General features: G+C 39.8%; 1 protein-coding gene, 2 long non-coding RNA genes and 1 pseudogene across 5 annotated transcripts; all 4 read right to left on the minus strand.

Annotated features, from left to right (window-relative positions):
• Window positions 1–31,615: 31,615 nt before the first annotated feature.
• On the minus strand, window positions 31,616–32,156 carry LOC122054186. The gene is made up of 3 exons (XR_006132601.1): window positions 32,132–32,156; window positions 31,892–32,001; window positions 31,616–31,798 (listed from the first exon to the last, which is right to left on the minus strand). It is a non-coding gene; the product is annotated as an uncharacterized LOC122054186 (long non-coding RNA).
• A 980-nt stretch (window positions 32,157–33,136) lies between these two features.
• On the minus strand, window positions 33,137–60,641 carry LOC122054187 (annotated as a pseudogene).
• On the minus strand, window positions 37,421–39,715 carry LOC122054188. Its single transcript, XR_006132602.1, has 4 exons — window positions 39,656–39,715; window positions 39,474–39,581; window positions 39,291–39,377; window positions 37,421–37,584 (listed from the first exon to the last, which is right to left on the minus strand). It is a non-coding gene; the product is annotated as an uncharacterized LOC122054188 (long non-coding RNA).
• A 2,740-nt stretch (window positions 60,642–63,381) lies between the features above and the next one.
• Window positions 63,382–67,461, minus strand: LOC122053003 (pentatricopeptide repeat-containing protein At2g13600-like). Of its 3 annotated transcripts, none has more exons than XR_006132139.1 (2): window positions 65,359–67,461; window positions 63,382–65,032 (listed from the first exon to the last, which is right to left on the minus strand). XR_006132139.1 is itself a non-coding variant. In XM_042614806.1 (1 exon), exon 1 carries the CDS (start codon window positions 67,276–67,278, stop codon window positions 65,602–65,604), a length of 1,677 nt encoding a protein of 558 aa, XP_042470740.1. In that variant the 5' UTR covers window positions 67,279–67,461; the 3' UTR covers window positions 65,163–65,601. The 3 variants fall into 3 exon arrangements, 1 of the variants encoding a protein (XP_042470740.1); XR_006132138.1 differs by having other exon boundaries at window positions 65,269–67,461; XM_042614806.1 differs by lacking the exon at window positions 63,382–65,032 and having other exon boundaries at window positions 65,163–67,461.
• Window positions 67,462–70,081: the final 2,620 nt, after the last annotated feature.

Consider the following 70,081-nt stretch of genomic DNA (forward strand, 5'->3'; position numbering starts at 1 on the left):
CACTGGAGGGTCCAGTCTTTAGATAGTATCAGAAAAATTGTCCGAGACAAATTATGCATCTTGGGCAGTTGCTATTGAACTTTATGTCGAAGGCCATGATAAACTTGATATTCTTCATGGCTCTAAAGTGAAACCAGATGAAAAGGATCCTAGCTTTCGCACTTGGCGGCGTGACAATATTCAATTAATGACTTGGATAGTTAACTCTATTAGTTCTGGCATCAAACAAGTTATTCTTCATAACAAAACAACGTATGACATGTGGAAGACACTGGAGCAGATGTATGGACGTCGCCATGATATGCTGTGTACTTATCAACTCAACAGTCAAATTTTCAAACTTGAACAAGGTTCTATGTCAGTCACCAATTATTTTGCTACTCTGAAGGGACTGTGGGATGAGTTTGACTACTACCGGATGGAAAATTGGAGTTCCACTGATGATCATCAGAGATATTTAAAGCTTCTAGAAAAAGACAGAATTATTAAATTTTTAGATGGACTTAATGCAGAGTTTGAAAATTTAAAAGGGAAAATCCTTGGTCTTGATCCTACTCCCTCTCTAGAACAAGTTTACTACAAAATTCTAAGTGAAGAAGGTAGAAGAAGGACCATGAACAACAAGGGGATTTCCACTGTAAGCCCTCCGATTGGGGAGACCTCTGTCTTTATTGGTTCTGCAAACAAGTTCCGACCTGGGGGAACTAAAGGACGAGGGGGGAGATTTTGTCAGCACTGCAAGAGGACTAATCATGATTCAGATTTCTGTTGGGAAAAATATCCAGAAAAGAAACCTAAAAAATTTAAACACAATGCTAAGAAGGCTCCTAATAGTGGTAATATTGCTGTCCAAAAGTTAGAAAATGAAGAGACTATTGGTTCCTCTGTGCCTTCTACCACTGGATTGTCTTCTATTGATATTGTTAACCTCCAGCATCTTGTCTCTCGGCTTCAGGCTTCATCTTCTGTCTCTACTCCAGTTCAAGCGCACACAGGTATTCATGGCTTGGGATTAAGTGTTACTGGTCCCAGCTTTTATAGCCCCTGGGTCATTGATTCAGGAGCTACGGATCACATGACAAATGCTGCTAACTCCTTTATTTCTTACTCTTTATCCTCTGGGCAGGAGAAAGTGATCATTGTAGATGGAACCAAAGCCATTGTTGTTGGCAAAGGTTCCATAAAACTTACAGATCATTTTTTCCTATCCTCTGCACTTCACGTTCCTTCCGTTTCTATTAACTTACTTTCTGTTAGTAGCATTACTAAATAACTACACTGCTCCGTAACCTTTTTTCCTAATCATTGTGTCTTCCAGGATCTCGAGACCAAGCAGACGATTGGGACTGGCCGTGAAGTAGGGGGTCTTTATTATTATCAGCTTGAAACAACATCTGCTCTGAAATCTGCAGCCAAGTGTTTGGAAAATAAGCATCAAGAAATTCTTTTATGGCATTCTCGGTTGAGACATTTGTCTTTTCAGTCTTTGAAAATTTTATTTCCTAGTCTTTTCTTTTCTGTTTCTCTTCAGTCATTTCAATGTGAAATCTGTCAGTTATCCAAACATTGTAGAACACATTTTTCTGAGTCTATAAAGAAGAGTTTGTCTCCATTTGATCTTGTTCATTCGGATGTGTGGGGGCCCTCTCCTGTGACTTCTTTGGATGGCTATCGATATTTTCTCTCTTTTATTGATGACTACACCCACTGTACATGGATTTATTTGATGAAAACCAGGGAAGAAGTTCCTCGTCTCATTCAAAATTTTTGTAGAATGGTTGAAACCCAATTTAACTCAAAGGTGAAGATTCTTCGTTCTGACAATGCCCGTGAGTACTTTGCACAGTCTCTAAATACTTTTCTTGAGGATTCAGGAATTCTTCATGAGTCATCCTGTCCCTACACACCACAACAAAATGGAGTGGCCGAGAGGAAGAATCGTCATATTCTTGAAACAGCCCGTGCCCTATTATTTCAACGTCACTTACCCAAATATTTCTGGGCTGATGCTGTCGTGCAGCTGCTTATTTCATCAATCGATTGCCATCTAAAGGTCTCGGGAACCGGTGTCCTCTCACTATTCTTCATCCTGGCGTAGAGTTGTTCTCCCTTACATCTTGGATTTTTGGTTCTCTTTGTTTTATTCATGTTCTTGGTCCCAAGTCCTCTAAACTTGATCCTCGTTCTATACGAGGAGTTTTATAGGGTATTCCACTTGCCAGAAAGGCTACAAGTGCTTTGATCCTATTACTACGACGAGATATATCTTGAAGGATGTTACCTTTTTTGAGTCTGAGTCCTATTATTTTCCTCAATCTCATCCTCAGGGGGAGAATATTACCTCTTCCTTTGTACCTCAAGTGGTTCCTCATGTGGTTCCTGTTAGAACCTTCGGATAGCGGCTAGAGAGGGGGGGTGTGAATAGCCGACCCCAAATTATCGTTTCTTCCTACAATTTAGGTTAGCGCAGCGGAAATACAATGTAGAAACGAAAGTGGAGAAGATCAAACCTCAAACACGATGATGTAACGAGGTTCGGAGATGATACTCCTACTCCTCGGCGTGCCCGTAAGGTGGACGAAGCCTATCAATCCGTCGGTGGATGAGACCCCGGATAACCGGCTAATATGAACTCCTTCTAGGTGGAGAAACCTCGCCACAATCTCTCTTGCAACAGCAAGAATGGAGTACAACCAATAGAGAAAGAAAACAAGAACAATATAAATGTAAAAACACTTTGCTTGCCTTCTCGTCGACTGGAGTTCGATGAAGCAGCAACTTCACGATGTCAACAGCAGCTGATCACCCAGTCGAGGGAAGCTCACACGAAGCTTCAGGAATAGGGAGCTCATCAAAGCTCAGATCGCAAGAGTGAGGAAGAAGAAGAACTGTTACTGTAGAGGCCCTCGACCTTGTTATATATCCTGCACCTGCGAAGAAGACAAAGAAGAATCCAGAAATCTAGCCGTTGAGTCACAACGGCTAAGCCTGGACCGATCAGGCTCCATCCTGATCGGTCCAGGAGGTTCTGGATCGGTCAACAGATCGATCCACAGCTTGTTGGACCGATCAGGCTATGGCCTGATCGGTCTGTGGACCGATCAGGCTATAGGTGGATCGGTCCACAGACCGATCCCCCTACCTTTTTCTGCCTCCTGATCGTTTCCTGATCGATCTGGTGACCGATCAGATACCTTACAGTGAGCCACTGTTTGATTACTGATCGGTCACCAGACCGATCATATAACCCATAGTATCACTGGATCGGTCTGCAAATCGATCCAATTTCCTAGCCTTAAACCTAAAGCCTTCCCGGTCTAGAGAACAAGCTACCGAGCCCTCTCTGATCTAGTCCGGAGAATGAGCTACCGAGCCCTCTCCGACTTCCTCATCCGGTCCAGAGAACGAGCTACCGAGCCCTCTCTGACCTAGTCCGGAGAACGAGCTATCGAGCCCTCTCCAACTCTGTCTGGTCCAGAGAACAAGCTCCCGAGCCCTCTCTGACCTAGTCCGGAGAACGAGCTACCGAGCCCTCTCCGACTTCCACGTCCGGTCCAGAGAACGAGCTCCCGAGCCCTCTCTGACCTAGTCCGGAGAACGAGCTACCGAGCCCTCTCCGACTTCGTCCAGTCCAGAGAACGAGCTCCCGAGCCCTCTCTGACCTAGTCCGGAGAACGAGCTACCGAGCCCTCTCCGACTCCATCCAGTTCAGAGAACGAGCTACCGAGGCCTCTCTGAGTTCCCATGCCAAGCTTCCATACTTGGACTTTTCCCCGTGCCAAGCTCCCTGCTTGGTCTTTTCCCGTGCCAAGCTCCCTGCTTGGACTTTTCCGTGCCAAGTCTCCATACTTGGGCTTTTCCGTGCCAAGTCTCCATACTTGGGCTTTTCCCGTGCCAAGCTCCCTGCTTGGACTTTTCCCTGCCAAGTCTCCATACTTGGACTTTTCCGTGCCAAGTCTCCATACTTGGACTTTTCCCGAATCAGGTCAACTCAAGTCGGGTCAACCAGGTCAACCTTGACCAAAGGTTGCACCCACACTCCCAAGTTCCTATTCTTGTCAAACATCAAAATACAACTTCTCTATTCTTGTCAAACATCAAAATATACCTCGAGTCAGGTCAACTCGAGTCGGGTCAACCAGGTCAACCTTGACCTAAGGTTGCACCAACAATCTCCCCCTTTTTGATGTTTGACAAAAACCATAATCAAGTTAGGTTAACCCGATAACCTAACTTAGGTTTTCCAATAGTTCTCCAATCAATGTTCTTCCTTGAACATTCTCCCCAAACTCCAATGTTCTTCCTTGAACATTCTCTAGACATTCTCCCCCTTTTTGACACACATCAAAAAGAGTGAATCAAGGTCAAGAGTTTCTTCCTAATGAAAGTCCCATACCTTTCATTGAAACCCTTAATTTCCCCCTTGATACTAAATACAACAATCAACATAGTGACCATCCCATATCACTCATCTTGACGAGTAAAAACTCCCCCTAAAAGTCAACTCCTGCTTGACCAATAGGTAAAACTCCCCCTAAAGGTCAACTCCCCCTTGACCATTGCACCAACAATGTCTTGGAGAGTTTCAATCCTTTAGAAATCTAAAATACCAACTTCCAGCTGAAATTTCAGACAATCAGTCGAAAATCAGCATTTTGGCACGCTCAGCCCTTTACTGGATCGGTCACCAGACCGATCCACACTTCCCTGGATCGGTCCAGTGACCGATCCAGACCTCCCTGGACCGATCAGCATCCCCTCTGATCGGTCCACAAAGCTCTGATAGGAATTTCTGATTTTTCTCCCGAAATTCAGAAACCCCTAAAAATTCACAGAAAATTCCAAAAATTGTAAAATTTTGAGGATACATTCCTCATAACATATATTATCATGGAAAAATAGTTTTCTATGAAAATAACTTCCATTTTTAAATCTTGATACAAAGTTTGAAAAACTTTGAAATAGCTCAAGGTTAATCCATCTTTGTATCAACTTGCTCAATGATGAATGCTATCACTAGAAAAGCTTCATCAAGGTTTTTCAAATCAATTTTGAAATGATTTTAAACCATTCAATTTAGGACCACAATCTTAGGGCTAAATGTACATGACTTGTACACAAGCTTTCCCTATGATCCTCAATTTAGAATTAGGCTCATCTAGGTACAAGAGCTATGCACCTTGATCCTAACTCATAATCCTAATATCTCACACACATCTAAGGTGTATCAAACACATCCAAGTCAATTTTGATGTGATATATGGATTTAGGTCATCTTAAGCTAAGTTCTCATGCATTTTCTAGACAACAATTTGATTTCCATATCAAATTGAGTTTTTATCCTTAAATCAATTTAATTGATCATAAATGCAAGAGATGACGACATGGCATAAAATAATATCATAAGTGAAAACATGTGCCAATGTCATGATGTCATGTCATAAAGTATGAAACTTAAATAAGGCATGACATATAACTAACCTAAGCATTATCATGACATTTCAAATGACAATAAACTAAATATGATGTCATGACATGGCATATGGCAAACAATATATGACAAATAACATATAAATGTATAGAAAATACCTAATTCTAGCCTTATTTGTCATTTTTGATAGTCTTGATCATTTTACCATAAATTCTATATTCTTAAGTGTAATAGACCTAAAATCATATACTAAAGACTTTTAGATCACTATGTGCCAATTAGATTGATCTTAGAAAACTCCTCAAATGTGGTTGGCACATCCTAATCACCTTAGGAATAGTTCTTAATTTCATTTTTAAGGCTTGATTACACCTTGAATATTCCTAAAATGCCACCTTTTGCCATGAGTAGGTTAACTACCTATCCAATTAAGGTTGGCACACCCTAAACCATCTAGCGTGAAGGAATCACGCTCCTAGGAACCCAATACCTATTTGAGCTCATTGGGTTCACTAAATATTCACTAGGGATGACTTCCCTAGCAACCCTCCTAATGACCCTCCTAGGCTTTAAAGCCTTGGTCATTTGGGACTCATCAAGATCAACTCTAGGGGTGACTCCCCTTGTGACCTTGGTGATGGTCTTCCTAGCCCTAGATCTTGTTCCATAATCGAATGGAACATTATGATAAGTGGGCTTGACCACTTGAGACTTAGGTTTGTAACCCAAACCTCTCATGTGTTAGGTCCGAAAAGTAGCTAGAGGGGGGGTGAATAGCTCTTCGCGTGCTCGTTGCTCGGCGTTGCTTGTTTCTTCAAGGATGCGCAGCGGAAATACAAAGAAACAAATACAAACACGCTAACACTTGGATTTTACTTGGTATTCACCTCCAAGGGAGGTGACTAATCCAAGGATCCACACAACGCACGCACCCTCCACTAATGAAACTCTCCTTTATGGTAACTACCAAGGGAGGAGAAGCCCTACAAGACTCAATACAAGAAGAAGAAAGGGTAGTAAAGAAATACAAGCTTACAATGAGTGCACAAACCCTAACCCTAGTTTCTTCTTCTTGCTTTGATCCGCCTCTTGACTTGGAAGAGCCTCCAAGAACCTTCAAGAACTGGCGATCTCGAGCTTGAGAAGAGCTGTGGAGGAGCTGGTAAAGATCTGAAATGAATTGGTGAAGAGATGCCGAAGGAATCGTGCGCCTGCGGTCTTTATCGATGCCAACGGTCGGATCCCGATCGATTCAATTATTCCCAATCGATCGGGGAGGCTTTGGATTGATCCACGGATCGATCCAGAGCGCCTCTGTGCTCTGGAAAAATGCCTGGATCGATCCATGGATCGATCCAGCGCTTATCGCGCGAAGCAGCAGCGTCTCAATCGATCCACTAATCGATTGGGACCTCTGGATTGATCCACTGATCGATCCAGAGGCTCTCTGTTCGCTGGGAAAGGCCTGGATCGATCCACTGATCGATCCAGTTCTTGGTTTTTTCCCAAAACCAAGTCTCAAACCTCTCAAACCAACATCCGGTCAACCTTGACCTGTTGGTACATCATGCCTAGCATCTGGTCACTCCCTTGACCTGCTAGGACTCCCCACCAAGTGTCTGGTCAATCCCTTTGACCCACTTGGACTTTTATCTTCGTGCCAAGTATCCAGTCAATCCTTTGACCTACTTGGACTTCCCAACACCAGATGTCCGATCATCCTTGATCCATCTGGATTTTCCCTTGCTTGGCTTCACTCACCAGGACTTTCACCTAGCTTCACTCACTAGGGTTTTCCATCTGCCTAGCTTCACTCACTAGGACTTTCCTTCTGCCTGGTTTCACTCACCAGGACTTTCACCTAGCTTCACTCACTAGGATTTTCACCTGGCTTCACTCACCAGGGTTTTCCTTCTGCCTGGCTTCACTCACCAGGACTTTCACCTAGCTTCACTCACTAGGATTTTCCTTCTGCCTGGCTTCACTCGCCAGGACTTTCATTCTGCCTAACATCCCAGTTAGGACTTCCCAGTCAAGTATCCGGTCAACCTTGACCTACTTGACTCTTCTTCAATCAATATCTTATTGTCAAACATCTAAACCCAAACCAAGACTCAGCTTGGTTAACCAGGTCAACCTTGACCTGAGGGATGTTGCACCAACATCATGTCCTTGGGCTTTGATTTTTGACCCTTAGACCCTAGAGTTGGCTTTTCCAAATTCTTAAGAGCCTTTTCTAAGGTGTCAAGTCTTGACCTCAAGACTTGATTTTCCTTCTCTAATACCTCAAGTTTTAATTTGTCATTTTTCTTTGAGGTATTCCTAGGCATATGTCTAGTTATTTTGGGATTCCTATCTAGGTTTTCCTTAACCTTAGATGAGTTAATTCTAGGGTTGGCATTTCTAGTATCATCCTTACCTAGACTAACATGTTTGGCACCTAAGCTCATGTATCGGTTTCTATGGTTATCATGCTTATCATCATTGGCAATTGCAATAAAGCTACTAGCATGTTTCTTATTAGAATTGCAATAATGTGCCTTAAAAGATACCTTAGGGTTTGCCTTAGCTCCCCCCATAGATGTGCTTGGTCTCTTGTCCTTGTGAGGTTGCCTCCCCCTCGGACATTGGCTCCTATAATGTCCCCTTTGCTTGCATTGGAAGCACACCACATGCTCCTTGCCCTTGCGTATCGGGACTTCGGCTTCCTTGACTTTTGGTGCCGGTGGAGTCTTCCTAATCCTCTTTGGACATTTACTCTTGTAATGTCCATATTCCCTACACTCAAAGCACATTATATGTAATTTACTTGAGATTAAGTTGCTTGAGTTACCTAGGGTTGAGGATGAACATAAACTCTCTTCTTCATCCCTTCCGGAGGTAGAGGCTTCTTCTTGCACCAATCTTGATGAAGAACTCTCCTCCTCTTCTTCCTTAGATGTTGAGTAGCCCTCAACTTCTAATTCCACACCTCCATGATGTGAGCTACTTGGCTCACTTGACTCCTCTTCATGACTTGAATTGGAGCTCTCCTCATGGAACTTAGCCAAGTTGTTCCACAACTCCTTGGCATCGTTGTATCCACCTATCTTATGCAAGACATCATTAGGTAATGAAAATTCAAAGATTTTCGTTACCTCGTCGTTGATCATGGATCGGTGGATTTGTTCCTTCGTCCACTTCTTCTTCTCAAGAGGTTCTCCTTCTTTATCCACCGGAGGAATAAAACCTACTTGTACACAATTCCAATTTGCTAGGTTAGTCATAAGAAAATACTTCATTCTTACCTTCCAATACGCGAAGTCGTCGCGATCGTAGAAGGGTGGAATCGTGATGTCTTCTCCAAGTGATCCATTCTCTAGCTCGTGCTCCCCCGGGTGTTAATCCGACGAAGAGCGACCTCGCTCTGATACCACTTGTTAGAACCTTCGGATGGCGGCTAGAGAGGGGGGGTGTGAATAGCCGACCCCAAATTATCGTTTCTTCCTACAATTTAGGTTAGCACAGCGGAAATACAATGTAGAAACGAAAGTGGAGAAGATCAAACCTCAAACACGATGATGAAACTAGGTTCGGAGATGATACTCCTACTCCTCGGCGTGTCCGTAAGGTGGACGAAGCCTATCAATCCGTCGATGGATGAGACCCCGGATAACCGGCTAATATGAACTCCTTCTGGGTGGAGAAACCTCGCCACAATCTCTCTTGCAACAGCAAGAATGGAGTACAACCAATAGAGAAAGAAAACAAGAACAATATAAATGTAAAAACACTTTGCTTGCCTTCTCGTCGACTGGAGTTCGATGAAGCAGCAACTTCACGATATCAACATCAGCTGATCACCCAGTCGAGGGAAGCTCACACGAAGCTTCAGGAATAGGGAGCTCAGCAAAGCTCAGATCGCAAGAGTGAGGAAGAAGAAGAACTGTTACTGTAGAGGCCCTCGACCTTGTTATATATCCTGCACCTGCGAAGAAGACAAAGAAGAATCCAGAAATCTAGCCGTTGAGTCACAACGGCTAAGCCTGGACCGATCAGGCTCCATCCTGATCGGTCCAGGAGGTCCCTGATCGGTCTGTGGACCGATCAGGCCCTAGGCTGATCGGTCCCCAGACCGATCAACCAACTCTCTGTGAGATTGGTTGAAGCCTGATCGGTCTGTGGACCGATCAAGCTATAGGTGGATCGGTCCACAGACCGATCCCCCTACCTTCTTCTGCCTCCTGATCGTTTCCTGATCGGTCTGGTGACCGATCAGATACCTTACAGTGAGCCACTGTTTGGTTACTGATCGGTCACCAGACCGATCAGATAACCCATAGTATCACTGGATCGGTCTGTAGACCGATCCAATTTCCCAGCCTTAAACCTAAAGCCTTCCCGGTCTAGAGAACGAGCTACCGAGCCCTCTCTGATCTAGTCCGGAGAATGAGCTACCGAGCCCTCTCCGACTTCCTCATCCGGTCCAGAGAACGAGCTACCGAGCCCTCTCTGACCTAGTCCGGAGAACGAGCTATCGAGCCCTCTCCAACTCTGTCTGGTCCAGAGAACAAGCTCCCGAGCCCTCTCTGACCTAGTCCGGAGAACGAGCTACCGAGCCCTCTCCGACTTCGTCCGGTCCAGAGAACGAGCTCCCGAGCCCTCTCTAACCTACTCCGGAGAACGAGCTACCGAGCCCTCTCCGACTTCCACATCTGGTCCAGAGAACGAGCTCCCGAGCCCTCTCAGACCTAGTCCGGAGAACGAGCTACCGAGCCCTCTCCGACTTCGTCCGGTCCAGAGAACGAGCTCCCGAGCCCTCTCTGACCTAGTCCGGAGAACGAGCTACCGAGCCCTCTCCGACTCCATCCAGTTCAGAGAACGAGCTACCGAGCCCTCTCTAACTTCCCATGCCAAGCTTCCATACTTGGACTTTTCCCCGTGCCAAGCTCCCTGCTTGGTCTTTTCCCGTGCCAAGCTCCCTGCTTGGACTTTTCCGTGCCAAGTCTCCATACTTGGACTTTTCCGTGCCAAGTCTCCATACTTGGGCTTTTCCCACGCCAAGCTCCCTGCTTGGACTTTTCCGTGCCAAGTCTCCATACTTGGACTTTTCTGTGCCAAGTCTCCATACTTGGATTTTTCCCGAATCAGGTCAACTCAAGTCGGGTCAACTAGGTCAACCTTGACCAAATGTTGCACCCACACTCCCAAGTTCCTATTCTTGTCAAACATCAAAATACAACTTCTCTATTCTTGTCAAACATCAAAATATAACTTCTCTATTCTTGTCAAACATCAAAATATACCTCGAGTCAGGTCAACTCGAGTCGGGTCAACCAGGTCAACCTTGACCTAAGGTTGCACCAACAGTTCCTTCTCCTATTCCACTAGATGTCATGGAAAATGGAAAAGATGCTCCATCACTGGGCTCACAGTCCTCACCAGATATTATTACTTACAAACGACGACGACACAAGCAAGGACCTACTATTGATCGGCTAGTTGAATCGGATGCTCTGGCTCCTGATCCTGTGAAGCAGTTATCCTCATCAGTTGAGCCAACCGTACCTCTAAATATGAATGAGCTGAACCTTCCGATTGTTGTTAGGAAGGGTGTCAGGTCATGTACTCAACATCCTATCTCCAACCACGTTTCATATTCTCGTTTGTCTCCTTCATATCATGTATTTGTTTCACAGTTATCAAATCATGCTATACCTTCTTCCTATTATGAAGTTGTAAGGGATTCAAGGTGGCAGGAAGCAATGAATGAAGAAATGGAGGCTCTTAACAGAAATGGTACTTGGGAATTAGTTGATCCCCCAAAGGGGAAGAACTTGGTTGGTTCTAAATGGGTCTATGCTATCAAGTATAACTCAGAGGGTGAAGTGATTAGATATAAAGCCAGATTTGTTGCCAAGGGATTCACCCAAACATATGGGGTGGATTACTTGGAAACTTTCGCACCAGTTGCAAAGCTGAACTCGGTCAGGGTAATTCTTTCTCTTGCTACTCAATATGATTGGCCTCTGTTTCAGTTAGATGTTAAAAATGTCTTCTTGAATGGTGACCTTTATGAAGAAGTATACATGTTACCACCTCCTGGAATTGAAACAAAAGGAAAGGTTTGCAAGCTAACAAAAGCTTTGTATGGGCTTAAACAATCTCCCAGAGCATGGTTTGATAGGTTTTGCAAAGTCATGATATTGTTTGGCTTTAAACAAGGGAATGCTGATCATACACTCTTTATAAAAAACAAAGAGGACAGAACTACCATTCTTTTAGTTTATGTTGATGATATGATAGTTACAGGTGATGATGAGGTAGAAATCCAGGCTCTTAAGTCCAAGTTAACATCAGAATTTGAGATTAAAGATCTTGGATCATTGAGGTACTTCCTGGGCATTGAAGTTGCTCGATCAAAAAAAGGAATCTATGTATGTCAAAGAAAATATGTGTTGGATTTACTCAAGGAGACAGGGAAGCTGGTTTCTCGGCCAGCGTCTATTCCTATAGAAGTAAATCATGATCTTACTAGTCCTAGTGGGGAGGATCTTACAAATCTGGAAAAGGGAACATATCAAAGGTTGGTTGGAAAATTACTCTATTTATCTATGACTAGGCCTGACATCACCTATGCTGTTAGTGTAGTAAGCCAGTACATGCATGCTCCTAAAACTATCCACAAGAAGGTCGTTGACAGGATTTTAAGGTACTTGAAATCATGTCCTGGAAAAGGCTTGCTGTTTAAAGGAGATGGTGATCTGAAGGTGGAATGCTATTCTGATGCAGACTGGGCTGGTTCTCGAGATGATAGAAGATCCACTTCTGGCTATTGCACTTTTTTGGGAGGAAACTTGGTAACATGGAGGAGTAAGAAACAAAATGTTTGTGCACGGTCCAGTGCTGAAGCAGAATATCGAGCCATGACACATGGTCTTGCAGAGATGTTGTGGTTGAGTTTTCTGTTGACAGACATGGGATTAAAGGCTGAATTACCTCTCAGGCTGTATTGTGACAACAAGGCAACAACCAATATTGCAAATAATCCGGTACAACATGACCGGACTAAACACATTGAGATTGATCGTCACTTTATTCGGGAGAGACTTGATTCTGGAGAGCTATGTCTGCCTTATGTCAAGTCTGAGGACCAACTTGCTGATATGTTTACAAAAGCTATACCCCAAGCTGTGTTCGACTCTTCTCTTAGCAAGTTGAACATGTTTGATATATATGTTCAAATTGAGGGGGAGTGTTGTGAGAAGCAAGGGTAGATAGGTCTTTTTATCTTTTGTTAATAAGTTGATTCTTAGGGTTGTGTGGTTATATAGCTATATAAACAGATGTAATCCTACTGGAATTGTATGAATCTTTAAACTCTCTTTAATACAACACTCACTTCAAGCTTCAACAATTTATTCACAAAGAACTTAACAATCACTCAATCAAACAATAGCTTGATTCCCATCTTGTTTCAGCCAATAACATCACTTAGAAAGCTACTACAATTTCATAATTCTGCACTTTTGATACCATCCGAATTATATCCAGCAGGTTTGAAAAGAATAGAAAGAAGATAAACAACAAATGATGCTGATCATTCAAGAGGTTCAATTTATTCCCCAAAGGTTCCAAGGGTTGATAATGAAGAGTTACATTGTTTTCATTTGTTTCTGAATTCAGTTTCTACATTTTTACTTCACTGCTTAATGTACCAATTGTTGCCCTTTTCTTCAACTTTTCAAAGTAAATAATACTCCATTCAAGTGCTTTGTTGATAAAATAATTACCACTAATTGAATTTCCCATTAAAGTCCATTGTGATCAGATTCCAGTGGCTATACAACTCACTGTTCTTACATTGTTTTGCGTCCAGATAAATCCCTGAATTCAGCTTTTCTCATCTTGCAAATGCCATACCAGGTCAGCATACCTTTTGTTTCAAACATACTCTTAGATTTCAATTAAGCTTCCACTCATTTGGATATTGCTTCCAAATCTTGATACAAACCTGATACAGATTTTCCAACTCTGCACTACAATTATGTAGATTTCCACGGCCTTTCCTTTGTGTTACAGTTTCAGTTTCTTGCTCCTGATCAAAGAAAATTTTACACCATTGCATTCCTGCACTTCATCACTTCTAATTGTTAACGAGAGGGCAAAGCTTCCTTTAAAAGAAAACCACACTTTGTCACTGAAATGATAGAGGTTAAACTTCATGTTGCTGCTGGTTGAAAAGAGCATGCATCTTTGACACAACATTGACACTAAGCTCTTCATTTACATATTACTGCAGCCTCAATTTTCTGCAGATTCTAATTACTGCATTTTTAATTTTCTGCCTTTCTCAATAAACCTCTTCCACTTCAGATTTCAGGATCTTGTAACTGTCTATAACAAGCAAAGTTCAGCAAACAGAATTGCAGAAATTTAATAGCAGACAACTTCTTTTCAGAACAAAACATTGCTGGGTTCAGAGATTGTTGTTGTGCAGAATTGTAATAGCAAGGTTAGGACTAAATGCAGTAATGATTCTACAGCTTAGCAATTTATAGTTTCTATTACAGCAATTGCTTGTTCTGAAAACAGTATAGTAGCAATGCTAATCTGCATTCCTATTGTTAAACACATTCTTCTTAAAGGTTATAGCACACCTCATGGCAGCAACACCAAAAGAATGTTTAGATTCCAGCATTTCAAAACTTCAAACAATGTATCCATCAACTTGGATTCTCAATTTCAGAATTTCCAAACCATTTGAAGTAAGAAACCTCAAGAATCTTAAGCATATACAATTCTCCCCCACACTTAATTCTTTGTTCATCTAGTCAAGCTAACTCATCAAGCAATTAATCCAAAACTCTCAACGAAATAAAAGTAATATGACAAGCAAAGAGAATTAAGAATTAGAATGCTAGATAAGAATGTTTCAAGAAAATAGTGGAGAAAGAAATGGGAAATCATGATGGAACAAAAATGACAAAAATCCTTCATTTCCATGCACACATATGCTATTGTGACTTTGAAAAGAAACTAAGCAAGTTCTAGAGTTTAATTTGCTATGAGTGCATGTCACACAAAGATAAAATAGTGTTAAGGCTTAAGGTGGTCCTCTCTAGGTATTTTATGCAATCAAGCTTGATTAATCAAAATGGAATCCACCACCATTTTAACCAATATCATGTAAGTAGAGTATTCAATCATGTCACATGATCTAAAATTGATGATTAAATTTAAGAGACTTTTACCATCTTATAAGTATCACTAGAAAAATTCATGGAAAATTTTATTCAAATGACATGTCATGTACTAAACAAAATACAAAGTATGAAAGCAAATGTGAAAATAAAATGCAAAATGTAAAAACAAAATACAATTGCAAAGTATGAAACCAAAGAAACGTATAACGAATTTATTAACAAAGCATGAATTAAAATGCAAAAGAAAATAAAATTGGAACCAACTCTCCTTTAACTTCAGGTGGTTGAAGAAGATTCAGAAGAAGAAGCCACCCCGGTAGTGGAGTAGTTGTGGTTCCACTCAAATTCTTCTTGTTACTCATTTTTCCTTTCAAAATTTTTTCTGGAGGTCTAAGTCGGTTCAGTTTAAGCACCCACTCCGGAAGCTCAACTGCTCTTACAACGTCAATCAAAGAAAACACCTCCCACACACATGTGGGATACAAAGAAAATAGGAGAGCATTAGTGTGGGTAAAAGATATTTCGAGAAATGATTCACATCTAATAAAATCAATAAATGGCACCTCTATGAAATTTCCTGATGTATCACAAACAATACTTACCTTATCGTGTTGAAAGGTACTTGGAGTGGTGTTTGTTACCTCTTCCTCATCTAGTAAATGCTCAGACTCTGATTCTGGTGAATGTACAATTTTATGTAGTGATTCTTGGGTGCTTAGCTCCATAGCACAAGTCCCTACACTTACATCCTCATCATAATCAAATCCAGGTGATTCTTGAGGTAATGATTCCAGTAAGCAATCTCCTACACTTAAGTCATCTTCTGCAACAATACCTGCATCATTCACAACATCTAGAGAAACAGTATCAATAGAATCAAAAATCTGAACAACTACATCATCATCACAAATAAGACTAGATAAATAATGTGAATAAATGGAAGTAGGGTCAGGCCTGACAAAATCACTACTATCCATCTCCTCACTGGAGTTTTGTGCTTGTAACCAATTAATGGATGATGCAATCTGATCTAACTGACTCTGAATATTCTGTATCCTTGCAAATTGTTGCTCTTGATGTTCTCTCATTTGTTGCATAACTTCATTGAATTTCCAAACTAAATTTGCAAATTGGTCTTGTACTTCCTCATACCTATTCCGCTGCTCCATAGGTAGGTAGTACTGAGATTCAAGCTGATAGAACTGAGTCTGAGGTTGATCGTAATAACTCTCCATCCCATCTCCAAAATACTGATAATATGGATCCATGGTAAAAAGAATTTCTTATTCTTATACTGACAACTAGCAAATAAAATTAGAAGACTCAGGAACAAATAAAATCAACACATGGATATATAATCATGAAAGCAATCAAACAACAATCCTAAAAACATCACTAGTGTCCCCGACAACGGGGCCAAAATTTGATAAGCCTAAAAATTCTACATGTCCCAAAAGGGCTTATCAAATTAAAAATTAATATTCCATGAACCCCTTATCTACACAATCATGTTGTAGTAACGAGCCCAGGATCGAACCTCAAGGAACAAACGGTAGGATGTAATCTAGGATTGTCATTTTCTTCCTATTTTTGGGGTTTCTAATGTAAAAATGGGGGTTTAAATTTGAATCTAAGTCTAACAAAAGTGAAGCACAACAATAAAGAAATTAATCTAAAGCAAGAGTGAAACCTAACTCTATGCCAATGATCAAACCATAATGCATTGTCACCCTTCATTATAATTAAACCATCAGCACACATAAACTAAATATGAAATAATGAAATGCAATTAAATCTGATCAACAACACTAATTAAAACCCTAGCTTGAAGTTAACAACCTAACAATTAAACGAGCACCAAATAAGACTTAAACTAAGCTTTAACAAGGTAATGAAATGCTAAACTACTACTAAAAACATAACAACATCAAAACAAATCTATGCCAAGCTACAAAACAGGAATAAAGGGAACTAAAATGGTAAACCAATCCATTCTTACAATCAATCTATCAAGCAACACACTCTTGCCATCACACAAGAGTGTCGAAGTCGGGAACACCCAACTCCGGACCTCAATGGAGCATCTCAGCTGCGTCTCAGTTCAAGGTATGCTCAACTACGCTGGTGGACCACCTCCGGTGAGCTAGAAAACCCTAAACCCACTCAAATGCTAAAAATATGGAAATCTTCAAACCTTGACCTCTGAATCTGGAATGGAGGCTATGGATTGCGGATTGTGGTCGGATGAAGCTCAGTAATGCCGGAGGAACACCGCCGTACGTCGCTGATGGAAGGTGGAGCTCAGATCTGAGGAAATACCCAACAAATCTGGTGAAAATAGAGGATCGTTGGAGGAAGAATTCTGCCGGAGGGAACGCCCGCCGATGGCTCCGGATGATCGGAATCAGCTGCCGTGAAGCTCACCACCAAGGTCGAAGCTTGAGAGATCGATTGGAGGAAGAATCGGGGTCGAAATCTCCTGGAGAAATGCCGCGCGACGCAAGACTTGGCAGAGGAGTTGATGAAGCCACGAAGGTACTGTAGCTTCTCTTTTGAATCTGATCCAAATCTGAACGGACGGCTGTGATTGATTTTGCTCCTGATCAACGGTGAAAAGTCACCTAAAATCTGATCCGGAGGTACTGATCTTGATCTAGGGTCTGGATCTAGTCTCCCTTAGTAGGATCGACCAGATCTTCACTGGATGGTTCAGATCTGCCCAATCTTTGATGAACGGTCCAGATTAATTCGAGCTTGATCAATGGCTGTATGAACACAGATCTGAATCAAAACCTCTGGATCTTCATCTATGGCTGAGATCTCCTCCTCATTAGGTTGGATGGGCCAGATCTTCAATGGATGACTCAGATCTGCTTGATTGTAGATGAACGGTCTAAATAACTCCAAGGTTTGATCATCTCGTTTCAACTCCGATTCAAGCACAAATTTGGTCCAAATAGATCCAAATCCAAGATCCTTTGATGCCTACAAAATAAAAATCAAATATTATCATCAAATAACACAAAAATATAATAATTTGCAATTAAGTCCAAGAATAAGACAATGTACAAAAATGTGATGTAACCATGATTTAAACCTATGAAATCAATATCAAACCATGCATATATGAATCAAAATAATACAGTAAAATCATGGTTATCACTCACGAAGATGATAGACAATATCATAAGCATCCAAATGCTCATGTTTTTTCTGTAATTCAGATGTCATAGCGGTTAGCATGATGCAACTAGCAAGTACAGAATCATCCTTATGTTTCTAAAGGACCAACAGTTGGTTCGCAGTTGCATTGGCATCAAGACTGGTGGGAAGAGGTTGATCAAAGAAATAAGCTAGCTTCTCAGCTTTGAGAACAATTCTCAAATTTCGAAACTAGCCCAAGAAGTTTGGCTCAATCAGTTTGTTCGAGTCCAAAATCGAGCGCAGATTAACAGAAGTTATAATTAAATGATTAACCTAGAAATACAAAAATGAGAATGTATAAGAGACATGAATTTATTTATGTAAACAATTTACATAAAAGCCTACTTATTTATTAAATTCAAATACCCTTATTTTAAATTCGGGAGATGGTAGGTTTTCTCCAAGTGGGTTAATAGCCACCATAGATAAGAATAACCTTTACTTTGGTCAACAAGTCATTCTTAGCTATAGCGGTAGATAACATATTTACCAATTGCATATCACTTATATGCAACCATGACATTATACTAGCAATTAATTGATCTACGAATAAATATCGAGTTGTTAACACATTCACAAGTATATATCAAATGCACATCACCCAACATCACCTCTATTCACACTGATCATGGCTTTGGCACAACAAATCAACGTTTCAAATATAAAACCAACCTGTTAATCATGAGATTGCATCTCTATAGTTTGAACATGTTTAATTTCAAGTTGAGCTTGACTTTGGCCAACAACTCAAACAAGATTTTAAACTCTGGTTCTTACCATATTAATGAAAGGTGTAGGTTTTAATATTGAGTAAGGGATTTATGTCTCATCTACATCATGTAAAATTTTATCTACATGGCATTACACGCATGGTATAAATAATGATATGGCACATCGCACGCATGACATAAATGATGGCATGACACATCACATGCATGACATAGCATGACACATCATACATATGGTAAGATCTAATCACATCACACGCATGACAAAATCTAATTATGTCATAATTAATGCATCTAGATGGCATACAATATGGTATGTTTATAGCATAAATTTACATATGTTATAATTCTATTTTGAAAATAAAAATATGTTATAAATCTAATTTTAATAAATCAAAATTTATTGAATCAAATTAGGAAACTAATTTCTAAATTTAATAAACATATCCTATAAATCAAGAATCTTTAATTATTTTGGAAACAAATTTTCAAATTAATTTCCTAACTATTTAAGAAATAAATAATTAATATTTCTTAATTTATTAAATAATAATTCAAATCTAGATTTTTTATGATTTTTCAAATCTTTCTAAATTTAGAATTTCGTCAAAATTTAGGAAACTTTCTAAAAATAGAATATTTTAATAAATATAAAATTTTCAGGAAATATTAATTCTATAATTAAATTTAGAATATCTCACATCTGGATTTTCATGATTTTTAAATCTTTTCAAATTTGGTATTTCCTAACAATTTAGGAAACTTTCCAAAAATAGAATGTTTTAATAAATATGAAAATTCTAGAAGAGATTAATTCGACAATTTAATTTAGAATATCTCATATCAGAATTTTTTAAAAAATTTCAGAATCTTTCCATATTTACTATTACTTAACAAAATAGGAAATTTTCTAAAAATAGAATATTTATTAAAATTTTAGAAATTTTTAGAAATGATAATTTCTAAATTAACAGAATATTTCTAAATTTAATTTTCTAAAATTATATCATAAACTTTCCAAAAATAAAATTTCCTAACAATTTAGGAAACTTTCCAAAAATAGAAAAATTTTAATAATTCTACAAAAAAATCCAAAATTAATTAGAACACAAATTATAAACAATAAAATAATTTTACGATCATGTTGAAGCATAATTTGGCGTTGATACCACTGTTGGGATATGTCTGATGCGGTGTGTGCTAAAACACATTTTGTAAATATGCGCAGTGAAAAATAAAATAATAATAATTCCTAAATTATTACATCACACGCACCACACGCATAAAAGGATACAACATGATAAACATGATCGCATAATTAAATTTTTACAGAAAGTAAATTTACTCTAGGTGTACCTTACGGATGACCTGTAACGAGAAGGGCATCAACCGTAGCAACATTGTCGAACCTCGCCTCTATTCGTATCCACGCCGAGCTCCTCAAGACAACTCCTTGAGTACAAGCCTCTCCTTCGGAAGTTACTAGCTACGAACGAAGAAGAGGGATCAAGAGGAAGGGGAAGAGGAAGAGGAAGAGGAAGAGAAGCACGCAAAGAAGAGATTTCTTCCTTGTGGTGATCACAACAACAAGGGGAAGGGCTTCCCCCTGTTGGTGGCGACAAAGAGAGAGTGGAGAGGGAGAGAAGAAGAGAAAATGGGTTAAAGTTTTCCAAAATCCTTACAAGCCAATAAATGATTTCATGTGTATAATCTTCTCTCAATCATATCAATATATAGCCCTCATTAATGAGTTGAATTAGAAAGCCCAAATCCAACCCATTATCCCTTAATAAAAAATTAGCTCATTAACCCCTTGATTTGGTTAGCAACTAAACTGAATTGGTTCATAACTAATTCATGATTAAACCAAATATGATCCAATTCTTCCATAAGAGATGTGGCTCATCCGTGCTTCTATTACGACAAATATTTCTATATTTGTCTTATGTATGGTCAAACCAAACATTTATCTCTTGATCTAAGAATTCTATTCTTTAACTTATTTTACATCTTTTAGAGACTCGTTAGTGTGTTGACCTAATAGGTTCCCGGTTTATCCTGGCCATCCATAATTAACTACTTAATTATAGAATGATAATGAGTGGCACCTAGTAGTACATCATGATCCCTAATTAGCCAGAAAATCATAGTTGATCTTAGAATTAATTATAAATCCTTCAATAGTTACAGTGAGTTGTGCCTCATTCCTTTCACTCATCTTATACTCACTTGGTTCAGGACATGGTCTATGTGTCTTATCCCCACTAGGCTGATTACATCACGCCTAGCCTAAGTAATACTTCCTCGTTCTATGGATTCAAATTACTCGTACATGTGTACAAGAGTCTCGCACTCTTAACATGTGATGCTTTGGTCAAAAATTTTGAGTAATAATCCTAACGAGTGGTGATAGGATATACGTCTCCTCGCAAGAAGCGGTGAAGCCTCTGTGGGCTATCCAAATATCTTTGGGCACTTCAACTTATACCCAATCATCCCGGGTCCACGCCTCAATGAGATGCTTGCTTAAAATGTCAAAGTATAAGTCTCTATGACCAAGATGACATGTATACCTCAAGTCGAAAGAAACTTGCACTCGTGCTGCAATAAGAACTTCATAGAAATATCTATATATATGTAGAGAATCATATGAAGTCTTACAGCGCACTCCAATGAACTAGTACCATGACCAGCATCCATATTTAACTCTTGACATCCCAATGTCTCTAGCCAGTGAGAAAACAATTGCTTGGTGTCTGAATATATCAATTCGACGACTAGGGAAATTTTAATATATTCATAATTACACGTGTAGAAATAATCACTAGTTGTGATCCAATCACAAATTCTCTCATACTATGAATTATATTACGGATATTCAGTAAATGAGTTTAAGACAATCAAACATATAATATGCACTCAAATAATGAATCTATAGTTATCAAATAATTAGAAAAAAAATGTAAGGTAATTGCCTTAGGACATCCCTCAAATTCTAACTCACTAGAGGTAATTAACTCGAAGGGACTGCCACTGAGACCATGGAGGGCGGGTGGGTGGAAGCTCACCTGTGGTAGTCGCGACGTCTCTAGTTGTCACTTAGCTTGCTTCTCCTCTCTAGCTTAGCAGCCCCCCGAGAGTTGATCTTCGCATTTTTTAATTTGTTGGTGCCGCTCAACAATGATTTGAGCATAATTTGAGCTATAAAAAAGGAAAAGAAATCAGTTAGACTCAAAAGCGACAAATAGAGAAATGACTTACCTAAGGTGCCAAGCAGCCATGTTTGGACAGTGTAGGACCCCGTGGTAGTTTTGATGTGATCAACCAAGTTGGTTAGGTCCTGCTTTGTGTTTGATCCCTGTGTCTAAGTGTGTCGGAACTTAGGAGCGCAGGAAGTCGAGCGGAAGACGCAGCTAGCGAGAAGGACAGCACGGGAAGGGAGCCAACTGGCTCGGTGCGTCCGAAGGACAAGAGAGCTGCGGAAGAGTACACCAGTGGGCGAGAAGAACGTGCGCGGCATTCGAGGGACGTTAAGCCGGGGAGGAAGACTGCTCGAGGAGAAGGCCGGAAATTGGGTTCGGGTGAGCCCTATTTCGGTTGGCCGAAATCACCCAAAAGAACGGAGCGTCGGAAGCTGAAGAAAGCCAACGCAAAAGAAGCTAAGCTGGGTAAACAGCTCAAGGAGCCTTCAAGCTGCCTTGAAGGCGCCTTCAAGGCTGATGAAGGCGCCTTAAGCCTGGTCAAACAGACCGTTCGCGCAGCGGATAAAGTTTTATCCGTTGAACCCTTGGAGGTACCTTGGACCCCTATTGGAGGCGCCTTGGACCTTCGAGATCAGATTTCCAAAGGCTATTTAAAGGCCCCTCGAGCTAGGAATTCATAACAACTCAAGCAATCAATTGTGTAGCCATTCCTAGCAATAGTTCTAAGCTTCCAAAGTGTAAAAGGCTTCTCCGCCTTCAGTAAAGGAGATTCTTTTTAGTGGCTTCTCATTGCCCTGGATTAACAACCTCCTTGGTTGTAACCAGGTTAAATTCCTGTTTCTTTTCTGTTTACTGTTTTAATTACTTTACTGCTTTATTTACTATTGCACTAATTGAGTTGAAAGCACGAGGAGGGTATAGTTTATTTTTGTTTTCATCAATTCACCCCCCTCTTGCCGGCCTCCGCTGCACCTACAGACTAGGACTCAACCAAAACATCTAGAGAAAACCCTCCAGCAATAGCTTATGGATGTGGTACTTCTGACCGGCCAGATGAGTGACTGCTTGGAGGTAGGACTGCTCCCAATGGTATTTTCCCAACGCTAGGGATTTTGACAGCTCCATTTGTTACCCTGTTAGGAAAGCGGGCTAATCGGGAAGTCGAATGTAAAAGTAATGGTTCTTCCATCCTTTAATAGATGAGAATGTCTTGTCAAAGTAAACAGTGCCGACTCGGGCTTGGAAGAGAAAAGTTTCCGACTTGGACAACTTCGGATAACAAAAGTAGTGGAAAAATCAGGGTAAAAGGGGAATTCTGTGTAGGCAGAATAGTATAACAACCCTGCACAATAATCTAAAGGAGTTGAGTACTAGCTGATACAATGGAATGTGGAAGTATTTACAAATGTTAGAGAAAAATGGGTGAATGGGAAAGCGCAGGCCAACGTAGAATTAGTCTTTGAAAAAAGGAAGAAAGTCGTCCGGGGTGTACGGGGGTGAGCATAGGCAGAGGGAATGATGATGTTGTAATCATGAGGGATGTGGTAGGTCATCTTCATTTGGTTGACCTCATCACCATTGAAGTTGAATTCAGTGGAGGTATACCACAGCCCGGGGACAGCTGGGGGTGGAGAAGGAGAGTGGGCCATGAATAGGAGGAAGAAGTCAAAACCGAAAGGAAGAAAAGAGAGAGAGCTTACTAAAGAAAGATTGTCGGCAATGAAGCAGGAGCAAGAAGGAGAAGAGAGGAAGATGAAGAATGAAGATGAGAGGTCGTGGGAAAGGAAATTACAGGCTTAAAAACCCTATCCACGACTGCCTCAGGCAGTGCGATCAAGGGTTTTGGAAAATGAGATTTAATATGGGACGTTGAATTTAAAAAGGCAATCATCACATCAGATCTCAACAATCGCTTATCACATCACACATGTGGCGGTAGAGGAAAGCGACACATAGCATTTGATTACTAGTGGCATTAATGAAGAAGGATAACGCATGATTAAAAAGCATGACCAAGCGTACTTTGCATTAATGATTAGAGATTTGAATAGTTGTCGAGAAATTATGGTGATGTTAGTGGTAATTAAAAGGCACTAAGTGGGGGTCGTCGCTAGGAGGAGAGATCAAAGAGAAGTCAACCAAATTGGCTAAGTGTCATCAATAATGGGTCCGAGCGGCATCAACCTTGGAATAGAAATACCCGAGCGGCGGCTCTAAACCCTATCACGTCCGGTCAAGAGGAAGCCCACTTCTAGAATAGCAGAAAGATTCTCGTAGCTGAACTGTGGCTTTAAACCCTAGAACACCTGATTGGGGAGACGGGTTGCAGAACATACTAATTGTCCAGTCAGTCAGACTTACAACCTCCTTCGACTAGACTTGAGGGGAATACTTATGATGTAGTGATGAAGAGGGGCTCCACTGAAGATGGGTCAAAGTAGGGAAGAACGGCTGATGTGGAGGTCAAAGTCAAAGAGACACGATTTGTAGATTAGGTGAAGCCGACTGAACGGGGCAGCAAGGCTTGACGGACAGCCTATACAGTCCGAGCGGAAGAGCAATGCGGGACAGGTGGCATGTTTGAAGAGCCATCTCTGGAAACCTACGGCTGGAGGTTAGAGACAAAAATAAATCCCCTGACCACCGTCTCAGCCAATTGGACATCATGGTCGGTCGGATGAAAGGCAACTTGCCGACAATAGGCAAGTCGAGTGAGGGAAGACAGCTTTATTTAGTACAACTGAGCTGGGATGTTCCGACTTAGCGGCCTCCAGTCAACCTACAGAGGGACCCACCTGCATATCTTATCATACCCTTTTGGAGTCTTGCGCCACTAATAACAAAGCATGTCCAGCAGACAAATCGTATTTTAGAAGCTTCCAACCTATCACATCAGATAGTTGTATACTCGCTTAAGAAAATGTGTCAAGGATACATTTTAACTTTTCTTTTCCTAGGTCACTTTGGAAAATATGCATGCACTTTGAGATGCATACACAGACACTACAGTGGTACTATAAAAGGGGTTTCCATCTACAAGTGGAGGTATGTGTTACTTTGCTCTTCGACACAATTTATGCTACTGTTCGCTAGTATTTTTACTATGTCGGGATTGACTTGAGCGTCGGAGGGCCAACGCTTGGAACCCCTTCGTGGTCAAGCACTAACGCTCCTTGTCTTGCAAGATTGCGTGGAGTCTTCGTCTAATTAACTACAGAGCCACATCCACAACCAACCATCTTCTCCGCTTTCGGACATGATTATATCGGTAATGGAAGATTTCTCGAAGGATGACTACACATCTTTCATGTTGTACATCTTCCATCATCAGACATATTCTAACACCAAATATTCCCCTTTGCCTCATTATTGCAGAGATTATGAGAGATGATATAAAAAGAGGGTTCTCTTCGGTGGTGATGTATACTCACTTTTTTACTTAGGCAATACATTTTTACAAACTTGACATCACACAACTATTGGGTAGGTACCCCAAGGTAGTTTTGATGTAGTCAACAGAGTTAAGTTAGGTTCTGTGTGTGCTTAATGTCTTGTGTCTAAGTGTGCAGAAACTTAGGAGCACAGAAAGTCGAACGAAAGATGCATCTAGCGAGAAGGACGGCATGGGAGAGAGTCGATGGGCTTGGTGCGTCAGAGGGATGAGCTCCTGTAGAAGAGTACGTTGGCATATGAGAAGGAGGCGAACAACATTTCCAAGGGATGAGAAGTCGGAGCGAAAGCTTGCTCAAGGAAAAGGAGAGACAATGGATTCGGATGAGCTCTATTCTGGATGGCCGAAATCACTGAAGTGAACAAAGGAGAAACCGGACAGTCAATAAGAAGTTAACTGTCTAGGCGCTCAAACTGCACTGGGCAGCCAAGGGTGCCTTTTCGATGTGCCCTTACCGAAGGTGATCCGAGCGCCCGGAGTTGTTCCAAGCCCCTAGACCAGATAACTTTTATCCAACGCAAGCCATTGCGGTGTGGATAATGTGTTATCCACACCCAGGTGCCTAGAGCCCTTCTAGACGCCCGGAGTTGCCACGTTAATAAACGGTCAGAATCAACCAACAGACTATAAATAGAGTCATGGTATTAGTAGTTCAGCACAACACTTTCTGTACTTCGAACTACATTTCTGATTTTAAGTTCTCTGCTTCCAATGCTTGTAAGAGGCTTCTCTGCCTACGACGAAAGGAGAATTTGATTAGTGCTTTCAACATCTTGGATTAACAACTTTCTTGATTGTAACCAAGTAAAAATTAGTAGCCTCTTTTAATTTATACATTTTAGTTTATTCTAATAAAGTGGTTGTCTTAATCAAGATGTAAGTTTCAAGAAAGGTCTTTTTGCTTTTTCAGAGCAATTCATCCCCTCTTGAAGCCGACCTAGGACCTATATATTGTTCTTCTGCATCTTTCGCTCGGTCACCATACTGACTTAAGAGTCCAAGGGCCTATGCCAGGGACCCCTTCCCTGGTTCTCACTCTAACATTCCCTTCTCTCTCTGGTGTGTGTAGAGAAGAAGAATGAGCTCTTTTCTCTCTATTTCGAAGTCTTCTCTCAGTCAACAACAAAGCCACATACCCAGCACACCATCTCCATGGCTTTCAGATATGATCAAATTTAGCGTCGTTGTGGGAACTTTCATCTAAATCTGAAACAAAGAGATAGAAGAAGTTGGATGACTCACAACCATCACTTTATCCCAGGAAGATTTTGAGTTACTCATGGTTGTATGAGCACATAAATTGGCACAACAACAAGCGGCAGCGGAATGTCCCTTGTTAAACAACCTGACCCTATAGTGATAGGGCCACATGTCGATCTAAGGACACGGGTGGAGGGGCCAACTAGGTTTCAATCGGCTCCTCCCCTAACTGGTTTCATGCAAGTGCCTGCGCGGGCAGTTAACCTGCCACTTGTGCCACCACCCCCAATTGCCTATCACCGGGTATTATTTTGCACTCCTCTCAAGGAGATAAGCTGAGAAGAAAGGTCCCAAGTATCATCTTATAGAGATGCACTAAAGCGAGATCTGCACAAGGGAAAAGCTCCAATGGTCAGTAGGTCCCCTGAGCAGATAAGCATGTCGTTCTCTCATGAAATCTTAGAAGACAAGTGGCCGAGCCACTTCTGACCCCCGACAATAAAGGAATATGGAGGGGCAACCAACCCAGAAGACCACCTCCTTAAGTTCAAAAACACAGTCATCCTTCACCAATATATAGATGACATAAAATATCGAATGTTTCTCACTACGCTCTCTAGCTTGGCACAAAGACAGTTCAACCGGTTTTCTGCTGAGTCCATCTACTGCTTAAAGGATTTCTACAATCCTTTCCTTCACCAATTTGACAATAGTCGCAGGTACCACAAAACTATGTTGAGTTTATTGTCCCTCAAACAAGGGTCCAAGGAGACACTGAGAGCCTACATCAAAAAGTTTGATCAGGTGGCCATGGACGTTCCTTCATGTACCAAGAGATTCTAGTGAGCGTCTTCTCTCAAGGGCTCACAGATAGTGAGTTTTCCGCTCCCTTATTAAGAAGCCTCCAAGGGGTTTCAATCATTTACTTGACCAGGAGACCAAATATATTAATATAGAAGAAGGAGGTAGACCCACTCGCTGTAGTCTCGGCTCTAGAGCATCGAGCACCACCTCCAACTCTTCCTCACAAAGGACCTTGAGCGGGCCCTCCACTACCTATCCCTGAACCGCAACCCCACACTGTACAACAGTGGGGGCTAGGCAGACGCAATTTCTTGAACCCCCCAGATGAGCTCCAAAGTTCTATACCTACCATCGATCTGAGATGCACAATTCTCAAGACTATTACCATTACAATCAAGAGAAGTGTCTAGCGCCTAACCAATGGTTCCACCAACATTCGCCGTCTCCCAATCACCATCTCTACCAACGACCAAACAGACCACCCTGAAGAGCCTACCGAGGCACTGAGCAGCGCCGATGAATGCTGTAGTAGCAAGATAACCTGGCTCAAGCCCCCACCCGGGTTGAACAGAAGCATCCCTCAACGCAGCAAGAGGAAAACTGCCATAATACAGCTTGAGGGTGTTGGATCAAAAGCACTAGAGGGAAGGGGGTGAATAGCGCTTGTGGCTTCTTCACACTTTTCAAAAAACATTCACGTAAGAGTTTGTGCAGTAGAAAAGAAGTAAAGAAAGAAAGTCAAAAACAACCAAGCTAACACAATCGAGTTTTACTTGGTTCGAAGTCTGTGACAACTCCTATTCTAAGGCCAATACTCATTGAGTGTTTACTTTAGAAATTCACTATCAATCTAGAGAATTACAAGTGTAATAATTTAATTACAATAATTGAAAGTATACCAAAAACTTAGAATTCTAAAAATAGAGCTTTTGATCTTTAGAGCAGCATTACGGCTTCATGGATTGTCTTTGGAGCAGTACGCACGAGAAGGATCTTGAAGATGAGTTATGTTGAAAGTCTTGCTCGAAGACTTCTTTCATAGAGTGCTGAAGGCGCCTTCAATAACATGGAAGGCGCCTCCAACTATAGAATTTATCCCCAAACTCTCAGACTTGATAACTTCCGCAATCTGCGAAATTGATCCAGCTAAAGGCGTCTTCAGCCACATGGAAGGCACCTCCAACACTGTTCATCGAAGGCACCTTCAGACATATAGAAGGCACCTTCCAACACTGATCATTCGAGTTTTACTTTTGTGCTTCTTACTTCTTGCACGGCAGGTTAGTCCAAATACCAAATATATCCTGTAAAACAAAGTTTAGCACAATAAAATAATATGGTAATAAAATGTTTGACAGTCTTTGGACTATTCAATTCTGACTTTCGGATTTCCAGAAAATCCTAGGTCGAACTGACACATATTGTTCCCTCAACGGGGAATGCATCCTCACGTACTCCTCTCAGGAGAATTTACCTTTTGTCAGACCTGTCCTCCAGACCGTCTGGACTTTTGCTCAGCATTTGAGACATCAAAACTTCATGCTGGATTTTTGATCCCTGACTCGTCCAGTCTTCCGCCTATTGTCCGTGACCCTTGGGACTTACACCTAGCGTCCTCGACCCTAGGATTTCGCTTAACGTCCTAGACCCGCCAAGACTTTGTCCAGCCCCCAGGACTAGGTCTTCGTTTCTTAACCACAACTATGACTTTCCACCTGCCTAGTCTCAAATAGGACTTTCTTTTTCCTAAGATCACTTAGGACTTTCTTGTACACTCAGTTCAACTAATTAGAACAATAAGAAACCTTAACTTTGAACCCTTTTCCATAATAAGAACTTGAGTCCGATCATCTGGTGCTTTCTGCACCAATAGGGGGGATATTGGGATGATTGCAGGAGGCCCAACCGATGGAGACTCCAACCGGGTGAGAAAATCGTACGCTCATTGATTGAAGATCCACTCTATTTGCTATAGCCAAGAGTAGGAAAAAGGGGTCGAGATTAGTTTCGGGCCCAAGAATTTATAGGGGGTGAAAGTACTCCACAATGATGTTTTGATTATTAAGGTTGCTATAGCCAATTATAACATACATCGAACTTATATTGACATATGTAGCTCTATCAAAATTATCTTCAAGAAGGCGTTTGAGCAACTGTAGATTGATGAGCAAGCTTCAACCCATGATGACGCCTTTGTATGGATTCATGAGCAACGATATTCAGCCGCTCAATCAAATTAAGCTGACCATATTCTTAGGGGAGGAGCCCCTAATGAGGGCACGTCGGTAGGCCTTCATAGTGGTGGGCGCACCCTCAGCATATAATATAATATTAGGTCGACTGGCCTTAAATGAGTTTCGGGCGATTGTCTCAACTTTTTGCCAAAAGATTAAATTTTTCATGGATAATCAGGTTGGCGAAGTCAAGGGAAATCAACTAATAACACATAAGTGCTATGTTGATATCATCAAATTATGTTGATGGTAAAAAAAATGAGAATTCAACTTGTAGGATGAAGTTAACAAGTTTTGGTGGAAAGTAGATCCGGCCCTGAGTTGGGTCCGGGACCCAATTCGGACTTATAACTGGGTCAACGTTCAAGGCTCAAAAACAGGTGGACCGCTGGTTAACCACCGGTTCTTCCCGCCGGTTCACCCCAATTTTATTTATTTATTGCCCGTTGGACTGGTGGTTCCTAGACGTTGGGAAGGGGGTTGGAGTATTTTTCAACTGTTAAGATTATTTGACCACTTTTGATTAAAGACTATACTTTAGTGTCCATTACTATCTAAACTCTATAAATAGAAAGTTCATTTCATCATTTTCACACGCATCTTCTCTACTTTTAATCTCAATTTTGCATTCTCTATACATTTTCATCTCCATTTTTATGCACTTTCGTTTCCAATTTTTAATTACAATGGAAGGAGGTCTTGGAGGTGCATCCACTACAACAAAAATCCTCATAGACATCGGTTTTCCATCGGTGTCTATTACATTTTCGACCGATGTCTATGAAGGCGATGTAAAAAGTCTGCCATTTTAGACATCGGGTTAAAACCGGAGTAGTATCACTTAACGACACCGGTGTTCGAATAGGTTATTAACCGGTGTAGTATCACTTAACGACACCGTTTCATCAACGGTGTAAAATCGATGTAATATTATATGCTAATAACACCAGTTTTGGCAGCGGTATACAACCGATGTAACATTAGTTAATAACACAGGTCTTGCAGCGGTGGAAAACCGATGTAATATCAGTATTTTTTAACAGCATAAATTTGATTTCCGAAACAGTGAAAAACTGACAATAACCAAAAAAATACACAAATATTCACAAATTACACAAATATTCTTCTTCCAACAGTATCCATAAAATACATAAATATTAACAAATTACATAAATATTCTTCTTACAACAGTATCCATAAAATACACAAATATTCTTTTTACAACATCAAAAGGTAATAGATATTGTACACATCAAGGTAATATTCGCAATTTACATTCCATGCAAATGCATGCATCATCCAAAGTTTTCAAAAATCAAATACCTTTCCTACTCAAATGTAATCTAGCATGCATTCAACCCACTCGAACCGCACTTCATCAATTTCAACCCTGGAGTACTTGAGATTTATAAACTGTAAAAACACATAAATAATATATTAGTAAATCAAGACCAAAAATCATAATTGACAAAGCAGTAAGAGCACCAGGTAACAAGATGAGTAATTGGAATGCTTAAAAAGAGAAACGTTCATCAATTATCTCAACCACAAATAAATAGAAAGAAGAATCAATGATGTAAGATACTGATATAGTCCAACACCAGCACAAATTCAAAGAAGAAATTACCTATCTTTGTAAGCTGAAGCCAAAATTGCATGGGCTTCAGGCATAGTTGGTCTGATATTCACAGCACGTATATAATCCTGAATTGCTTCAGTAACTCTACCAATCTCCTTCAATGTGTTCCCTCTATTGACAAGACCATCAGCAGCAGTCTGCGAAGACCTTCATTGTAACAGGCTATCACTTCTGCATAATTTCCCTGGTGTAATACAAGAGAACTATCAATTTCCAACTAGGGGCAAAGACAGCAAAGAAGAAGATAGACAAATTATATGACTTTCTTCCATTAAATGAGGCAATATGCAGTAACTCTCAAACTAGCGATGAAAAAGGCAGATATAGTACTCTACCTGTTGCTTGTATATAATAGCCAAGTTGTTGAAGGGCGCAGATATCCCTGTTGTAACTGCTAAAGTTGCCTTATAGAATGATGCAGCAACACTCATCATGTTGCTGCATGAAGAGAAGTTTCATTAAGGAACAAAAATAAACTATCCGCATAGTTGTCATCAAACATTTCTAAAGCTTACCAGTCCATGTATATGTTGCCAAGGCTTGACAATGCTTGTGGATGGTTAGGTTGTAAAGCAAGGCATGACTTGGGAAAAATTATTAAAATGAAGTTATTCAACAAGGAAAAAAAACTTAAGAGAATAAAAATATCCAAATTAAAAAGTCACCCTATAGAAGTTGATAGCCTCTTCCACATGTCCAGCGTCTTTGAGAGCATTCCCCTTTTAATGTGCAAGAAAGTCGATCATTAACTAACCTGGCTCACCATCCAGAAGGATACCACATTTTGACATATTAGACCATTATCAACTTACTAGATTATTGTAAGCTTCAATAAAGGTAGAATCACAGTTGATAGCTTGCTTGTAATGCAGAATTGCCATGTCAAGTTGACTTTGTTCATAATAGATGCCAGCAAGGTTTCCTGTGTCCAGATATCCCCAATGCATAGTTGACATAATAAACTCTCTTCAGAGCATAGTTTGCAGCAAAGTTATCCACAAAATCAAAAAGAGATTAACAGTCCAGTGGAAAAATAGGAGTTATTGAATCACGTAGCATATTCCAGTGAAAGTATTATGCAATAGCAATGTTATGAAGAACCTGAAATAAATAGAAAATGATTAAGAGTTCACACAAACAAGAACTACACATAGTAAATAAACTTCTCTTCTTTTGTATGCAAGTCAACAACAAATCATCATGTACTTTAAAAATGAGTAAGATATTAGTTAAAATAGAAATAATTAGAGGAAAAATAGACATGTTTCATATAGCAGCCAATTAATACATTTTGACATGGAGAAACAACATCAAACCCTTAGTTGCAACTATTAAGGAGACCTAAAGACAAATAGTGTAAAAGTCTTCACACAAAAAGTAGAAGTGTGGATACCAAATATGCAATTTCTTCTTTTATATCAAACCCAACAAAGAATCATTGGATCACTGTCATCTTTGGGAAGCAATGAGATTTCAATTAAAATAGAACAAATTTGAGGAATTTTACATTCTTGATTTGTATAATAACTGGTCAATTGATCTTCGTATGGAGAAGAACCAAATAAAATATGGTCAGTGTAAAATCCTTATGAGTTGAAGTCGAATTATATTTCAACTAAAATACAGATAAATCAATGACAAATGATAATCAAAGTGAAGAAATAAACAAGTAGACAATAGGTTCCATTATCACAACAGTTCACAGAACCTAAACATTCTAAAAACACTAAATCTAAGAATTTATTTGTGGTAAAGAATCTAAACTTGTTGCGCATGAAATATAATGAATCTGGAATGCAAATGCTAAACACCCTAGGAGTTGAAGTCTTATGAATGGTCAGGTGCAAGAAACGGTGAGGAGGGCCCCTTGAGGTTTAATCTTAACAACTTAGCATCTAATATTTGGACGCTAAAGTTAATGCAGGCTGATGACTTTGACTCTGAAATCTACAATATTCACAGTTCACACATGATTACAGTACACTCTTCTTCATAGCAAACAACATAGAGTAGGAAACTACAAGTTCCGTTATGCAAAGTTGACCATAGAGAAAGTTAAAATCCTGTTACTCTTACTTGTTGGTCTCACCGCAGAATTACATCCGTCATGCATTTGCTGCAATTTCATAAAAGATATCCTTAGGTCATTAAGCCATGTGCAAGCTCTGTTCATCTTTTCACCATTTTTAAGCCCCAAAATCTTATATATTTTTCATCATAAAGGACTTTTCGTTTGCTCATAGCTTGGATATGTGGTAGCGCTGATCAGGCAATTTCTTAGATTTAGGTTCAAATGACGATCTATATGACTAAGGTAATCTTGCAATAACTTGAACAAAAATTTGAAATATTATGTATTTTTTCAGGAGGGATAACTCTAAAAAAGATAATAGTTATTCCATATCAACTATGTGAGTTGAAGTGCTAACTAAGAGAAAAACCACAAAGGTACACAAACTTCCAAAAAAAAAAATTGTAAAATGTCAATTCTGATTGACATAAAAAATCATTACCTAGGTCGAGGGCTACAACTTCTTGACCTTCCTCTTGTCTTTGGAACTACTTCCATAATTTTTCCTTTATGTCTACAAAATATTAAAAAAAAAAAAGATACATACAACTTATTAGATTTCATGTTAAATAGAAAAGAAACATCACATTGCTTACTATTTACATCCATAGAAGATGAGATACACGTCTACAAATTGACGAGATGCAGTCAAAAGGGTAGCATTACACTATGAATTGTTAAGAGATTAACTAAACTTGTAAAACTCTGCACAAAACTAACAATGTGTGAGGAAGAACCTCAAACAGTCACCCACTAACCTATTGCTAACAATGGGATAGTAGTTTAGAACATCAAAGGCTGCTTGAATTTATTAAATACTAAAAATTCTTTCAAGTATACTGTGCATTTATTGTGCAACTTGTGTTCCAAACAATCATATAAGATTTCCGATGACCGCATTAATATCCCTTGTCTTTGTCTAAGTAACTAGATGCACATCGAAATCAGATATACAAGATCAGAAGTGTTGGAGTGACAGTACTCATGTCTTTAAGATATTAAAATTTGGACCACTTTTCAGTAAATTTGTTCAAGTATTGTAAAGGAGATATACAAAATAATTCTTAAATTCAAAACCTTCCAGTTATTTCTAATCTACTGAATTCAAGTCAGTGCAACAATAGCAAAAAATAATCACTTCAACAAAAAAAATCACAAAAGAATACTAGCAGTTCCATAACTTACATACGCTCAGCATTTGGTCCATATTTTTCAAACTAAACCATAATATTCTGACCATCCACATTCCTCCCTACAATATCCAATAAAAATAATAATCAAATTACCGGTTACTTTCCAGAAGATCAAACATCGTCAGAAAAATAATTATCAAAACCAAAAATATAGTAGAAGAAACTTGCCATCAAGTTTATCAACAGCCTTCTGAGCCTCATCAGCATACTTATACCTCACAAAAGCAAACCCTCATGAATCTCCAGTCCTTTGAGTCGCCAAAAGACGAACAAACAATTTAGTAAACAATTGAAACTCAAAAATCGTATCAATAACAGCAATCTCTCAAAACTATTACAACGCTTTATGTAACGCCCGAAAATTCTCAAAACTGCATTAGAAATATTCTATGATTTTTCTGGAATTTTTAGATATTTTTCCGAAATTTTTAGAATAGCGGAAGTATCAAAAATAATTAGAACCGCAAAATAGCTTAGGCGGGAATTGAACCCGAGACCTATGGTTTACGGATAATTCTAGTAACCAGTTGAACCCAGCAGGGCCATGCTGAAAGGAAAGGGAAACATTTATATTTGAGTTTAAGTTGGGCCGAAATACCCACTTAATATAAATAGGGAATTAATTAGGTGAAGGGTTATTTTTGGTTCGGCAACTTCTCCTCCTCTCAAACCCTCACCGCCGACCCTCTCCCTTCTCTCCACTTTCTCTCTCGGCGCCAACTCTAGGGTTCCCTCCCTAGGGCCCCAAGGTCATCTTCCGGCGACAACTCCGGCATGAGGAGGCTCTTCTTCGCGAGAGGAACGCATAGACGCGAGAAGATTGTCGAAGGGGTCGTCTCCACCGGAATTCTAGCGAATAGAATTGTAAGGAAATTAGTGTACGAGGTAAGAAACCCCTCACCTGCAGTATAAGTAGCTTTCGTTTGATTGCATGCCTTTAGTTTAGCTATATGCAGATTTTTCGGCACCCAGGGTGTGTTTAAACCCTCCTCGCAGATTAGGGATCTAGTTGAGCACCTCTAGATGGGCCAGACACGTTGTTCTCCTTCAGTTGGGGGCTCTAGACGTTGTCGGGTGCCTAGAGGTGGTCTCCCTATTAGAGGGGAGAGTTGGAGCACACCAAGTGTTCGACAAAATGATTAGTGTAGCTAAATACTACCTCAGATATTTTAACAGCTCAGTTAAATACATTAGTAGCATTTAAATCAGTATATTAGTCTAGTTTCAGCTTACATGGGACTACGGTCCAATGGGTGGGCTCCCACAGTCGCCTCTAGGTTTAGATAACCTAGCTCTAGGTTCAGATAACCTAGAAACAGCAAAATAAACAATTAGTAGCTATATTCAGTATTTTATTTTCAGTGGCACTGTACTGGACCAGATGTCCATTGGGTTGGACTCCCACAGTCGTCCCTAGGTTCAGATAACCTAGTAAACCCTGCTAAATTCGGGACTTGCAAACCCGGGTCTAGTTAGGGATGCGTGCACAGCAAGTACAGTTGCCGGGCCCAAACAGCAGCATGATTACTATTTTCACTTATTATGATAATAGCTTTCAAATTCGTAACCTAGTTATGAGAATATAGTTTTAGCTCAGTTTAGTTTCAGTTTCAGATTAGTTCTCCTAGTTGATACCATGAGATAGCTCCATGCTTAGATTTTATTATGCATGCCATGTTTCAGTATTTATGCCATGTAACTTCAGTATGCCATGATTTAACAAATTCAGTGCATGTTTTTAAATAGCATTCTTTAAAAACATGTTTGCATCATTGCATGTTTTAGTGAGGTAGTTGGTTTCTTACTAAGCTTTAAGCTTACAGATTCTATTTCCCTTATACTGCAGATAAAGGTAAGGGAAAGATGGGCTAGCAGAGGAAGCTGGAGGTCAATGCAGAGATGGTGTGTGTGGCAGGAACCTGGAATGAAGATCCTTAGGAAGTTTAGCAAATTAAGAACTTAGTTTCTTTTCTTAAGACACTTTTATGCATTTCTAGTGGTTTAAATGCTATGAATTAATAAACCTTGCACTATGTCATGTTAGAATGCTAGTTAGTGGATATTAGAATGTTTTCCATGCATTGTATAATTGTTGTGTGAGGTTTTGGCACGAACTAGTGCTGAAATCAGAGTTTCAGTGCGAAATCAGAAACTCCGATCGATCTACGGATCGATCAGAGTTGAGTTGTGCCACTGGATCGGTCAGCTGACCGATCCAGTCGCGAACAGAGAGTTATAGATCGGTCAGCCGACCGATCCATAGGCGAACAGGGAGTCCAGGAGCTCACTGATCGGTCAGCCGACTGATCAGTGAGCCACTGGATCGGTCTACCGACCGATCAGTGCACTCCTGGATCGGTCGGTAGACCGATCCAGCCGCATACAGAAGCAAGGTGGCTTGTGGATCGGTCAGCCGACCGATCCAGGGCTTTTCTCCGTGCTAGTATCAAGTTGGATCGATCACTGGATCGATCCGACAGCCCAATCGACTCATGGATCGATTGAAATGTTTGATTACAGCTAGCAGGACATCCGAGAGGCATAGATTATCTTCTCTAGCATGTGTACAACTCCTAGGTACACCTAGAATATTAAGTTCATATTTTACAGTAATTAGTTTAGTAAAATTTTAATCAATCCAGATTTCCGCAATAGTAATTTAACACAGCATAATGTAGCGATCGGCCTCACAGCCTAGTCAGTAGGAGGCGGATCGTTACACTTTAAAAGCGTTGTTGTTTTTTTACAAAGACAACACTTTTTGCAACGCTTTAAAAGCGTTGTCGTTTTAAAGAAAAAAAATAAAAAAAAAATTATTTAAAAATCATTGTTTTATATTTACGAAACTATTATTTTTCTTTAACCATGTCTAGATTCAAATTTTACATATAATCAACTCAGTTAATGATTTCAAACTCATAAAAATAATAGAAATCTGACGCTGAAGTAATATTAATAATTAATTACATGAAAAGCTAGTAAATATCAAAATTTACACTAATTCTGTTTCAAAGTATATAGTGATATTCACATATAAAACAAAAGAGCACAAAAATCTGTTTTGAACAGCTACAATCTGTTTAGCCAACAATCTTTTTACTGAATACTGAATACTGAAGTAGCCAACAATCTGTTTACTCAAAATAGTACAGTAGTTACTGAATCCATACGCTTAGTGTACCGATCAATTACTGAATCCAGACGCTCCTTAGTGTACTGATCTCGACTGTCCTGTATCCACCTACAAAAGTAGCAATAATATGTTTCAAGTTCATATATGAGCATTACTGATGGCTCTCAAAAGAAACAAAACAATCATCATGACTTTCTACCTACCAAACACACGCAATATCTTAATGAAGATTTTCTGTAGCTATTTTGTGCAGTTAGTGTTTCCCATTTAATTATTCAAGTATAATATGGTTTCATGGAAATTCTATTCCATCAAAAGAATCCCCTCTAAGAGGTTCTGATTCTAATGAAAATCTTAATGAAGATTTTCAGATCCTTGATGTAAAATAGTTTTCAAATTGCACGCAGCTATCTGACTGCTTTATTAAACTGATCTCATGCAGCTTGTTCTTTGATCTACTAAGAGGCAAGCACATGCTCTCCCATGTTTACTTCCTCCCCTATAGTGAAATACACTTTGCATTTTGCATAGGAGACCACTACCAAAGGGCTTTCATTACTCAAATCACAATTGCAGTGGTGCTATTCATCCAGATTCTGCAGCTCTTAGCAGGTATTCATCATGTGAATGTAGTGCGGTTAGTTGGATATTGCTCAGACGGATCAAAGAGAGCTTTGATTTATGAGTATATGCCTAATGGCTCACTTGACAAGTACATTTTTGCTCCCAATGGAACTAACGGTCACTTTTTCACCTCAGAAAAACTCATTCAAATAGCAATTGGTATTGCACGGGGCATCGATTACTTACATCAAGGATGTGATATTTAGATTCTACACTTTGACATCAAGCCTCATAATATACTTATCCAAACACACGCAATATGCACTCACCCAAACACACGCAATATCTTAATGAAGATTTTCTGTAGCTATTTTGTGCAGTTAGTGCTAAAATGAAGATTACTGATGGCTCTTCCTAATGTTTCTGTTAGTCTAAATGCCCATAGAACCATCGAAGAAAATATGCAAAGCAACATTAGGAAACAATAGACACGTAAAGTACATAGAAATAGTGCTAAAATAAACATGTAGATTGTTAAAAAGATAAAACAAAAATGCTACTATTCAGAATAAACTAATAAATGATATAATAAGAGAAACTATGTTCAGTAGAATAGCAGTACTAATAGATAAAAAACACATTTTGTGATTAGACAAGTTGAAATATCAGAGTTGAAGGGGTGAGGGATAGCACGAGATAAAAGAAACTCCAGTTAACAGCCAACTCCGATCATAAACTGCCAAAAAAAGATATCTTTTCTCAAAAAATTAGTCTCATAAAGCAATTCATGTTAACAGCCGAATTAGCAGATTATTAGTTAAGATACCTCAATGGCATATTATTAGTTAAGAAATAAGGTTAACAACGAAACAAAAAAATAATGTAAAAACACTCAAACCTCAATGGCAGATTATTAGTAGCAGCTCATAATTAAAACAAATAGCAGCAGCTCATCGAACAAGGAAAACGAAGAACAAAGATATCAAATAGAACAAGGAAAAAGAGGGATAGCACAAATAGCAGCAGCTCATAATTAAAACAAAAATGCAACTATTCAGAGTAAACTAATAAATGATATAATAAGAGAAACTATGTTCAGTAGAATAGCAGTACTAATAGATAACAAACACATTTTGTGATTAGACAAGTTGAAATATCAGAGTTGAAGGGGTGAGGGATAGCACGAGATAAAAGAAACTCCAGTTAACAGCCAACTCCGATCATAAATATGAAGGGGTGAGGGAACGCACCTACTCATAAATATGATCTTGTATACATTCTGCCAACTCCGATCGCACCTCATCAATTTCTTCTCGAGAATACTCTGCTTGTGTGAACTGTGAACATTAATGAGGAAAAAAAATCAACATTGACTTTGCATATTTTAAAAAGTTTATTTCAAATAATTTGAGACATAAGCAAGTAAACATTACTATAGATCGTAGTGAATCTCTTTCGATAATTTCAACTTCTTCAACAATTTGTCTCATAAATCGCATCACATAGTAACCACATTGTTTGGCATCTTGTTGTCGAGGAGCCTATGGAAATTAGAGACATATTATTAATGATAAACATACACATTAAAATATATGTTATATGTAATTACACATACCTTTACTATTACCCACATAGCCTTTTTTCTACTTTTCCTTCCCTTGTTTGAATTAAACAATCTTAAGGCCCTTCATACGTTAATGATTTTTTTATATATGACTTTTGTATTAACATAAATGCTTAATAAAAAAGAAATATGAACTCACATTTCCACTATATATTTCCAATCCTCATCATGAATGCGGTGCCTTAGAGAATCCAACAAATAAATAACTTCATTATAAGGGTCAATAACAGTGAGAATCCAATGGAAACTATGCAACAAACACATAATTAGTACATATAATTCAATAAATTATCAAAAGACAACAATTGAAAGTGATGTTTTAATTCTTACTTACCCGATATTACATGGCACCAATACAAGTTGATCTACAGATGCACCACTTAGCCTGCCTGCCAAATGACTTGCCCTTTGGTTTAGCCTTTCAAACTTACCTTTTTTGTCATGTGTACTGGTTGCCATATATGGGATTTTATGTGGATTCACAAATCTGAATTTCTCTTTCTTGTTATCTTTCAGCAGTTTTTTATAAAGATACCTGCCATTGCAAACATAATAAAACGAAGAGGTAGATTGAAAAATGAAAGTTATTCACAAAATGGATGATTATCATAGATTACAGTAAACCTGTTAAAATTATATTTAAATTGCTAAATCTAAACACTTACCATATGTAGCCAACTACACAATTGCCTGAAAGGGGCTCCAAATGATACAAAGGAATGATGTCCTCAAGGTGTAGAACAAGTTCATAATCATCATCAAATACGTCATAATCAAAACTCACTGATATATATCTGCCATCATCTAAAGCACGCTTACTATAACAATATAACATATGTAATGCTCTTGGGGCACTTGTTGACAAAGTATGTTTCTTTTTTGGTTGTTCAAGCTTCTTCCTTCGAGGCTTCTAATAATTTCAAATCATGACAGTTAGATAGGATGATTAATAAAACAAGTGACAATTTAATTTGAAATAAAATCTAACAAATACCTCATCTTGATTCACTATCAAGTGTTTTGTCCAAGCCACATGGGTACCTACAGCATCACCAATTACTTCAAATTCACTTGGAATTGGATATGGCAAAGGTGCTGATTTTTCTACTGCTTCATCAATGGAGACTTGCATGAAATTATTTGGAAATGTGTAACACCCACTAAGCTTTTAAGATAAATATGAGAATGATGAATTTTCCTTAGAAAAATATTAGTAGAATGTTGAACCAAAAAGAAATAAAAAGAAATAAAAATAGGGAGTTGTCAAGGATTAAACCTTGAATCTCTCATGATGTAAATGATAGGATTAATGGGTAATAACCAGTTGGGATAGGAATAATATATTGATAGCAAAGGAGGGAAACTCATGATAAGGGTGAGAGTAAAATCTAGCCAAAAGAAAACAAGAAAAGAGCAAGAGAAAGGCAACTTGCCTTCCTTCTTTTCTCTCCCTCTTCTTCTTCTTTTGCCGTGACTTAAAGAAGGGAATTAAGGGGATTCATTCCCCCTTGTTTCATCATGAATGATGAGAACAAATAAATAAATAAAATAAAAATAAAAAAATGAAAAAAAAAAGGCTAAGGGAGAAGGAAAGCAAAACCCAATTTTGCTACCTCTTCCCCCTTAACATAAAAGGGAACATGTGAAGAGAAGATTTGATTTTTTCTCTCATTTCTCTCATTCTCCCCTCTCCCTCACCGAGAACCTCAGTCCCCTCTCCTCCATCTTCGGCCCAAGCCAAGGATTTCTCCTAAGAAAGCCTAAGATACAAGGAGGACTTAGCAAGGAATCAAGGGAAGGGAACTAGAAGAAGAGGCTACTTCTTCCATCACCACACCTTAGATCCACAAGAGAAAAGGAAGTAAGCTTCCCCTCACCTGTGGTACAAGGCGTTTTATGTGCTTTTCGGATTTTATGAGGATTAGAAAACCTAGAATAGAATTTAAGAAAAATTCGGCCAAAGAAGAGTTTTCAAATCTAGGAAGGTTTAAACAAGTCCTCATTTCATGATATTTTTCTATGCTATGTAGGAAGGTTTTCCTTCATGTTTTTATACCTATATGATGCTTGGTCAGAGGAGTACCTAACCCTAGAATTTCGGCCAAAAATATTTTAAATAGGTTAGGGAAATCATTGTTTAACCAAACTAGTACAAGATTCCCTCCATGAATTACTAAGGGGCTTTTGTTGGTTTTTCTTGCTTAAAAGTTACTTGGAACCAAAAGAAATCCACTCATATGTTTCGGCCAAGAAAAGAGCTTAGGGTTAGGAAGACCTTTAAATTTAAGTAACCATGTTTATATGATAGAATATAGAGTTCTCTTAAAGAATTGCATGTTGAATATTGCTAGAAATTCATGAACTCTTTATTAAGATTTTCGGCCATGATAAGATGGATAGCTTAGAAAAGCTTAAACAAAATTTTAACATGCTCAAGACCTCTGTGATATTAAGATATGAAAGTTGCTTAATGCTCTCATGCTTAATTAGGGTATAGAGAATTTAGTTACATGATATATGACATGTAAGATCACAAGGGTCCTAGCTTGTTTATGAACCAAATTTGTATATGATGTTCTTAGTAATTTTTACCATGAAACTTACTTAGGTTTTCCATGCTTTAGGCCACTTAAAACCTAGTTTAGAGATTGGTAGGTTTCGGCCATGAGGAAAAATAAAAGAAAAAGGAAAGAAACCTAGGAAGCCTAAGACACAATTCACATGTATGTTTATTATGCTTGTCTTTGTACATGCTATGAAACTTGTATGACTTCCTATGCTTTTAGGCTATTTGAAGCAAATTTTAACACTGATGAGTCTCGGCCAAGTAGGGTTTAAATGACCTAGAGGCCTTAGAATTGAAACCAATTGTGTTAAAAATGCTTCTTATGGAAATATGATAATATGTTGATTGAGTCACATGCTTGTATAATTTTTCCATGACCTAAATGGACCATTGTATGTTTCGGCCATGAAGGGATAGATGCCCTAGAAACCCTAGAACAAAAATTAAATATGCTCATGTCACTCTACATGAAATATGATAAGTAGAAAGCCAAAGTTCTCATGCTATATGTTGTTTAATGACCTAAAATGAGGCTAGGGTAAGTTTCGGCCATACCCATTGTATGATGCCTTATTATGAATTTATACATGATGTTAGTTCAAGTTCACATGCTTGTATGCTTGCTTTTAGCCCTAATGAATACTTGTTAAATTTCGGCCATGACATATGTTAAGGGCTTGAAGAACTTAGGAACTAGCTCAAATATGCTTACTATGTTACTTGGAAAAAAAATGCTATAAATATGGTTTAAGGTTTCCATGCTTTCATGACATTTGGGACCTTGTTTCACACCTGATAGGGTTCAGCCACATGAAGTTTAGGGACTTGGAGAACTTAGAAACCAAGTTAATCATGCTTATAATGCTTCCTATGAAATTGATGTGATGATAATTTAGGTTCCACATGCTTGGAGGTTGTTTTTACCTAAATTGAGATCTAAGGGGGTTCGTCCATGATAAGAACCCAAGGGATTAGGAAGCTTAGAACCCAAGCTAACTATGTTACCATGTTTCTTATGATAGTATAATCACATGATACACCCTTATGCTTAAACATGTATGCTTGTGATTTATACTTTCCATGATATGATATGTGCTTAGAAATATGCATGCTTTGATGATATGCTATGTGCTTAAAATATGCATGCTTTCATGATATGCTATGTGGATAGAAATATGCATGCTTGGATGATATGATATGTGCTTAAAATATGCATGCTTTCATGATATGCTATGTGGATAGAAATATACATGCTTGGATGATATGCTATGTGCTTAAAATATGCATGCTTTCATGATATGCTATGTGGATAGAAATATGCATGCTTGGATGATATGCTATGTGGATAGAAATATGCATGCTTTGATGATACGCTATGTGCTTAAAATATGCATGCTTTCATGATATGCTAGGTGGATAGAAATATGCATGCTTGGATGATATGCTATGTGCTTAAAATATGCATGCTTTCATGATATGCTATGTGGATAGAAATATGCATGCTTTGATGATATGCTATGTGCCTAAAATATGCATGCTCTCATGATATGCTATGTGGTGAAAATATGCATGCTTTTATGACATGATGTATGCCTAAGTGATGCATACTTTTTATGACATGATGTATGCCTAAGTGATGCATACTTTCTATGACATGATGTATGCCTAAGTGATGCATACTTTTTATGACATGATGTATGCCTAAGTGATGCATACTATTTATGATATGATGTATGCCTAAGTGATGCATACTTTTATGACATAAAGTATGCCTAAGTGATGCATACTTCTATGATATGCTATGTGACTAAATGATGCATTTTTATACATGCTACTTTACTTTGTAAGGCTTGTACCAAGGGTAGGCTCCTAATCAGCCCCTAGGCCTTTGGCTGTGTGATCCAGGCTAGTAAAAACAAAGGGATGGGCTCCTTAGTACGCCCCTAGGTCTATGGCTGTGTGATCCGGACCTAGTTCCTAGTATGATTCAAGACTTGCTACCTTGGATATACTTAGGAAGCGCGCATATCTACGTGATTTATCTATGTGTGGTACAAGCCGGGGCCCTGATTATGTTGATATTATGTTCAAGTATATATATGTAAGAAGAAATGGTTTTAAAGATCATGAGACATACACATGTTTTTTCGGATACATGTTTTCAAAATCATATTGCATATACCTTATGATCATGTTGTGATGATGCTATGATTTATGATATGCCATGATTAGATACGATTATGTTATGTTTCATGCTATGCTTTAAGAGCTTGATATGCCATGCCACCTTATGATGATACTATGATATGCCATGATTAGATATGATTATGTTATGTTTTATGCTATGCTTTAAGAGATGATATGCCATGACTTGTTATAATTTTGTTATGTTGCATGATATGCTTAGAGAGTATGATATGTTATGCCATGACTAGTCGAGATCATGTTATGTTGAGACATTCTTTGATCATGTGATGATTTTCAGTTTTAGTTAGTAGGAAAGGAACTTACTGAGCCATGAGTGCTCATAGCTTACTTTCCATGTACCACAGATAAAGGAAAAAGCTGGATGAGCTAAAGGAGCAGCAGGAGAGGCAAGGAGATGTGTGTGGCAGTGGCTAGGCAACCAAATAAGAACCTGCTTTAAAAACTTTTAAAGAACTATGCTTTGGTATCATGAATTGTAGTACCGTATGTGTCACGCCCCCAGAAGAGTCCCTGTCCGAGAAAATTTCGGCAGCATCTCCCCTGTACGGCGGACAATCAAAATTTTCTACAAGCACTAAATACTCAGCCACAGGCGGCTGGAATAATAACAGTAATAAAAATCAATCACCACGCAGTTTATATTTATATATTCAGCCTCTGGCTGACACAACCACGCAGTAATAATAAAATAAACAACACAGTAATACCCTGACTCGAAATCAACCCTACTCAACTACACTCGTAAAGCCCAAATCCGATTTTTCTTACCTCTTCTACCGTTCAAGCAGGCATGTAGTAGAGTAAATCCAAATCATACGAAAAGTTCATCCAACGGAAAGATTCCATACAATATCCATATGTAAGTCCAAAACAAAACTAAAATAAAGTCTGATAGCGAAAAGCTAAAATGAAACAACTCAAAAACCAGCAGCGGAGTAGCACTACGTGCAGTGGGGACTAGCGACTGAACTCCTCCGACAGATCAACCCGAAAATAACAACAATGGAGGCGGGTGAGTCCAACACTCACAGGTACACTTGATATGCAAAGTAAAGAAACAACACCTAGCACTAATCATGCGTATAGCCTCCGATAAGAAAGATAAGAATGCATCTGAAATAAACAGGAGAATACTGTACTACCAGTCCCGAGTATAAGGTCAAACAGTCCGAGGGATAAGGAACTGATGCATGTCAAACATAGGTATCCAACAATATGCAGCATATAAATGCAGCAAACACAGCAATAAATGCATCATGCATATGATGCCAATGATGCGCCCTGGTCACCCGACGCCACCGATCATCTCATACAAAAGTGAGGCCGAGTGGGTAGGGTGACAACCGTGCACTCTGTCGTCACTACTCCCGATGAGTGACCGAGTGGACGGGATGTCAGTACACCTATCCTCCTACCCCAAATCATAGATGGGGAGCGCAATGCTCTCAACTCGGTGCACAAAGACGGGAGGAATCCCGCCGGATAACACGCCAGTCACACTACCCATGAGCGGACCAACGGTGCCTAACAGAGTCCCTGCTGCAACACACTCATCCTGAATCGACCACTAACTCATGAGTGGTGGTGTGTGCAAATCCATGTAACTGGCGATGTGCTCAACAATAATAGAGCGGACTATCGCACAGCATGCAATCATGCAAATGGTGCATGGCACTAACCACAAGAATATCCTGACCTAATCCACATATATATAAAAATGCATCAAAGGTCAACGAATCCAAAACAATCCAAAGGTATACAGAAGGTATAAAACCTAAGTCCTGAACATGGTCAAGCATGGCATATCACTACCCCTATAAGCATGTATAAACAGGTAAAATATACCTGAGATGCAAAACCAATCAATCAATCAAGCATGTAAGATTTGGGTAGTGATTAACCGAATCAGATAAGAAACACAATTAATGCAACATGTTAATTTAATTACTAAACATATCAAATGACATAAGTCAAAAGTACCCGCCTCCAATAGGAATGTCCAAATCCGACATCGAGATACTCGTCTCGCGTCAAAATCCTGTATCCAATAAATACATTTTTATTTAGCTAAAATTCGAACGAATTGCTAAATAAATCCTTAAAACCATTTAGGGCAAAACCCTAAATAATAATCATCAACTTATCTAAATAAAGTCTAACGTTAGTTACCTAATCCCCAATCCACCATTAGATCAATTCCAAACTACCTAATCCTATCTATCAATCATCAACAACATGATCAAAGTAAAACCCTAAACCTTACCTCAGTTCACAATCCAAATGACTGCGGTGAAAGGTTGCTTGCTGCTGAAAAATCCTCCACACTACCAGGATCAAAATAAAATCCACAACAACAATTAAATACCCTATACTATCAATTAGGGCAGCACCCATAACTCTGTAAATCTGAGCCTCAAACCAAAAATACCTCAATTTCCTTACCTATCTCGTAGCTGTTCTTGTTGATCCACCACAAAGAAGGATTGATCTATAACAGAGAAGAATATCCAAGCTCTGATCTGAAAACACAATAAGTAGTGATCTGAGATTCGCCTCCTGGTCCAGAACAACAAGAAGACCGCAAGAAAATATAACATTGCACGATTCCTAATTCACAGCAAGTAACCAACCTACCTTAAAGATCACTGCTCGGAAGGAAGGAAGGCGCCGGAAAGGGCACCGGCAGCATCAGGAAATCGGCGGTTGTCAACAAGACAACGCACAGTGGCGATCGGCAAAGGCTCAACTAGGGCTTGCTTCTTCTGTGCAAAGGACGACTCCGAGAAAGGAAGACAAAGCCGGCGCTCGAAGAAGAGAAGGAAAGGTCGGCTGCCAACGCTAGGGCGCAGGTGACGGCTGTAGAAGGGGCGGCTCCCGGTGATATTAGGCTCAGGTGGCTGGCGGCTAGGGCACAGATCCGGTGGAGAAGAAGGAAAGGCTCGGCTTCACCGAGAAGAGGAGAAGATGAAGGGAGGAACCGCTACAGCCGGCGGTTAGGGCTCTTCGGCGTCGGGTTCAGGAGTGAGGGAGAAGAGAGGCACGGGTGAGGGGGCTCGGGCACGCAGAGCTTTCGGCGAGGTAAGAAAAAGAAATAAATAAGGAAAATAAAGAAAAAGGAAATGTAATTATAAACATTTCCTCGCTTAAATGGGGTATCCAAAACAGACTTTTCCGGGCCCCGTTTTTATCCCCGTTAACTCGTCCATACGAGCTCCGAAAAATTCCCGAAAAATTTCCAAAAATTCCGAAAAATTCCCTTATTAATATTCGCCTATTTTCGGTATTTTACATTCTCCCCCACTAATAAAAATTTGGTACCCAAATTTCATTATCTACCATCAGCAATTACTAACAACAGCTATAGAGTATAAATGCTGAACGGTAAACTAAATCACATACCTCAAGTGAAAAGATGGGGATATCGAGCTCGGATCGTATCCTCGAGCTCCCAAGTAGCCTCCTCGTCTGAATGATGCTGCCATCCGACTTTAACCAGCCGGATAGTCTTGTTCCGCAACTGACGCTCTTTCCGGTCGAGAATCCGTACCGGAACCTCCTCATAGGTAATGTCAGGCTGAACTGGAACTGGAATATCTGCCAGCACATGTGTTGGATCAGGCACGTATCTCCTCAGCATGGATACGTGAAATACATCGTGAACGCCTGACAGGGACGGTGGTAGTGCCAGTCGGTAAGCTACTGCTCCGATCCTCTCCAAGATCTCGAAAGGACCAATGTACCGCGGAGCTAGCTTACCTCTGAGGCCAAATCTCTTCACCCCTTTCGTGGGTGAAACTCGAAGAAATACATGGTCGCCAACAGAGAACTCTAGTGGTCTGCGTCTCCGATCAGCATAACTCTTCTGGCGGTCCTGCGCCTCTGACATCCTCCGTCTGATAGTACGGACCAACTCTGCATCCTGCTGAACTCTATGAGGTCCCAACAACTGAGCCTCTCCAACCTCATCCCAAAGGACGGGTGTCCGACAAGGTCTACCATACAACGCCTCAAACGGTGCCATCTGGATAGCCGAATGGAAGCTGTTGTTGTAGGCAAACTCTACTAACGGCAGATGGTCCTCCAAACTGCCTCCGAAATCCATAACACATGACCTCAGCAGGTCCTCTAAAGTCTGAATGGTCCGCTCTGACTGTCCATCTGTCTGTGGATAGAAAGTCGGAGCTGTGTGCCCAAGGCCTGCTGCAGACTCTGCCAGAAACGAGACGTAAACCGTGGATCTCTATCCGAAATGATACTCAACGGAACACCATGTAGCCTGATAATCTCTCGACAATACAAATCTGCTAATCGATCCAGGGAATCAGTCCTCTGAATCGCTAAGAAATGCGCAGATTTGGTTAATCGATCAACGATTACCCAAATCGCGTCATGGCCTCGTCGTGTCCTCGGCAAACCTACCACAAAGTCCATGGTAATGTGATCCCACTTCCACTCAGGAATAGGAATCCGCTGAAGTAACCCTGCAGGTCTCTGGTGCTCAGCCTTCACCTGCTGACAGACAAGACATCTAGCTACAAAATCCGCGATGTCTTTCTTCATGCCGTTCCACCAGTAGGAACGTCTCAAGTCTCGATACATACGAGTCCCACCTGGATGGATCGCAAATCGAGAACGGTGTGCCTCCTGAAGTAGCTCCTGTAAGACCAGATGAGACTGAGGTACGCATAATCTGCCTCGGAAGAATATAATACCCTCCTCGTCTCGTGTAAACTCGGTCTGCTGCCCGGAAGCTATCTGACTGCTAATAAACTGCAAATGCTGATCACTGGCCTGTGCCTCTCGGATCCTCGTCCTGATCGACGACTGAGCAACCATGGTAACCAGAATACCCTGCTCTGTCGGTCCCTCAAGATCTAACTCGAAACTCAATCAAGTCCGTGACTGAAGTCCGGTGGCAAGCCAAAGTCCCTCTGGACTTCCTGCTGAGTGCATCTGCAACCACATTAGCTTTCCCAGGGTGGTAGCTAATGGTACAATCGTAGTCCTTCAGGAACTCCATCCATCTCCTCTGTCGGAGATTAAGCTCCTTCTGAGTAAAAATGTATTTGAGACTCTTATGATCAGTGAGAATCTCAAATGTGATACCGTATAAATGATGACGCCAAAGCTTCAGAGCAAAGATGATGGCAGCTAACTCCAAGTCATGAACTGGGTAGTTCTTCTCATGCTCCTTCAGCTGACGAGAAGCATAAGAGACTACTCTGCCGTGCTGCATCAGAACAGCGCCCAAACCCTGAAGAGACGCGTCGGTGTAAAGTACAAATCCATCCTCTCCAGAAGGTAAAACCAAAACTGGAGCCGACACTAATCTCCGCTTCAGCTCCTGAAAGCTGGTCTCGCAATCCTCGGACCATATGAACTTCACGCCTTTCCGTGTAAGACGTGTCAGTGGCATAGCAATACGCGAGAAGCCCTCGACAAAACGTCGGTAATATCCGGCCAATCCCAGAAAACTGCGGATCTCCTGAACTGACTTCGGCTGCTCCCAACCGGTGACAGCCTCAATCTTCTGAGGATCAACTGAAATACCTCTGCTAGAAACCACGTGTCCCAGAAAACCAACTGAGGATAACCAGAATGCACACTTGCTGAACTTCGCGTACAGCTCAAGACTGTGCGAAGATGCTGTGCATGCTCCTCCTCGGAACGAGAGTAGACCAATATGTCATCAATGAAAACGATAACAAACTGATCCAGATACTCCAGAAAGATGCGGTTCATCAAGTCCATAAACACCGCTGGAGCATTGGTAAGCCCAAATGGCATTACCAAAAACTCATAATGACCGTATCTGGTACGGAAAGCTGTCTTCTGGATATCAGAATCTCTGACTCTCAACTGATGATATCCGGATCGCAGATCAATCTTAGAATACACTGAAGTACCTCTGAGCTGATCAAACAAATCCTCAATCCGTGGTAATGGATATTTATTTCTGACCAGCTGCCTGTAGTCAATACATAACCTCATGGTGCCGCCTTTCTTCTTGACAAATAGAACCGGAGAACCCCATGGTGAAACACTAGGGCGAATGAATCCCCTGCTCCTGGAGTTGAACCTTCACTCATTCAACTCTTTTGGTGCCATACGATACGGAGCTTTCGATGTCGGCGGTTCTCGAATCACTCAATAGCAACTCCACCGGCCTTCTAGAGGCAAACCGGCAGCCTCCGAAATACATCCGGGTATTCTGACAACAGAACGCTTGAGAGTCGCGAACTACTATCGCCCTCGATCGATCAACGACAATGAAAACCATGATAGTGGAGATGCAGCCGCTCCCGAATCGCCGAAATAATCGAGATGCCGTCGTCTAATGCCGGTGAAACTCCACGAGGGTTGGTTCGAGGCCGAAGGTGACCACCCTCGTCCGCAATCAACGGTAGCATGATATACGATAGCCAATCCATACCAAGAATGATATCAAACTCGACCATCTCCAATACTAGAAGATCTACCGTAAGTATCATGTTGCCAAAGTCTAACGGCAACCTCGATCTCCTGGGTGACGCCTAAAGTATCACCGGACGGTAGGGAGACGAACAATTGCCGCAACCTAACAGTAGGTAATCTACCAATCTCCGCATAAAGGTACGGGATATAAAAGAGTGCGAACTACCAAGATCAATCAAAATATCAGCGGAGAATGCATAAATGGAAATCGTCGCGGAAAACGGATCCGTCGGCCCGCTGAGCATCCTCTCTGGTAATAGCATGAACACGACCAGTCTCGTGGAGGAGCCTGCCACTGCGGCGCTGCTGGACTATGTGCCAGATAAGACCGAGAGGATGGTGATCGACATCGGTCAGAATCGAGTCTCGATAATAAGGTCCTGAGAAAACTCGGGTGCTACACTGGAGTACTCCTGCCTAAGCATGCCAAATGCCGCGAGGAGCCGCTCGCCGACGCTGTGAAGATTGGGCCGCCTCCTCGATATGCCCTCGATCGACTAGACTGCCCCTCCGACCGACCTCCGGGCCGTGTCCGAGCCTTCACCACAATCTCGGCTCTGGTGCCCAGTTAGTTGCAATGAACTGTCCCAGAGAGCAAGCTGGGTGAGGTGATCTCTGGATCCACATCTGAAACAATGAGTATCACCGGAAGGTGGTTGCCGGTTCTACTGAGAAAACCGGAACGTCCTCAAGAAGACCGTCCTGATTTCGAGGCCTACGAGACGCCCCTGAAGCACCCCCGCTGGACTACTCGAGGCTGTCTGCCGCTCGAGTCTGGACTGCCGATATCTCACCCAGATGCTTTTTCCGTCCGGATATGCCGTCCGAGCTAACTCTATCATCAAAGCTCGATTCAATGCATCGAGTAGGATGTAATCCCTAATCCAAGAAGTCAGTATATGCAGATAACCGCCCAACTCGTATAAATGCATCATGCGAGTTCGCCTCCGCAACTAACTCGACAAAACCGAGCCAACCGAGGAATTTCAGACATACTCGGTCCATCGAGCGGTTATTCGCCTCGACTCATAAAACTCGCGAGACATCCGATAGGACAAAGGAAAGAAACGGCTCTCAAAAGCCTCTCAACTCGGTCCATGTGACGCTGCGCCACCAATAATAGAACCGAGTAACCCACTGTGCATTAGCTTCATCCTAAATGGTAAGCGCCACTGCTTTCTCCCACTCGAGCAAGCCATATAGAAGAAAGTCTGCTCCATAGTCTCTATCCATGACAGAGCCATACTCGGATCAAGATCTCCGCGGAAAAGAGTGAAACGAGTCTTCATCGACTCGGCCAGTGCTGGAATCCTAGCTCGTGCAGCGACAATATCAGTGAGCTGTGTCGGGACGGCTGCAGGAACTGGCGGAAACACTGAGGAACTCCCGGTGCTGCTGTATATACCGGAGCATAGGCCGTCTGTGGTACTGCCTGGGGAACAAAAGTGGTGGCAACTGGAGGTACGGTAGGAAAAGGTACCGGATATGGTGCAGCTGCTGCTACTGTAGGCACTGGGGGTACAGGTGCCACTGGTGTCGGGTACACTGTAGGTCCAAGTGGTGGTGGCACTGAATACGTCGTAGGCTGCGCTGGAGCAGATGTCGGGTACACCAATGGTACTCCTGATGGTACTGTAAACAGGGTAGGCGTGGATACCGTCGGTGTGGCCAAAGTAGGTATCTCTACAGGAGCTATCGGGATTTGAGAGCCCGATGCTCCCGCTGCATCCTGAGTCTGTCCCTGACTGACAGGCTCACTAACAGTGGGCATCTCTGGCATATCCAGAGATCCCGTGGTCCTCGCACGTGGTCGTCCAGCACCACGTCTCGCAGCAATACGAGTAGATCGTCTCATATCTGTTAAATTAAATTACAGATATCAATACCAATATAACCAACATAAAATAACAACATACCTATTTGCTGTCAGGAGATGTTCCGTCGCTGTCCAGTCCCCAATTTAACCTCAAAATTCCGAATGTACATATCGCCTGAAATCCAAATAAATCCGAAACGGAAATCCGAAACATAACCATATCGAAAATCCGATAATGCCCAGTTTGACTCGCAAACCTGGCTAACCCAAATATCCTGAATACCAACAACCGGTATCCGATAAATCTCCAGAACACCAAAAGCAGGTATCATAACCCGCTCTGATACCAAATAAATTGGTATCAGATAAATTCCGAAAATCCAAAATACGAAACAAAAGATCGTAAAACTGTGCTCTGATACCACTAAATTGTCACGCCCCCAGAAGAGTCCCTGTCCGAGAAAATTTCGGCAGCATCTCCCCTGTACGGCGGACAATCAAAATTTTCTACAAGCACTAAATACTCAGCCACAGGCGGCTGGAATAATAACAGTAATAAAAATCAATCACCACGCAGTTTATATTTATATATTCAGCCTCTGGCTGACACAACCACGCAGTAATAATAAAATAAACAACACAGTAATACCCTGACTCGAAATCAACCCTACTCAACTACACTCGTAAAGCCCAAATCCGATTTTTCTTACCTCTTCTGCCGTTCAGGCAGGCATGTAGTAGAGTAAATCCAAATCATACGAAAAGTTCATCCAACGGAAAGATTCCATACAATATCCATATGTAAGTCCAAAACAAAACTAAAATAAAGTCTGATAGCGAAAAGCTAAAATGAAACAACTCAAAAACCAGCAGCGGAGTAGCACTACGTGCAGTGGGGACTAGCGACTCCTCCTGACAGATCAACCCGAAAATAACAACAATGGAGGCGGGGTGAGTCCAACACTCAGATACAGTTGATATGCAAAGTAAAGAAACAACACCTAGCACTAATCATGCGTACAGTCTCTTGATAAGAAAGATAAGAATGCATCTGAAATAAACAGGAGAATACTGTACTAACCAGGTCCTGAGTATAAGGTCAAACAGTCCGAGGGATAAGGAATCCTGTATGCATGTCAAACATAGGTATCCAAACAATATGCAGCATATAAATGCAGCAACCACAAACACAAGCAATAAATGCATCATGCATATGATGCCAATTATGCGTCCTGGTCACCCCTGACGCCAGTCGATCATCTCACACACATAGTGAGGCCGAGTGGGTAGGGCTGTGACAACCGTGCACTCTGTCGTCACTACTCCTGATGAGTGACCGAGTGGACGGGATGCTGTCGGAGTACACCTATCCTCCTACCCCAAATCATAAATGGGGGAGCGCAATGCTCTCAACTCCCGGTACTCAAAGACGGGGAGGAATCCCTGCCGGATAACACGTTGTGTCACACTACCCATGAGCGGACCAACGGTGCCTAACAGAGTCCCTGCTGCAACACACTCATCCTGAATCGACCACTAACCCATGAGTGGTGGTGTGTGCAGATCCATGTAACTGGCGATGTGCTCAACAATAATGGAGCGGACTATCGCACAGCATGCAATCATGCAAATGGTGCATGGCACTAACCACAAGAATATCCTGACCTAATCCACATATATATAAAAATGCATCAAAGGTCAACGAATCCAAAACAATCCAAAGGTATACAAAAGGTATAAAACCTAAGTCCTGAACATGGTCAAGCATGGCATATCACTACCCCTATAAGCATGTATAAACAGGTAAAATATACCTGAGATGCAAAACCAATCAATCAATCAAGCATGTAAGATTTGGGTAGTGATTAACCGAATCAGATAAGAAACACAATTAATGCAACATGTTAATTTAATTACTAAGCATATCAAATGACATAAGTCAAAAGTACCCGCCTCCAATAGGAATGTCCAAATCCGACATCGAGATACTCGTCTCGCGTCAAAATCCTGTATCCAATAAATACATTTTTATTTAGCTAAAATTCGAACGAATTGCTAAATAAATCCTTAAAACCATTTAGGGCAAAACCCTAAATAATAATCATCAACTTATCTAAATAAAGTCTAACGTTAGTTACCTAATCCTCAATCCACCATTAGATCAATTCCAAACTACCTAATCCTATCTATCAATCATCAACAACATGATCAAAGTAAAACCCTAAACCTTACCTCAGTTCACAATCCAAATGACTGCGGTGAAAGGTTGCTTGCTGCTGAAAAATCCTCCACACTACCAGGATCAAAATAAAATCCACAACAACAATTAAATACCCTATACTATCAATTAGGGCAGCACCCATAACTCTGTAAATCTGAGCCTCAAACCAAAAATACCTCAATTTCCTTACCTATCTCGTAGCTGTTCTTGTTGATCCACCACAAAGAAGGATTGATCTATAACAGAGAAGAATATCCAAGCTCTGATCTGAAAACACAATAAGTAGTGATCTGAGATTCGCCTCCTGGTCCAGAACAACAAGAAGACCGCAAGAAAATATAACATTGCACGATTCCTAATTCACAGCAAGTAACCCACCTACCTTAAAGATCACTGCTCGGAAGGAAGGAAGGCGCCGGAAAGGGCACCGGTAGCATCAGGAAATCGGCGGTTGTCAACAAGACAACGCACAGTGGCGATCGGCAAAGGCTCAACTAGGGCTTGCTTCTTCTGTGCAAAGGACGACTCCGAGAAAGGAAGACAAAGCCGGCGCTCGAAGAAGAGAAGGAAAGGTCGGCTGCCAACGCTAGGGCGCAGGTGACGGCTGTAGAAGGGGCGGCTCCTGGCGATGTTAGGCTCAGGTGGCTGGCGGCTAGGGCACAGATCCGGTGGAGAAGAAGGAAAGGCTCGGCTTCACCGAGAAGAGGAGAAGATGAAGGGAGGAACCGCTACAGCCGGCGGTTAGGGCTCTTCGGCGTCGGGTTCAGGAGTGAGGGAGAAGAGAGGCACGGGTGAGGGGGCTCGGGCACGCAGAGCTTTCGGCGAGGTAAGAAAAAGAAATAAATAAGGAAAATAAAGAAAAAGGAAATGTAATTATAAACATTTCCTCGCTTAAATGGGGTATCCAAAACAGACTTTTCCGGGCCCCGTTTTTATCCCCGTTAACTCGTCCATACGAGCTCCGAAAAATTCCCGAAAAATTTCCAAAAATTCCGAAAATTTCCCTTATTAATATTCGCCTATTTTCGGTATTTTACAGTATGTGTGACTTGATGTTATGTTTCTACTATTGTTGATATCATGTTATTGATGTCATGATAGTGTAGTTCAGATTTGATGAAAAGAAAAATAAAAGAAAAGTTTTTATTAAACTAAGAAAATGATTTTAAGTCTTCCGCTGTTTTAAAAATAAAAATTTGTACATGGAGTATCGTAGCCCCGTCGTCCCTTAGAGTTAGCAAGGAGGGCGGGTGTTACAAAATGGAACACCATGAAGCATTTTATCATATTCATTGCCACAAACAATTGTACCATGTGCAACAATATTTGTGCTAGATTCCAATGTCAATGCAACTGGTTTTCCCTAAAATGTAAAAGTTGCAGGTCACAAATAGCAGCAGGTCACAAATAGCAGCAGCTCATAATTAATGCAACTAGTGTTATACCTGCAAAACATCAGCTTGACACAAAATTTGTAGGTCATCATCATCGTTCTTCATGTCATCTTCAATCATGGGTTGCAACTTTACTGAGCAACTGCCTTTGTCATCAATCGAATTATCGCACATGGTACCCTTTTTACACACCATTACTTCAAGGTTTTGTATACGTGCATCTTGCTCTAAAATTTTCTTCCTCGCCTCCATCAGCTCCCTTTTATGCTCAGTGATTACATCAGCATGCTTCCATCTTCTACCAGAATTGAAATATATTGTTGGAGTGATATGAAGTAACGTACCGATGAGACTTTCATAGACGTTCTTTTCAATATGCATCACATCAAGAACACATCGAATGTGTAGATGTTTCCAATACTGAAGTTCAAAGAATATTGATTTCTTTTTCCAGCATGATTTTACATCATCCTTCTTCGACTGAATATTCCCATTGATTTTTCCCCAATGACAATTAATTCTTTCAACTCTTTCAAAAACTTCATCGCCACTCAATGGTTTTGGTGCAGGGGTAAACTCTTGGTTTCCATTAAATGCCTTCCTTTGCCTTCGATAAGGATGAGTTGCAGGTAGAAACCTTCTATGGCCTGTATATGACATTTTCCTACTATGCTTCAACCTTTGTGAATAGGTTTCTTCACCACAAATAGGGCATGCATGATATCCTTTTACCATACATCCTGACATGTTCCCATATGCAGGGAAGTCATTAATAGTCCATAGTAAGACAACTCTAAGCGAGAAAGTTTCTTGTCGATATGCATCATATGTTTCAACGCCTATATCCCATAAGCATTTTAAGTCATCAATTAGAGGTGCTAAGTAAACATCAATATCATTTCCCGGTTGTTTGGGACCAGATATCAACAATGTGAGCATCATAAATTTTCTCTTCATACACAACCATGGAGGAAGATTATAAGTGATCATTAAAACTGGCCAACAACTATATGCAGAACTCATTGAACCATGGGGATTCATCCTGTCAGCTGATATGGCCAATCTAAGATTTCTTACCTCAGTAGCAAAATCTGGCCACTTGTGATCAACTATTTTCCAAGATGGTGCATCAGCTGGATGACGTAAGTATCCATCACGAAGTCTTTTATCAACATGCCAAGTCAACTCCTTGGATATCTTCTTATTTCGAAATATTCTTTGAAATCTTGGAATAGGGGGGAAGTACCATAGAACCTTTGCAGGAACTCCTTCCTTTATCATATTTGTTTGGCCCAACTTCCACCTTGACATCCCGCAAGTAGGGCAATTGATAAAATCCTCATACTCCTTCCGATATAAGATACAATCATTAGGGCAAGCATGAATTTTCACATAATCCATCCCTAATACACATAAGCTTTTCTTTGCATCATAAGAAGATAAAGGCAATTCATTGTCATCTGGAAGGATTTCTCCTAACAAACTAAGTAAGTCAGTGAAACTTTTATCACTCCAACTATATTTGGCCTTCAAGTTGAATAATTTCACAACTGCAGATAACATTGTAAATTTAGTGCATCCAGGATATAAAGGTTTCTCGGCATCTTCAAGTAGCTTATTGAATTGGGTTGGATTCTCGGCATAACTATCAAATGCAGCATGTACCATATCTATTGGGTCCTCAGCAACATATTTTTGTTCATCTGGCCCTACTTGATCACTATCATTCTTTGAGTTCCCTATCGTAGCTCTTTCACCGTGCCATATCCATGTATGATATGTTAAATCTATACCATTACAATACATATGTGCTCTGATAGTTTGTACATTTCTCTTCTTTAAATTACCACATTTTGCACATGGGCAAGGTATTGCGTTACGATCATTAGCATTTGTCATTGCAAATTGTAAGAAAGACTCTACTCCAAACTCATATTCATGTGATAGTCTATCCTTTGACATCCATTCTTTGTCCATTCTTGTAACAACTAAATAACCAACAATGAGCTAACACCTTCAAAATAGTTGTAAATAATATACAAAATATTAACACAAACACAAGTTTTAAAATAACAGATAACAAAGGAAAGGTAGATAACTAAAAACAAAAATAAAAATAACAACATATATTAATTACAAATATTTTAGAATATCACCAACAAAAGAAAATAGCAAACAACAGCAGATATTTATGAATTATGTTTTCTAGGCATAAGTTTGTTAATGCAGTGGAGATATTTATATCTCCAAACAGAAGTAGGTGGTTAATATTTTGTAAATATAAGCGAAAATTGAGTTTTTCACTTGTCATGAAAATCTAAACAGCTAGAGAATGAAGTTTGACTTCTTGGATGCAATTATTATATGATTAGCATGGGTTAGAAGATGGATTTAATCCAAATATAGTACACAACAGAATATCATGGAACATGAAACTGGAAGGCCTATAGCATTGACAACAATAAAGAAGCCCAAAAGTTTGATAATGGGAAGCAGTGAGAGGATGGGCTCACAAGTTTGTTGTTCCTGAGTATCTAGTAATTTAAGTTCAAAAGTCATAAACATATATTAGCCAAATATCCTGACCACAAAATTTAGTAGTAACTTTTAATGTGGGTGATCTCTCCAACTTATTAACCAAGGATTACTCCTACATTTGTCAATGGAACTAGAAGGTGTACTTGCATATCCTGATGTGCACTTGGCATGCAATCATCTCAATATATTCTATCCAATTAATGCTAACCCGTCCATGAATTCACTATACTATGCACACTACATCACTTCTTACAAGAAAAGGAAATCATCATATCAAAACAACTAAGCACTTATATGGAGTGTTCCTTTCACCCAACTAATCATCAGTTATCACCGCTCTCCATGTGCATAGATATGGAACCAAAGAGAAGTCGTTTCACCTTGTGAAAATAAGGTAAAATTTCAATCCATTTAATTGTTGGGATAGTGTAATGCTCAGGTCACGGAAAAATTCCATGCATAACATCTGATACTCTCATATGAACTTCTAGAGCCTCTATTTATGACCAGTAAGAGGCATCACATGGTTCATATCTTGTTAGTTCAAACAAAAATATCATTTGCTAGATATAATTTTTTTTATGAAACATAACAAGAAATCAGTAGAACGAAATAATGAACCCAAACAAACTGCAGTTTCATGCTTACAGGTGCATAAGTATTACGCGGATACCACACTTGCACATGAAAATTGTCATGGATACAGAGAAAACTAAAACCCAGAACTATGACCTAAATCCCAAATAAAATAATAAAATCACAAAAATTGGAAGCCTCCTCCAAATAAAATTTCGTGATGCGGCAATCCCTCGGACACAAGAAACCCAAAATCCAGCCAAAAAAGCTCGAAAAAGTGTTCCCTTTGACGAGGAACAGCGCGAAGGGGAGTGGAGAAAAGCGAAGATGCGAGGAATTGGGCATAAAGCAAACTATACTGTTGCACAAGCCTATGCTAGATTCCTCGGTGTTGATGCTGTAGAGGATGCCCTCGTATCTGATCTCGCTCTTGGAGGTGAAGCTTATGAGGCTCCCGATGTAGGAGTCCGCCGAAGCCCCGGATTTGGAGGCCGGAGTGGAGTTTGCCGGAGAGGAGTTGGATGGAGAAGGTCGCGCGAGATGAGGAGTACTTGGGAGAAGGGTTCGGGACTTAAAAATGATCGGAAGATAGAAGTTGGGAGAAGGGTTTGGGTTTTCTACTCCTTACCTAGATCCAACGATTTGTATTAATCAAGATTTAGATCCAACGGTTTGTATTAATCAAGATTTAGATCCAACGGTTTGTATTAATCAAGATTTAGATGAGATTTTAAACATAGACAACACTTTTTATAAAACGTTGTTGTAGACACTAAAAACTGGTCTAATAGACAATGCTTTTTACGAAGCATTGTCTTTGACTCGTAAAAATCACTAATCAACAATGATTTTTAGAAAAGCGTTGTCTATTAATAAGAAAATAATGAAATAGACAACGCTTTTCACTAAAAGCGTTGTTAAAACAAAATAGACAACGCTTTTTATAAAAAGCGTTGTCGTTTAAGTGTTGTAGAATCCCAATTTTCTTGTAGTGAGAGGAAAGAGATCATCGGTAGTGGTACCTAGCAATTCGAACAGAACGCGAGTCAAAAACTGGATTCCCATCAAAACCAGCAAGAGAGTCCGGGGAGAAAGGGAAAACACTCACGGAAGCTGATGTTGAGAACGAGGAGGGAGTAGGTGTCCTTGATGTCCGACGGCCCTGATCTCCCGAAGTGCGACATGGGTGGCGACGAGACTAAATTTTTAGGGTTTCAACTTTCAGGGAGTAGACTGGCAAACGATGCGGATGGGACCATCTGGCGACGTCGATCTGAAGAATTAGAAGGTGAGGAAAGGGGTCGGCGAGGGTGATCGATAGTAGAGAAGAGGGGGGCAAAGGTACGACCTTGTTGAACCAGATCCTGCGGGTGGACTGGATTGCGTGGTGGAGGTCGGAAAACGGCGAGGCGGAGGCGAGCTCCTTGGCGAAACGCTTGCTGCGGCAGCACCGTAGCACATCCTCCTCCGTCAACGAAAAAGATGCCATCTTTCGTAGATCTAGGAAGGGGAAGAGGGAGATGAGGCTGAGAGAGATGGTCGGACGGCCAGCGGCGAGGAGAAAAGTGGTGGCAGCGTTGCGACAGTATATGGTGGACGGCGCGATAAAGGTTTAGGTTTAGGTTTGGAGGAAAGAGTGAAGTGTTGCAAATTTCGGCTAAGTATTGGTGGGAAAATTAAATTATTTTATTCTATCATAGACACCGGATTTTAAAAATTACTGCTAAAATTAGTGTCAATTAACGAAAAAAAGGCGCTCATAGACATCGGCTAAAAAAACCGATGTCTATGAGCGAAAATCTGCGCTCATAAACACCGGTTTTTGGAAAAACCGGTGTAAAATACTCAAAGACATCGGATTTTGCTTAAAACTGTTGTTGTTCCACCGATGTCTATGAGGGTTTTTCTTGTAGTGATCATCTCGAGTTCGAAAGGGAAAGAAAATACTAAATCCGCGTGATGACCCCAACATTCAATCCACCGATGATGAGACCAAGCACCTTTCGATACCCGAAACATAAGAAAGTACCGATGCAATTACTTCTAAGGTTCAGAAAATTCCTTCTCTAAAGTCTTCTATTTTCACTAAACATTTTGAAAATGTCACTCTTCCATTGGGAGAATTGCGTGCAAAATTTAAGCACTGTAATGCTTTCTACAAATTCTAAGTCGGCGGCGGCTATGAGTCGTTAAAATGACAATTATGAACAAAGCATCCAACGGAATATGGACTCGGTCATTCTCAAACTTAATTATCTAAATTTTCTTCAACTAGTGATAGTACTGATTCTAGTTTTTTTTATATTTGGATAATAAATTAAGACATTCGCTAACTTTATTTCAATATATAGAACATCTGTCTTTTAGGTTTGAATCCATGTGCTAAACATATTCCTAGTACTACACTTACTCGTATAATTAAAAAATTAGTAAAACAAGGGGAAAAATTAATTGATGAATTTAGTAAATTAGATAATAATTTTTTTATGTTCAAGTATTTAGAGTGATCATTGGCAAACATATTCATATATGAGTATGACTTGTCATTAGATTGATAACTCTTGAAACCTCCGAAAAAGATTGTTAGCTTATAGAGTTTTTGATGAATTACATAATGCTCGTAACATCATACAATTATTATGTTTAATTTTAGAAGAATATGGATTATCTCATAAAATATTTTTAATATCATTAAACAATACTAGTTCAAATACCGCTTGTATAGATAATCTAAAATTTATTTCTCAACCTATTATTGATGGTTTATTTTTTTTTCATATACACTATATATGTTATGTTTTAAATTTATGTGTTCAAGATAGATTAAAATTTTTAGAAAATTATATTAAACTAATTAGAATTACAATTTTTTATTTATGGTCACATCTATTTATAATGAAACAATGTGATAGATTTTTTAAAACTAATGGAATAAAATATAAAAAATTTCCATGTGATGTAGTAACACATTGAAATTCAACATACCAATTATTACATGATTCATTTTAATATAAAGAATTATTATATTCATTTTTTTACAAAACACTAATACTAATATTTGTAGTAGTATTTGTCAAATTTTAAAAGTATTTAATGATGTAACTGAACAACTTTTCGATATTTATTATTCCACTACTCAATTAGTTTTAGAAGTTATGAAAACTAAATGGTAAAAATATTTTTATATTATTTCTAAAATTTATTTAATTGCATTTACCTTAGATGCTAGATTTAAATTAGAAGTTTTATCAGAAATATTAACTTTATATTATGACGCTTTAATTTCAATTAAAAATTCTTATTTTGCTAATATAGTTAATATTATATATAATGTTAGAATTTATTTATATGATATTTATAATCAATATTACGTAAAATATGAAACACAAACTGATATTTTTTAAATATAGCAAACTACTAGTAGTAATTTAAAACTTATAAAAGTATAATTTTTATTAAAAGAACAGATGAAACGTTCACAAGAATCCTCAAGTTCAGCACAGGAATTTGAAAATTATTTTACGATTTCTTTTGATTTTAATGAAGCAAATAGCGAAAATTTCAATATCTTAAAGTGATGGTCACAGAAAACTCAAAGCTTTCCCGTCCTCTCATGATCGTCAAAGAAATTTTAGTTTGTTTAGTATCAACTATTATTGTGGTTCAGACATTCAGTGTCGACAGTAATATATATGATGAACAGCGTTTAACTTTGTCTCCCGACTCTTTGGAAAACCCAAGAATTACTCGACAATCGGACCGGAGCTAAGAAACAAATCCAAGGAATGAAATTTTCAAATGATGAAGTTGAAGATTTTGATACCGAAGGAACGAATACAACATGAACGGGAAATACAACGCCACTTTCAAATATAAAAAGGTAAAAATATAAAAGAACTACGTGAACTTTGATTCTCCTATACTCTAAGAGGAAACGTAGACAACTTAAATGAATACAAGTCCTTTTTTAAAATAAATTTTAAAACATAATGGTGAACCGTGAACCAACGATTCCGAACCGTGAACCGTAACCATTTTGAGCGGTTAAAGTTAAGGATTGATTTGGCAGGAACCATCGAACAGGCAGTTCCGAACCGTCGGTTCCAAACCGTCGGTTTCGAACGTTGATTCCGAACCGTGTCAAGTCTAGTGAAAAGTGTAGAAACCATTCATACTTTGAATTTGTATGTGGCAAGCCATGAATCAGATGCTAGAATACTGTGGTTGCCAAATTGAATCATTTGTTGAAGTTGCCACTGTCTGAATGCCTAAAGTAAAGGGATCTGAACTTGAGAAATTTTCATAATAGAAAATGTGATCCCTATGGCTTTCAATCCATAAGCCAATGCTAACATCATCAACTGGATCCATCTCAAAGGCTGAACGCCTAATCTTTCTCTCCAACCTTCGCACATACCTATGGGTGAGAAGATCATCTCGAGTACATGGTCCACCCTGCTTCTGGACCATTTGAGTATGCCTCTGCATTATGGTTTCAACAGGAACTCCAACATAGAGTAGTGACATAATTTCAAGACGAAGTTCATCAGAAATGTAAGGTGCAAACATTGCTCGTGTCCCAGCAAATTTCTTGGCAAGAGGACCATGGCAAGGTAACCCTTTTTTGTCGACATGTTTATCTTGATTGTATATGATAAGAGCATGAGAAGGTTCAGCCATTAACCTCTTTACAATAAAATGGCATACACATTCTCTCTTTGTGTTTGGTCGTCCTGCAGGAGATTTCCTCATTGTAGCATAGTGCCTGCTAGGGCAAACTACACCACCTTTCCTATGGTCATCTGTCCCAAACGAACACTAATATCTGCATCAAGGTAAAACCATTATGTATATAGAAATATGTCTGTGATAGGTAATCAACACTTCCCATATCTACAATAGAATTCTATGCTTCGAAATAGATCAATAAAAGAAACTAAAGTCCAAACAATCGACAATGCATCTGCTCATACTAATGTAAATAGGTGTCCTTGATCCAGGGTACAAAGGATACATAAACTTGAACTAAGATATCAGTAAGTCAGTGCCACAGGAATTATTTGTGTAAAAATGGCTGTAGTTTAAAAATCAAATGATGGCAAAGCTGCACAAACTTAAAACAACAATCATGAGAGACAATCAATAATCACCCAGATAATAGTCATTTTTGTCATAAAAGAAGGATATCCCTGCATATCATAATAATCATCAGTCAATAAGTCCAGGTTTTCCTTTCTATCTGCCACAATCACAGAAGAGGCCAACTGCAGTATACTAGTTCTGGATTACCACTTACAGAATATACTCAAGAATCCCATCGACTTTTGGTTTGTATGCCAACTGAGGAGGGTGCCTCCTGCGTGCTTCAACATGGAACCTGGTTGGGCATTCGTTGTTATTGGATTCACCTCGTACAAAATCATTCACCCTTGGGAAGGGAATAAGCGCAAGCCGATCCATTTTGTCTCTCCATCCTTCCACTCTTGACCACACAATATCTGCAGCGGAGAACTCCAAAGTTTGTGGGTTCTGCACTGGGAGCGGCAAAATCTCATCCCATCAAGCCATTAAGAATCTACAACATATCACATACAAAATATCATTTTGAAAAAGGAGGAAAAATAATCAGTTTTATCACAAAACCTCAGAGAAATTAAGTGATGTAGTATAGGTGATAGATAAAAAAAGGTAAGAAGAGGTTCCAGTTGAACTGAATACTAAATATCACATCTTCCCTGTTAAACTATAATGGTGTATGCCATACAAAATCTACATATAGAAGATAAAGAAGACTTTCTCACTGACACTGACCGCCTAGAACTTTTCTTTCTGTGGTATCAATACCCAGGGCTGTTAACTGGTACAGATATGAATCGAAAGACTCCAAGCAGTCGCACTCACCGGCAAAAGAAAGAGGATCAAGAGATCCAAGAAGAAGCTTAAATAAGGTGGTAGATTTCTACCGCACAAACTATAAATTTGATTGATTAGTAACCAACAATTTTCTTGAATCCCAGGAACTGAGAAGAGAATAATACAACCGTTATCTCTCTGGGAAATAAACTTGTTGAACGTAGTTTATGAGTCGTGCTTAACTTAAACCTCAAGGGAATCATTGCATCACCCACACTTCATCCTTGTCGATTAAGTCGTCCGTTCCTCGTCAAGCATTATCAATCCCAGTGTCTCCAGTACCCCGGAGATTAGCTCAAACTGTGTTATATGTGTGTCACCTGATACGAAAGTACAAGGTTGACCTCTGATATCAATCCAACTTCTGCCGACTACTTTTTGAACTCCAACTGTCAAAATCTTATTCCTAACTTTCATCGCCTCATTCCACTCTTTGTTTTCAGCATACAAGTTTGCGAGGAGAACGTAATTGGAAGAATTCAATGGTTCCGACACATAGAGTTGCTCGGAGATGCGCTTTGCCATGACCAAGTTTTTGTGCCGTTTGCATGCTGCAAGCAATGCACCCCAGAGGTTAATGTTAGGTGCTGTAGGAAGGGCTAGAATCACAGCTTCTGCTTCTTCGAGCAAACCCCAACGCGCAAATATATCAACCATACAGGCATAGTGTTCAGCTTGGGGTTCACATGAGTACACTTCAAACATGTCATTGAAAATATTACAGCCCTTGTGGATAAGCCCGGCATGGGAGCATGCGGTCAAGACACCAACAAAGGTTACATGATTCGGCATGACTTCATTGTGGTGTACATGAACCAGTTCGTCAAAGAGTTGCAGAGCTTTGGCGGCTCCTCCATTTTGTGCAAATCCACATATGACCCCATTCCATGAAACAATGTCTTTCTCGGGCAAGCTTCGGAAGAGTCTTAGTGCACCAGTTGTTTCTCCACATTTTGAATGCATAGTCACAATTGAGCTCCCCACAATAACATCAAGTTCCAAACCTTTCTTAATAGCCAAACCATGATATTGCTTACCATTGTCATATGCACCGACATCGCCGCAGCAACTGATCAAACTGCCAAAAGTATGAGAGTTTGGTTCCACTTCAGCCATCTGCATAGAATTCAAAGCCTCGAAAGCAGTATAAGTGTTGCCGCTAGCCAAAAGACCTGAAACTATGATGGTCCAAGAAACTGCACTCCGGTCATACATTTCATCGAACATCTTAAGTGCTGAATGAATATCTTCCTTTGAGTACAGATTCAACAATGCGTTGCAACAAAAGCAGTCCGTAAAGAATCCACCTTTAGTCATCAATGAATGCAGCTGCTTGCCTTCCGAAACCCACAAGTGATCAGCAAGTTCATTCAGAACAGTCGCCAACGTGAACTCGTCGACTCGAATCCCATCCCTGATGACCTCCACGAAAGTCTTGAGACATAACTCGCCCATCCCTAATCTCGAGTAACAATCCATCAACACATTCCATGCTGCCAAGTCTCTCGCACCCATTTCGTCAAACAATTTCCTTGCATGATTCATCTCCCCGGAGTCGGCGTACATCTTCATCAGGTTTGTGCCGATAAAGGGATCCGCCAAAAACGACGCCGTCTTCATTATCTGTGCATGAAGCTGCCATCCCGCACGTAGATCGCAGCAAGCGAGGATCGTCGAGTAGGTGAAGTCGTCGGGCCTGACATGGACATGGTGGCGGGCCATGGTGGCGAAACAGGCAAGGGCTTCCCGGGAGCGGTTGGCGCGGACGAGTCCGGAGGTGATGGTGTTCCAGGAGTGAGCGTCTGCGCAGGGGATTTGGTCGAATAGGTTGAGGGCGTCGTCGATGCGGTCGCACCGGACGTAGCCGGAGAGGAGGGTGTTGAAGGAGACGGTATTGGGGCGAGGCATGTGGAGGAGGAGGGAGCGGGCATGGTCCAAGGCGCCGCATCGGACGTAAGCGCGGAGGAGGAGGTTGCAGCGGTAGGCATGGCTTTGGAAGCCGGTCTTGAGCAGGGAGGCGTGGATCTTCGCGGCATTTAGCAGCGGATTGTAGAAGGCAAAGATCGCCGTCTCACAGAAAAATATCCCGTGTTCTCTGTTACATCTAAGACATCATCACATCTTTAAGATGTGTACAGTATCCTTGTGATGTGCAAGATATTTTTGAGATATAATCTGATCCGTCCGATCGACAAAAGGATACGGAGACAAAGAAATTTAGTAACAGAGGATCCGAACTCGGAGTGTGAGGTATACGCATTTTAATTTTCAAAATAACATTTAATTTAATTAAAAAAATCTTTAAATTCTAAATTGAAGTCAATCCGCATCGATTCAAATCTAATTCAATCCTAACACAAGCTGATCTTAATATAATACAAGATCCCTAACCAGAATCTAACATGAATTTGAAAACCCCCAAATCAACCAATCCTAATCTAATATTTTTTAGATTGACTTAGGTAGGATTGACGGATAAGTATATTTTTGACGGTCATAGAAAAGGAGAGGAAAAGGGTAAATAAAGGGAAGAACTTTAAACCTAGTCTGGAAAGGAATGAACTAAATAAAATAAAGATAGGGATTAGTAAATTTTAATCTTCCTTATACATAAAAAATATAACTTCATTCCATCTCTTTCAACCTTTCCTCCCTCCCTCCCATATTTCCTCTGCCTTTCCTTTACTGCCCCTCTCGTTAATCAACCTCTCCTCACCTATCCAAACGAAACCTTGGTCATCAATTAGTAACAAAATGTATAATACTAATATGTTTTTAATTAATAAATAAATCTATTAATCATATATAATATATTTATTGATTTAGTTCTTAAAAAATTATTGAAAATAATCAATTCACCATTTTTTTTGTCTTTTTCAAAGATCTTTTAAATAGATAAATATTCGTAAAAAACATTTCATAGAGAGGAATCCATATATTTTTCCACCTTAATTTTTGAAAGGAAAAAGATGTTTAAGTAAGAATTAACTATAGGATTTGAATACAAAATTTAAAAACATAACAAATGCATTAATATTTACAAAAAGAGACACTTCTACTCGTTTCAAACATTGTATTTAAGCTAGTATGGGTACTTTCCTCATTTTCCATATCCTTCCTAGCTCTGATGACACAAATCTTTAGAGCATTCAGATGAATGCATCACAAACATCAATCAGGCCATCACTGTTGCTCTATAAAAAAACTCATGTAAACCCTCTTAACCTTCACAGGAAAACATCAAACACTACAAAAAAAAAAAAAATAAATAAACTTTTAGAAGCGGTTTTAAGACACCTATAGCAACGGTTTTCACCCGCTACTAAATCTATTGCACCGGTTCAAAACCGTTGCGGATGTTGGCGACGCTAAAGCCTGTTCTGATGGATACCTATAGAAGCGATTAAGGACCGATCCTGATAGATACCTATAGAAGTGGTTATTGACCGATCCTGATGCATACATATAGAAACGGTTAATGACTGAACCTGATGCATACCTATAGAGTGGTTAATGACCAATCCTGATGGATACCTATAGAAGCGGTTAATGACCGTCTCAATAGAATTTTCCAATCTAAAAAAACTGCCCTTTAGAAGCAGTTATAACCGGTTCTAGAGGCCTAGTTATAGGAACGGTTAAAACCGCTACTATTATTGAATTACTAATTTTACAAAAAAAAATCTATTTTCTATTGCACCTGTAGAATTCCAAATCAAATGCTCAAATTAAATCAATTTACAATATTCATATTTCATTTAACAAACTTAATTTATTTCCATAACGCATAAATATAAATTGGATTACCAAATCAACACATATAATTTGTATTTCATTTCAAAACATTCATAACATATAACATTTAATTTCACACTATAACACAAACACAATATTTTCTTCAATCTACAAAATATATACAACCTTCAATAACAAGTTTTCTCTACCAAAAAACCATCAAAAGGCATGTGCTCCAAACGACAAAAGACATGTGCTCCAAACGACAAAAGGCATTTGCTTCAAGCGACAAAAGACATTTTCTCCAACCTTCAATAGAACCACCAAATTATATTCTATCAACATATTTCAATATATAATGAAAAAAAAATTAACCAAAGCTTGTACCAAATTAAAACATCAAAAGCTATGAAACTGTCAACTAGACAAGAAATACTGAAGAAAACATCTAGATATCTATTTATTTTGTCAGCTATCTTCATGGCATCAACATAAAATCTTTTCAACAATGTGTGGCTTGTCTTTATTGTTTCCACTATAATGCGGGAAGGAACTTTCAGTAGACCTAGAAGAACGAGTTCTTCGAGCTCTATGTTTACAGGTTTTGGGCCAGGTATCACATTAACTTTCACTAAGAGCTTAAGCTCTAATTAACACAGTTGTATATACTCCTATAGGAAGAATTGTGTACAGAGTAAAAGCTTGGCAATAGTACAGTATATACTATATAGCATGTGCATATTACATTGGATTTTATTTCATGAATAAAAAAAATTAAAATCAGAGAAAAACAATTCACTGACAGATATACTCTGCTTCATCAAGTTTGTTAGCATAATTAATTTAAAATCAATTGTAGTTAAATTTTTGAGTGATTACAGAAAATGTTGAATAATGAGAAATTAGATATTGGAACCTTCATTCGGTCGCTCAAATTGTTAAGAGAAGAATAATATGACAAACCAACTAATTTTGT

The sequence above is a fragment of the Zingiber officinale genome, chromosome 3A, assembly GCF_018446385.1.
Source record: "Zingiber officinale cultivar Zhangliang chromosome 3A, Zo_v1.1, whole genome shotgun sequence".
Taxonomy (NCBI): Eukaryota; Viridiplantae; Streptophyta; class Magnoliopsida; order Zingiberales; family Zingiberaceae; genus Zingiber; species Zingiber officinale.

Excerpts from the sequence above, each read along its gene's own strand:
- LOC122053003 (XM_042614806.1), bottom strand. The coding sequence starts at position 67,278 with ATGCCTCGCCCCAATACCGTCTCCTTCAACACCCTCCTCTCCGGCTAC.